Source organism: Protomyctophum parallelum (genome assembly GCF_964188405.1).
Source record: "Protomyctophum parallelum genome assembly, chromosome: 4".
Taxonomy (NCBI): domain Eukaryota; kingdom Metazoa; phylum Chordata; class Actinopteri; order Myctophiformes; family Myctophidae; genus Protomyctophum; species Protomyctophum parallelum.
Window position 1 is genome coordinate 24,589,501 of NC_139700.1, and position 72,089 is coordinate 24,661,589.

The 72,089-nt window shown below is 40.9% G+C and overlaps 2 protein-coding genes across 3 annotated transcripts in view; both read right to left on the reverse strand.

Moving 5' to 3' along the window:
- Positions 1-3,856: 3,856 nt before the first annotated feature.
- Positions 3,857-55,138, reverse strand: pdhx (pyruvate dehydrogenase complex component X). Its single transcript, XM_083763409.1, has 11 exons — positions 54,994-55,138; positions 52,462-52,545; positions 48,608-48,708; positions 37,900-38,105; positions 36,575-36,673; positions 25,870-26,041; positions 23,158-23,305; positions 13,740-13,798; positions 12,457-12,615; positions 6,245-6,309; positions 3,857-5,319 (listed from the first exon to the last, which is right to left on the reverse strand). The coding sequence occupies exons 1-11, from the start codon at positions 55,124-55,126 to the stop codon at positions 5,064-5,066; spliced, it is 1,482 nt and encodes a 493-aa protein (XP_083619535.1). The 5' UTR covers positions 55,127-55,138; the 3' UTR covers positions 3,857-5,063.
- A 7,156-nt stretch (positions 55,139-62,294) lies between these two features.
- ehf (ets homologous factor) overlaps positions 62,295-72,089 on the reverse strand; it is a 10,663-nt gene continuing 868 nt past the window's right edge. Inside the window, exons 2-9 of one of the 2 annotated variants that reach the window (XM_083763412.1) lie at positions 69,664-69,774; positions 67,811-68,068; positions 65,813-65,860; positions 64,962-65,003; positions 64,789-64,851; positions 64,459-64,503; positions 64,171-64,366; positions 62,295-62,705 (exon numbers count right to left, since the gene is read on the reverse strand). In XM_083763412.1, the coding sequence (XP_083619538.1) occupies positions 62,606-62,705; positions 64,171-64,366; positions 64,459-64,503; positions 64,789-64,851; positions 64,962-65,003; positions 65,813-65,860; positions 67,811-68,068; positions 69,664-69,736 (825 nt within the window). In that variant the 5' untranslated portion in view covers positions 69,737-69,774 and the 3' untranslated portion in view covers positions 62,295-62,605. Of the gene's footprint in view, positions 62,706-64,170; positions 64,367-64,458; positions 64,504-64,788; positions 64,852-64,961; positions 65,007-65,812; positions 65,861-67,810; positions 68,069-69,663; positions 69,775-72,089 lie in introns of both variants that reach the window. The other variant, XM_083763411.1, reaches the window with a different exon arrangement.

Here is a 72,089-nt window from a genome sequence, read left to right on the forward strand (position 1 = left end):
GATTTGCTTTAAATGCAGACATGGTGCATGGATACAGTCAGTTTTGCTGACAGCTTCACCCTGCTGACTGTGTCACCATCATTAGCGGACCAAATGTTCCCACTCTAAACTCTAAAAAGAGTGCTCCGTCTCCTCTATATTATACTGTCCAACTAGTATGTGCTGTGGTGTCTGGTGGTGGGCATACACAGAGTCATCAGGGACACAACTAACCCCATAACAGAACATTGTGCATGTGCGGAAGGAGTACCTCAGTGTCTGACAGACTGTTCCTTGGGGAAAAGGAAGGAATTGAAACAACTGATCTTCTCTCACTCTAAAGTGATGATATTAGGCACTCCTGGTATCATCATGGATACATTGTTGGGCTGCAGCTCTGTTCTGAATCTCATGCAAGATGACGTCCGGTCGGTGCATTACAAATGTTCCTAAACTTAAACAATAAACAGTACACTGACTAAATATACATCATCATCGTCAGCACATTATTAAAACAAAGTGTTGCTTATCAGCCCTTTGGATCTGCAGTGAAGACTTTTGAATTTAGCATGCCAGTTCCCTTGTTTCTTCGATAACAAGACTTATCAGGAGAGCAAAACAAAACCATCTAGAAAGCCTTTGTATCGATTGGGAGCAGGGCAGAGACCAACTATGGACTGTATTGTTGTAGTTTTAAAAAGAAGGTGTGCTGCCAATCGATTGAGTGTGGTTATTAGTTGAGGTCAAATTAAAATACCCAGTGTCTAAATGAAATGCATACCGGCGGTAACCTACATTTGAAGGATGCTCATCACATGGGCCACATCCCTTGGTAACCACTGGTTTCCAAGGCACTTCCTTCCTTACCAAGTCAGGAAAGTTACGTATGAGGTACCAGTTTTGTCCAACAAATTACATGAATTGACCCACCTAGAAAGGTGCGAAATGTGACTATTTGAAGCAGCTGTGCCTGCAGTTTCCAAGGCAATCAAGTTTCAATCAAATCGAGCCTGCCTGTGTACCAGCTGTGTACCAATCATGCCTCTTGCGCAATTCAATTAACTGCCTGACCACACCGAATGACGCCGACAGACATACACATTTAAAAACTTGTGCAATTGGAAATATCAACCTAATAGCTGATTCACATTGAAAATTATTATTCTTAATTCATGAATTAATTATGAATTGTGTTGAGAAAATTGAGTTTTGTGCTTCCAGGCCACAGTATTGTCAATGAGTCATACTGTAAGGCAGGGGTAATCAACTAGATTAGGTCGGGGGCCACAACTGTAGAATTATTGTGTGTGGAGGGCTGCACAGCATGCACACGAAGCGTGAATTTTTTGGGATTCTACAAATGCATTTTGTGATCAAACAAAGATTTATGTAGGCTAATACATTTGTGCACAGTATGAGCACAGGGTGATGTCTTAAGTATAATTATGCTATACCTTAGAATAGACATATTTGACAGAACGAGCGTCAACGAGCACTAGCTGAAAACACACACACACACACACACACACACACACACACACACACACACACACACACACACACACACACACACACACTCTGCAGGAGTCTGTCTAATTTCTCTCCAAAAGCCCTTGAATATGATAGAATATAATTTAGGATTACTGTCATTATGATAATCTAGCGCTTTATATATCGCACACATCATACCTGTAACTTTCTCTCTCTATTTTATTTTATTTTTATTAACTGCCAGTTGAATAGCCTTTTAAACTAGCTCCCACTACCTCTGCACTTTAATAGTTTCTCTCTGCCTGTTGCTAAGGTTTCACTCTTCAGCCACAGGTCTGGCACCTCAATAAGGGGCACACATAGCCCTTTCTCTGAGAAGATCGCCCCCCCCCCCCCCCCCCCCCCTTCCCCTATTGCAGTCAAGTCTTTCACATTCACTTCTCTTTCTCATGTGGTTGTGTCGAGCATTTAGCTAGTTCTAATGTATAGCCTAACCGTTCTTGGGTTTGTTGTAATTCCTCCCAACAGCTGGTAGCTTGCTTGCATACAGAGACGTCTAGCGGGTAGCCTATATCACCTTATTCACTGACTGGGATGTGGATGTGGGTCACAAAGCATTTTCCAAAGACTGGATTCCAATTAAAATAAATAGCAGAATAATAGCGACAAGTCAACGACACATCGATGTGTAAAAGTTCCCACCCCCCAAACAGATTAAATTACAAAAATATATATTTTACATAAGATATTAAATGTGTCTGGTTATTTTACATAATCAGGGAGGGCACATCACTACATTGTAATTCCATTCAAAGTTTTAATTGTACAGTGCCTTGATTAAGTAATCCCACCCGTGTGAAGTGAGGGGTGATCTAATCATCGTACATCAGAATGGTGGTCCCTTATTGGCCAATTCAGTTCATTGTCAATGGCATTATTGAGGGGCGCAATTATACAGGTTTAATGTTTGTTTTTAGTTCAATGTTTGTTTTAAAAACGCCATTGACAATGAAGGGAAAATGTACGTCATATTGTCCCTAATTATGTCATATTGTCTCTATTGTTAATGACATTTAATGTTTGTGTTGGCACCATTTGTTTTACATCACCATTACATCACCTAATCAACATGAGTTGGACTTTAATATATTAGCGTCCATCACTTCACACGGGTGTGTTTGTTCAGACAACAAACATTAAAGCTGTATAGGAGGGGCTAGCGACCCTCAAAAATACAATAATTTCCTTGGTAACTCGGGAGACAGTGGAAGAGGTGCGTGTATGTGTGAGGGTGTGGGTAAACGACTAGCAGAACAGTAGGCATACTGTAGAAAGCGGCTTTGCTGTGCCAATTGCCTGTACGCCCCTTGGGCCCCCCTGCCCATCCCACCTCCCTCTCCAACACTGAATGCACACATCTCTATCTGCTACCAAAGCAACCGTCGCAGTCTTCTAAAGACAAGTACACAATGTTCTTTCACCTCATCAATGGAAATGTGTTCGTATTGTGTGTATGAGTGAGTGTAAAGCCACAAACTGCAGTTGTTGGAAAGCTGCTCGTCAGGCAGTAATTCAGCGTTACTGAGAAACAAGGCGGGAAACCAAGGCTCTGGTCATGGTCACCATGTTAACGTACTTCCGGTTCCTTCCTTTCCATTGTCATCACTCACCATAATCAATTCAAATATTCACAAAAGGTCTCAAAAACAGTTTACCACTTTCAACCTGACGTCCATATTTTGGGCGTTTCATTACAGGCAAAAATGTTGTGTAAAGTTACCAATTAATGAAAAATCACATGTGTGAAGTGAGGGGCCCTCTTATATCATAAATCATCATACATCACAGCCAATCAAATCATTTCCGTTGTACACAGACACACAAAGCTGGGCATAGGAGGGGCTAAATGCAGAGGGATGAGACAGCATTGAAGAGGATACCAGGCCATACCCTGGTAGTAAAAAATCATTGCAACAGAGGTGCAGAATATAAAAATAAATTAAATGAATAGTGACAAATTCCAAGACTGATTCTTCTGGATCCCTTCCAAGTGCACGTGTGAGAAACGGCACCATGGTGTGGTAGTGTTTATGTAGGGTATGATTTCCCCACCAGTGCTTTGTACACAAGCAAACAGCTGCTCCACGCACGCTTAAAGCACACACATCTGTCAGGAGGGACCCCACCGTATTCTCTGCCCAGCAAATTAACCTAATTGGCATCCACAGTATAATCGTTATATAATCTCTCGCTTTCCATGCCAATTAAATACATATGGACACAGACACATCTGTATTTGTATTAGTGGCTGTTCCATATCGTGAGGTGGCATGTAGCGTGGTTAAAGGACTGTGTGGATGTCTCCGAATTAAACAGAAAAGATGGATACTGGCGTCAAAAGGAACCAACGCCTGGTTTATTGGTTTGTTTCACACACATTAACATACATTATATCTTCAGCGGAGGGTGTCATCTTTCCATTTTAAATAAGTTAGGACATATTAACATGAACAATGAACACAATTTGAAAGAATGCATACAAATTGTTTCCGTTTTAAATCCAGCAGAATGCACATCCTAGAAGCAGAACAAGTGTGGGAATATCCCCACGTGTCCATCCCCCGCCAGTAATTTATGCCGTAAACCAGCGATTCTCAACCTGTGGGCCAGGGCCCACTGGTGGGCCGCGAGGATATTGCAGCTGGACGGCTGCAGTGTTAAGTGGTCAGATGGGTGGGCCGCAAACATGGACCCTGATCTAGAACATGGTTGAGAACTGCTGCCTTTTTGACAAATATACACAGCAAAGTGTTTACAGTGGTGTCTGGGATGTGAACTCAGTGACATAAAGCAGGATTTAAAATTAGGACTCCTGAACAGTAATAAGTACTTTATATGTATATATATATTTACAAACATTGGTGTGTTAGAATAGCTGTCATTACAAATGGACACGTGTCCCACTACGTGGGCAACACCCTGCTATGCTAGAGGGAAGTGGTATATGACAGGGCGTGGGAAACACCCTGATACACCACTTCCCTCTTGGTAACATTTGGCCAGCGCATAACTCCAACACAGAAAAATCTGGAGCGTTACTTTAACTCTGACTCATTCACAGTTGAGATAACACTCTAGACCTCCAGCACTCTAGTAGCAGTTTGATTCAACACCTCCATCACAAAGCATGCAGATTATATTTCAAAAGCAAACGGTGTACAGTGTGTACAGTACTTACAGTATGCACAAGGTAGCCAGCTAACCTTTAATTAAGGTTAAGCTATATTTCCTCTGCATTGACCCATCGTAACTACGTACAGTAGCAGCAGTGAGCAGAGAGCACAGTGCAGCCCCCGGGGGACCAACTCCAGTTGTAATGCCAGTAACTCGCTCAGAGCTCTGGCAGGAGTACTACAACTACAGTACGTATCCAAACAAAGTTAATAGTTGACATGAATGAATATCAACCGTGTGAAGACCTCTGCTAGTGCAAGCATGAAATGGGCTTCATGATGGAGGTGTTTCACATATTCTTTCTCGCAGCACTGTTCTCTAGTGATCCCTCTCTATCCCACTCTTTCCCCATTTCCCTTTCAAGCCAGGGCCATGTGCTCTGGGCGCTCCAGGTTGGCGCGGAACTTGTCGAGGAAGCGTGACGCCAGCGCGTCGTCCACCAGCCGCCCGTCGCTGGACAGGGTGACGGTCATCAGCTGCTGCGAGCGCACGCTCTGGCTGTCCTCGGACAGCCGCAACGTGGCCCGGGACGCACCGACGGCGAGGATGCACGCCTGGGGGGGGTTGATCACCGCGCTGAAGCCGCTGATGCCAAACATCCCCAAGTTAGATATACTGCCGCACCGTGGGGGGGAGGGGAGGGGGGGGGGGGGGGAAGAGAGCACGGAAGGAAGAAGAGATAACAGGGATGACATCATTAGTCAAGCCCAGCAGTAGAGGACATGCATAAAACTAAGCAAGGAGACATACAGTACTAGTGATGCTGCATCCATCTGTAATAATGAGACACTAATTTATAGAGCGGGGGGGGGGGGGGGGGGGACATTACTGAAGGATAGAGAGATGTGGAGTAGAAGCAACATAACTAAAAGGCTGCTATGTCTACAAAGAAAAAGCCTAGTGAATACAGTGTGTAAATTAACACACATTACGTCTTCACATTAACACAGCTTCAGTAAATCAGACTCCCAATCTCTGTGTTTTGTGAGTGATAATGTCCTGGGGGCAGTGCCTTAATGAGAATGTTAGCCCAAGAGGATCATGAAGAGGGGAAAGAGAAATGATAGGAAAAAGGATGAACACGTACATCCCCAAGAAGACAAAGGAATTCGCCGTCCTCCTCCCGACACAAAAACCTGATTTATGTCTAAATGACACCATTAATTCTAATGAGTTGAGAAAGGCCTCCCTTTCACTCAAGGGCAATGGATGGCATGGTAATTGATGGTCCTCGTCACAGCCGAGAACATATGCATGCGTCCATGAAATGTTGAATATGCATTATAAATAGACTTATCTGCGACGTTGGATTTATAACTCCTAATGGCGTCGTTTATGACTGCCCTCTTATCAGGAGCGCACTTAGCTTCACAGGAAATGATATAGTAAGCTTGTGAAACCGGATTAAAGATGCTAAAGAGAGAATATTCCCTATTCTATTTTTTTGTCATTGGAGAATGAAAAGCAAAAATGCATTTGGAATGGGCATGATGCTGCATTCCCAGAGGCCTGATGTCACTAACGGTGAAGTGAAGCTTACCTGAATGAGCCTCCCTGGTATTCCTCAGGTAATAGCTTCCCATCTCTGGCCTTCTGGGCCAATGCCTGTAAAGCAGAGATGAGAAGTCACTATGAGTCACTCTGAGGTCCATGCTAGAGAATTGGAGCTTGAACAACAGTGGTTGTACAGTTACTGCAGGTCAGTGAAAGATGACGCAGACACTGTATACTGTATGCTGGTAACTTGTTCGTTTACTTGACTAGAAATGCCAACAATGCTGTTCAGTTGGCACGTTGATTTCATAGAAACAAAGATGAGATGAGATGAGATATACTTTATTAATCCCCGAGGGGAAATTGAAGCGTTACAACAGCATAATGTGACACATAAAAAGCTAAAACAACTGGACAGACAGAAGAACACAAAACAGACACAAATGGACAAGATTAATGTTTACCTGGTATTCTGTAATGGTTACTTGGAAGCAAAAATGTTTGATGATATGAAATGTTTTTCTTCGCTCTCGACTTAATTTACCATTTATCCTGTCATTTGTTGACCAGGGTTCATGCTGTTTACGTCACACTTGCAAAGGCTTGTGAAGATGAACGGAATATCGAAAATCAGTTTAAATGTGATATATACAGTACCATGAGAAACGTATATGTTGTATGTTGTAATAAAATACAAGCCTAAAGACAACAGAGTGAACAACATGAGAGATTCCAATGAATACTGTTGCGGTACTATTCATTTTCAAGCATATCAATGATAATGATCAATGATCAATAATTCTCCTTTTTTATCCCACGATTTTGCAACCTATTTTTGTCAAATTTCTAATGTAATCCTGGGTGCTACAGCTACACTTCCTCTGCCAACCTGGGGGGGGGGGGGGGGGGCAGCGGACAGGCCTCATGTCCCCTTCTATGCATGAGGAGTCCAAGATGCTTCTTTTCCCCTGACAGAGGAGAGTTTCCCCGGCCGGACATAGCGCGTGGAAGGAAGTTTAAAGAGCAGGATTACTGCATGTTTTTGTGAGGGTACCTACCCTAGGTTAAAGTGGTCAGGAGGTGCACGCACATCCCGGGTTAATTCAACAGGTGCTCGAACAAAAAAGAACAGACTGAAAAAGGAAGAATAAGTCTGCACACCGTTTTGAATGCTCCACAAAAACTTTATTTACCAAGGCGGTAAAACGGTGTGCAGACTTATTCTTCCTTTTTCTACCTACCCTAGGGGACACGGGGAGAACATGCAAACTCCACACAGAAAGGCCCTTTCGCCTCGGGTATTTTCTTTTCCAAGTAAAGGATTACATGCCGGCCTGACACTAAGCCCAGACAGAGATTGGATCTATCAGACAGTGCTATTCATCAAATAAAATTGGAGTTGACACGACTCCAGTTGATTTTCTGACACATCGGCTCTTTATGAGAAAACCAAAACCACTTCTATAAATCACTTGCAGTATCTGAATCAATATGCCACTGGCGCATAGAATAATGAACTTCACACATCTTTCCTAATTTCCAAGAGTGCAAAATGTAGTTATTGCCTCATGCATGTATAGTGTGCATTCAAGTGGAATTTTAAGTTCAAGGTTAATGTGTTATGAAGTGCTGCTATAAAACCTTGCCGCTGTCGGGGGAGGGGGGTGCCTTATAAGTCCAATATGGTTACTTTTCAGGACATGGAGTAGTTAAATATTTATAAAACCCACAGACCCACTTTCAAAATCTTCCAGAAATATGCACAGCAATGCATTACATCGGTACAAGGTGATATCCTAATTTCACTACTTTTTACACTCTGGTACGACGAATTAGGGCATATGGAGATACAAGTTTTCTGCCCAACAGCAACGATATGAGAAAGTCATGGAGACAGTATGCATAGTAGGCGGGCATATTTAAGATAAGCACGCCAAGTAGAAAAACCAATCCATCTACCCGTGGTTGGCAAAGTTAACAGTGAGCATTCAAAGCATCAGTAACACGGCATGTTGTTTTCAATTACAGAGTGATAAGTAAAACTTGCGTTAACTGTAAGCTTGCAGCATAATTCCCCTCGAGGCTCTGCATGGCAAGTCACTTTGAAGGCTTAAGCGTGCAGGGATCTCGGCACAGGCTTCTATCACATGTGTTGAATGCGTACCTGTGTGTATGTGACCTTCAAGACGTCCTAATATTGTCAGGAAGCAGTAAGAGGCTTAGTTAAAAGTGGACCACAACTAATTTACTGCATGGTAACGGGATACCAAAAGGTGACATGAAAACACTGTAGACGGGGACTGCCCATAAATCATACATCCCGTTAGTCAGACCTGCGTGGCCGGTTAAGACTCACCCGTGCTGCGGGTTAAAAATCACCCGTGGCTCACTGTGAGGTTAGGTTAGGGTTTGGGATAGTGTTGGTAATGGTCTGACTAACAGCAGGTCGGACCAATGACTAAGTGACCGGTCAGAGACATCACAGCATCATTGCATCATTACGTACTGTAATGATGCAGGGAAGGTCCATTATATTTTGGTATTTTTTAAAATAGACTAATGTATGACCACTGTACAGTAGATGCTCTGACGGATGAGAAGAAAAAAGAAAACCAAAAGGAACTATTTTGAGTATTCGCCACAATGCTCGTCTGTGTGTTGAGTGTTCTGAGTGACTACTGGTAGCTTAGACTTTATTGTCCCAAGGGGAAATTTGTCATAGACACGTACAGTAACAGAACTGCTCACCTCAATGCAATTAAAATACAATGACAACATCATGCAGTACAACACAGACTGCCAACAAACTGCAGCTCTCCTCCAAACAGAAGCCCCCATGGAAAAACGAGTCAGTAAACGAGCAAAAACGGCATTGTCGGAAAGCCGAACGTACATGGAGAAAAACTAAACTACAAGTTCATTTTGACATACTTAAGGAACAACAGAAAACATACAATACAATCCTCAGAGAGGCTAGGCAAGCACATTTTTCAGAACTCATCCTAAAAAATCAAAGCAACCCTAGAATACTTTTTTCCACCATTGATAGTTTAACAAACCCCCCCTTCCAATATCCCAGTGATTTCCTTACAACTAAAAAATGCAACGAATTTTCAGCCTACTTCAGAGACAAGGTCATTACAATCAGGTCAAACATAAATCAGAGACCAGCAAACACTGCTGACCTTAACCTTACACACATAACAGTGATCAAACCTTAGTCCACTTTACCCCAGTGGATCTCGAAATGATCACCAAAGTGGTGACAGGATTAAAATCCTCCACCTGCTCCATTGACCCTATCCCCACCGCATTTTTCAAAACGGTTTTCAACTCACTATCCGAGGAGCTACTAGTCCTGGTCAACCAATCCCTGCTCATAGGCACATTCCCCAAATCACTCAAAACTGCCATTGTAAAACCAATCCTCAAAAAGAATAACCTGGATAGCCTACTCCTCAGTAATTATTGGCCCATATCAAATCTTCCATTCTTAAGTAAGATTTTAGAAAAACTGGTCTTTAATCAACTACATGAGTTTTTAAACAATAATAATATTCTTGAACTATTCCAGTCTGGATTCAGACCAAATCATAGCACAGAGACGGCCCTAGTCAAGGTCATAAATGACCTTAGAGTGAACGCTGACACTAAGCACCTGTCCGTCCTTGTCCTCCTGGACCTCAGTGCAGCGTTTGATACAATCGACCACAACACTCTCCTGAACAGACTTGAGCACCACGTTGGTCTCTCTGGCACTGTCCTCAAGTGGTTTAGATCCTATCTGACAGGTCGAGAGTCCTTTGTAGCCCTGGGTGACCATACCTCTGAAAAGACGGAGATGACATGTGGGGTTCCCCAAGGCTCTATTCTAGGTCCTATGCTTTTTAATTTGTACATGTTGCCACTTGGCAATGTCATCAGGAGACACAAAATTGATTTCCATAGCTATGCGGACGACACACAGCTTTATATATCTGTATCCCCTAAGGACCTCAGCCCCATTGACACCCTAACAAACTGCATCTCGGACATCAATGTCTGGATGTCAGAAAACTTTCTCCAGCTAAATAAAGATAAAACGGAAATCTTAGTTATTGGAGATGGCCCCCACAGGGAACAAATATCTCACAAACTAAATTCTGCTCATTAAGCACCAAGGATCAGGTAAAAAACCTTGGTGTCATACTTGACTCAAATCTGAATTTCAAGGCCCACATCAGCAACATCACCAAAATATCCTTTTATCACCTGAGGAATATTGTCAGAGTCCGTGGGTTTCTCTCACAAGCTGACACAGAAAGACTGATGCACGCATTCATCACTAGCAGGCTAGACTACTGCAATGCTCTCCTATCTGGTGTCCCCAAAAAAGAAGTTGCCCGGCTACAACTAGTCCAGAATGCAGCAGCACGCGTACTGACCAAGACCAGACGGAGAGCACACATCACACCCATTTTAAAATCCCTTCACTGGTTGCCTGTTTTATCTAGAATTGATTTTAAGGTCCTTCTGCTGGTTTTTAAATCTATCCATGGTAATGCACCCACATATTTGTCCGAAATGCTCCCTGGGTACGTGCCTGGAAGAGCTCTTAGATCCTCGGGAACTGCTCTCTTAGAGGTTCCTAAGACTAGACCTAAGACTAAAAGGCATGGAGAAGCAGCCTTTAGCCATTATGGTCCTGTAATGTGGAACAGCCTGCCAGTTAACCTGCGGCTCTCTGAATCCACGGACATTTTTAAAAGAAACCTTAAGACATACCTTTTTAACATTGCGTTTAATTAGCTCATATCATTATCCTTGTTTATGTTTATCTTTAATGTTTTTAAAATGTTTTCTTTATTTTTTCTAATGTTTTATATTTATAAACTGTGAAGCACATTGAGTTGCACTTGCTGTATGAACTGTGCTATACAAATAAAGTTTTGATTGATTGATTGAACCCATTGAAAAACACAGTGGCTTATAACCATATTTCACTAAAAGGATTATCTGCAGTTGCACACCAACCTCTCTGGAAATGTCATATCATTGATGACTGATACAGTACCAAGTGAGACAGACAGTGTGACCGGGCTTAACCAAGATTCAATCCTGTATCTGTTATAAATGCTGGTGAAGGGAAAAATAAATAAGTAAGTAAACTTAATATCGTATATTTTCCATTCCATATCTAAATAAAATCCAATTTAAATGGAAAGGTTTTTTGGATGGGCAATACCCACAAATTGCAGGCTGTACAGAGTACAGCTGAAGTAGACAGAAAGGGGACAAAATGTCTGTGTTGTACAAGAAGGAAATGAGTGCGGATAAAAAACCGACACTGCACATGAATGACAGCACTAGCCACACATGACTCCAACCTTCTTGCTTCGTGCTTTTCCATCAAACTTTCGAAAATAGGAAGCAAGTAAGTAAGTAATTCGAAAAAAGAAAAGCGTATCCATTGATAAAATGCGCTTCTTGGGAGATATTAAATAAGCAGTAGGTGGCGCTATTTTGCCAGTCAACTGGCAGATTATCTGACATTTATTTTACCGTTTGATGTTCTACTACCCGATCTGAAATCTGATAGCATCTGCATCACACAATACAGGATAATCTTACAAGATTATTTTATAATAATCTGGATTACTGGCTGGTACGGAAACTGTACAGCCAGAGAAAAGACAAATCTACAATGGTGGTGATGCAGTCAAGATGTGTTAATTGTCCCCCCCCCCCGCGCACAATCAGTAGCACTAAAGGTTTTTAAAGAGATATACCTGCCAGACAGTAGGATAAAGGCTGCATTTGCATTCGAATGGGTGATTGAGGGTCGTGCTCTATATGCGCAACGGCCAATCCGCTGTCCACTAATAGTTCTCAGGTCTTGTTTTTGTCCTAGTGTATGGATTTTGGCCAGGCAGAAAATGGATTTGGACAGAGTCCACAGTTCTGGACACACACACGAGTGCACGCGCGCGCGCACACACACACACACACACACACACACACACACACACACACACACACACACACACACACACACACACACACACACACACACACACACACACACACACACACACACACACACACACACACACACACACACACACACACACACACACACACACACACACACACACACACACACACACACACACACACACACTCTAGCCTAGCCTCCCACTGAGCCATGACATGAAAACGTATCCACAGTTTTCTTTGCTTCAGCCTTGTAATTATACAAGACTACAGTTTATTTCTGACCTTGGCATTGTTCGAGATCTCCTGAACCCCTTTGTCTGCAGCATCCTTGATGATGGGAGTGATGAGGCCCTTCTCTGTTGCGACGGCGATGCTGATATGGATGGAATCAAGTGCTTGAGGGCCCTCCCCGGACCAGGTCACATTCACTTCCGGCATTTCCTAGGGTGAGAGATCAAAGGTCAACCCAACCGTTAATGCCAGACATGAAGATTTAAAAGAAAAAAGGCAGAGAAAAAATAACTGAAAAGCTAAAAGCAGAACCAAAGCTCTAATGCAGTTACATAATGCTGCAAAGTACAACCTAACCATGTCATTTCCTATGACCACTATCAGAAAATGCATCGGAGCCATGTCAGACACTCGTTTCGGGCACATGCTATAGATTATGGCTGATATGTCTTTGTCAGAGACCCAGTATTGCACGACAAGAAGGGGGCAGAAATAAGTGGTGGGCACTATATTGTCCCTGACATATTCTGCTGTGGCATCACTAGACTAGATGTAATAATTAAATAACCGGAGGGCTTTGTCCATCATTCATCTGTTTCGGCCGAAAACCAAAATACTCTTTTTGACAATGTGAGAAAGTTAGGACGTGAAATAGGCATGCACTTCATATTTCCGCTTCTCCCCCGTTGTCTTTCTGTAAGAGGTAAATCTGTGAAAATCTGTCTGCTAGAGGAAGCAAGGCATTCGTTTCCTAAGAAATGCATCAAGTGTCAGAAAAAAAGGACAGAATCAACTGCAGATCTAAGTGGATTGTTAGGGCTGTCTCACAGTGCCATGGCTTCTGCCACCAGTTAAATACAAATGCATTTGAGAAGCGGGTGACAGCAGATTGGCTACAGGTGGCGTGAAATTTTGTGATGGAATACTGTTGCTTGAAAAAAACACGTCTAAATCCTATTAGTTTCACTACAGGACCCTACATGGACAGAAGGACATAAATGACCAGGACAGAATACCATAGGGAGATTATCAGATATAAATGTAAAGAAAGTTAGGGATGAGCAAATACTAATACTAACTAATTATAAAGTATTTTGCAAACATAACCCCTTTTGGACTGAATACATTTCTAATGATTAAAAATCTTTGTGTTTATATTATGTATGTATATGTATATGTGCTATATTAAGTTGAGATACTCAATTTGAATTTAGCACAAACAACATTTGGCCCTTGTACCATTTCCAAACCTGAGATTGCTGAAGTCAAAGACAGAGAGCAAAGTGGCCGTCCCACCCACCCACACACGTTTACATAACACACATTTTACTTACTTTAAGAGTAACAGCAGCTGCCTTGATGATGAAATCATTGACGGACACTTTGATCTGTTCTGGAAAGAAAAGGCAGACAAAGGTTGTGAATCTAATTAAAGATCTAATGTAGTTCCTGGTCCAGGGCTGATCCATTTGGTATGCTGTGATGGAAAGGAAAAGACATGACTGTATGTGAGTTTATATGTGACGAAATAGGATTATTTCCCTTTCCGGAAAACAGTCTGATGTGGGAAAAATGTAATTTCTAAATTAATAAATATCACCAGCACCCGCCTGACCATGACAGACTATTGCAAATGAGCTGCCAACAGTGTTACAGTCTTATTAAAGTTAGCTTCTTTCAGGATTACTTGGGCATTAAAGCCGGGTTTTCACGGTGGTGTCGTGCACTGAATATAGCAGAACTAAAAGGCTCACAACATGTTACAGCACGACATATTGTGAGGTTGTAGTACATCTGCTATTGTTGGTGCATAACACTAATACTACGGTAGGCCTAAGTAAAAAGACAGGCTGGTTCCACACAAAGATGTTCGCCACAGTGCACTGGTTTTGTTAAAAGTAAATGAATCCACAAAACTAGCATAATTTGTATTGTTGACCTATTTCTAAAATATTAGAAGTTAAACTTTTGTTCAACTTTGACCACATGGAACTAAAATGGAACTTAAATAGTTCCATGTGATAGAGTTCCATACCATATAAACCCAGATTTGTACAAATCTGTAGTACAATGTATAGGAAAAACACACAATGATTGCTAAAGTATCACATGATTGCCAAAGGCTATACTGCAGCTGTTTAGCTCTGCCAGCCAGCCCTCAATACTGCCCACCCACACCACACCACCGCAACCGCAAGTAGTCTTGTTACTGAATTAGTGTGGGGAAAATTAGAACATTATAAAATGTGTAATTCTAGTCTCACTTACAGTAAGCCATTTTTATGATGAATTGTTTTCAACTAGCTACTTTTGTAAAGGCGAGTGAAATCGCTCTACTGACAAACAAAGTGACAGCGAAAACAACCGGACAGACAATCCCTCATCACAGTGAAATTCTCAGTGTAATTTAACTCAGAGAGTCTACTAAATGTACATTTTGTACACTTTCAGAGTTAGAAATGGATAAATGATCATTGAACACGGAGGTTTGTGCTGTGCACACACATAGGTCAAAAGGCCTATAATGGTCGTCCGTCAACGAAGCAATCGAGTGGCTTCTCCACTTTTTATATACAGTATGGAGTAGTGCTACCCCTGTACAACGGGATGATACAATATCAACTCACTCACCTCATATTCACCCTGTTTGTCTATGAAACTATTTAGTTGCCAACGTCTGCACTTAAATATTAATATTGTTGTCGTCTTGGACCCTAGGAAAATAGCGGTCGTTTGAGCTATACTTTTTTGTCTTCTTAATTAAGCTATCCTTCTTAATTAACAAAAACAAACTACCCTACAGAAAAGTCTTTCCCTTAGGTTCAAGTTGATGTTGTTTCAGAGTGCAGGCGAGTGCACTGGCGTGCTTGTGCAGCGCTGACACTTTTCATAATGTTTGGTTACACAAACTTTGCACAACAAGGCCAGAATCACCAAATTGATAAATATAAAGTGTATGGAAACCTAATAAAAGATGCAGGATCAACAACAGGTAATTTCCTCTCTGCCACCTCAAAAATGCACCCAGAGAGGCAGTCACGGAGATTAATCAAAAGAAGTAACATTATGCATTTGATAACATAGTGCACCAGTCTACAGCCTGGGAGTGTCTGTTGAGCAACATTCAATGTCATTTCCGGTTGGGACGTCATCCAAAGTGTTCCCCCCCTGCGTTTTAATGGATGGGATAAAAAATCTTAAAACGTGAATAACTCTTAATCTAAATTAAAGGTATATTCAGTGATTTCACTCAAAAAACCTTAGGTTTCGTTTTTGGCTGGGACCTAAGCCTTTCATCCAATCAGGATGCAGAGCCAAAAACGAAACCTAAGGTTTTTTGACCTCCAGGGGTTAACTGGGGACAGGGAGGAACTCCTTATATGGTCAGCACACTCTATAGTAAAGAGGATTATCACAACAAAACAAAAAAATAAGTGATATTTGAATTAAGTGAAATCACTGAATATACCTTTAATGATTCCAATTCTAACCAAAGAAGAAGTTTTTGACGGCCCATCGCGGTCCTGTCGCTAGTCGAGTTAGAATAATCATACCTCTGTTGGTTGCCGGTCCTCCAAAGGGTCTTTTGGTTACATGCTATTATATCTAGCACTATCCAAGATGGCGCCGTGGCACCTTGAAATGGGCTCTGAAGCTGCAAATCGCTGGGCGCACATTGATTTCTTCAACTTAAATTGTATTAATTTTTCATGAACAGAAATAGACATACAAGGACATACAGAAAGCAAAAAGACAAACAATTGAACATTACATTACATTATGTGTTGCCAACTCAACTAAAAACAGTAGATCTAGAAATATCTAGAATATCACGGAAGGAATCTGGTTCTTTCTTCATTTCGGGCGGATTGCCCGGATCTCGGCCAGCACCGAAGCCAGCAAGTTAGCTTCAGTGTTGTTATTGTTAGCTGCATTGCTAGTAGTGCTAGCATTAGCTGGGTCGTCTTTTTCCATGTCTGTATTCTCGTTTTTTTGCCGACGTGAAGGCTTTCCAACTTCATTCCTCCCTAATCTCTCCCCTTCGGTTATTTTTGGATGTTTCATGAGTCTTGTTTAAATGATGCTGGGGGTAAATTAACAACTAAGTGGAGGAGCACTATTTCAGCCTGCCATTCTCTGCTGCGGTCGTCAGGGCGCACATTGATTTAATGGTTCCAAATGACGCTGGGCATTAATAGTGTTAAGCAAGATAAACATTACGTTAATTTAATTAATGTCAGCTACAAGCACTGCATGTTACATGTATTGTTGACCATGTACTGTAATGTTACAGGCTTAGGTTTTCATAAGCAATAGCAAACTTATTAGATGAGATTGATTAATTAATATTGTTTAAAAGAGTAATACATGAGCCCTCTAATTTAACCACTTTCAACTATTTTGTCCTAATACAGTAGGCAACATTTTGTAAACATTTAGAAAATAAGAATTGCCAAAATTGCCAGAATCACCAGATCTACAAGAGCAATACATGCTGTGATGCAACATATTTGAGTATAAAAATTCAAGAGGTTAAATGACTGAAACTCTTAACCTCTTTGTGGTGACATGGCCAAAACCGTTCCCGTTTCCCAAAAATACCCATCCAACGGCCACTACATCCTTTTGGCTCTTACACAAGCAGCTGTGGATTTCTGAGCGGTTAGTCTAGTATTTACTGTAACTGGAAGGAACTGTGAAGTGAGAATGGGGAAGTACCAGAGCATAAAGCCAAGGAAATGAGGAAGACACTAACTGGCACACATGTCAATTACTAGACTTCACACCACACCTAGATATACTTTATATCTAGGTGTGGAAGGCATGGGGAGAGAGTATGTTTTGCACTCCGTCCATGTGTCTGTCTGTCCGTCCGTCCGTGTGTCCGTCCGTGTACAGCTAATCTCCGGCACCGTTAACCAGGTCAATACCAAACTTTGCACACACTCCCTAGATGCCAACGATGAACGGAATTTCCAGAACGGCCTGTTATAGCGCCACCAGGAGGCCGACTTTTATAAAACACATTATTTGATATTGTCCAAAAATCCCGCAAATCGTTTTTGGGTTCACTATTGGGTTCTTAGCTTACATATGATATGATGTAATTGATGAATTACCATGGTTTTGTTCTTGCTTACTGTAAATTGCTCTGGATTAAGAGGGTTTGCAAAAATGCCAAAATTGTTAAATTGAAAATTGTTGTCACAATTATCTACCTTTTTTAAGTATAAAATTCATAAAAATGCCAGTAATTTGTCATATTTAATTTCCAATGCCAAAATCTGAATTAAATCGTTGATTGCAATTATTAGTGTGACAATTAGTCGTCAACTTAAACGTGTAATCACGACAGCCATAGACAATACACAGTGTGCCAAGGTTGGCCTCCGGCTGAATGCCAAGAAAACTGAAGTTATCACCTATAACATCCCATCAGAGCATCCACCTCTGACAACAACAGGCACTGCTTTGAAGGAAGTCAAGGACTTCAAGTACCTGGGCTCATGGGTCAACTCAACCGAACAAGACCTGAAAGTGAGGAAGGCACTTGCATGGAGGGCCCTAAACGGCATGGCCAGTGTAAGGAACTCCAACCTCCCCTGTCAAACCAAACTCAGCTTCTTCCACGCAACGGTAGAGTCTGTTCTCCTATACAGCAGTGAATGGTGGACCTTGAAGCCAACCCTGCAGAAGTCTCTCGATGGGTGCTACACCAGAATGCTGCGTGCAGCACTCAACATCAATAAGAGCACACATGTTACCAACACAAATCTGTATGATGGAATGCCAAGGGTGAGCCAGAAAATAGCAGCCATGAGAATGAGACTAGCAGGACACTGCCAAAGACTGCCAGCCAGCAAACTAGTGCTGTGGGAACCAACACACGGGCACCGGTCACGATGACGTCCCACGCTAACATACGTGGATGTACTCAAGAACGACGCAGGAGCGCAAAGTACCAACAAACTGGCCAGATGTATGGAGAACCGGGATGACTGGAAACGACGATGGAGGGCTCGTCTGAGGACGACCTAGAGAGATAGACAGTACTGATGACTAGATGACTGATGTCATAGACTAGCAAAATTAAGTCTGAGATCCACGTGGAAGACATGCCGTAATTAGTATCGTTTTATTACGTCATGGCACCTAGGGGAGCGAGCTGACAGATTATTTTTTGTTATAATGTTTTTATGTTGTGAGCTTGTGTTTGCTGTGAGCCCCAGAGCAAAGCTGACTTGAACTCCATGGCCATCCTCTCTGATTAGTGTAGCTTGATTTGTGAATAGGGCTTAAGTGAAAAGAATGAATTGTAATTTCTCTATTTTTCACAAAATATCAGTCAAAACATCGGTAATCCACAGACTCGGAATCTCCCAAAATCCGGATGGGCATTTGACCCAAAAGTGGGACCTCATCGGCCTCTACTTCATAACCCTGAAACGGTCACTGTCGTTTAGCGGGCAACATTCCCCACTGTGCTGACTTAATCAATAGTGCAGAAAGGAGCATCCATTGGACACACTCTGAACCACAGCTAAATGATTACCTTGGCTGAGAAGACATGTACAATACAGTACCTAGAGTGAAACTATTTTCTCCTTAGTTTGTGGAATGAGTCATGTGAGAACCATAACATCTGCACCTTCCTGGAAAATAAATTCCCACCAAATATAGAGCGCTGTATGGCACGTGACTTGACCAACATTGCTTTTGTAGACGCAGCCATTCTGGCAGGTTAAGTTAAAACTCATTAACTGCCAGAGATTCTCTAGAACAGTCTGAACACACTGCCAGCATTTTACTTATCTTTTAAGACCCACAGAATATCTTGTTCTATATGTAAACATCAAATATCTCAAAAGAAAGAGGAGTGTGTCTGCATTCATCGTGGGAAGAAAGTGTGTTTCTGTGATTTTCTGTTTTCGGTTGAATATAGCTTGTTTTCACCAAAAATGCTGTCTGGGAACAGAAAGCAGAGAAAATGCTAAACCGGCGTTCGTTTTTTCCCCCCGGAAGCCATAGATTAACTCACAGGTTGCGGAAAAGCACCTTCTATCGTAAACACCGAAAACACCAAATGAACATACTGTACATCAATGGCGGTCTGTGCATTGGATTTGAAATTATGTCAATATTTACACAGGGCGTAGATTGGTCATAAACACACACTTTGTGTATTGTAAAAAAAACTTTAGTCATATTCATAAACACACACTTTCTGTATTGTAACCAACCTTGGTAGCACTTTACAATAATGACCCGTTAAAAAGCATTTATAAACGTTTATAAGCAGTTTGTAGACTATTAACAAATCATTATTAACCTGTGTGTTGACATTTGTAAATGATTATTAAAACAGTTATAACTATGGTTACAAATCATTTATAAGGTATTAGTAAGTAGTAAACTATTCATTAATAAGCCATTTATATACATCTGTAAATGATTATTAAATCATTTGTAATGACCCCATGATAAAGCATTTATAAACGTTTATAAGCAGTTTGTAGACTATTAACAAATCATTAACAACCTGCTTGTTTACATTTGTAAATGATTACTAAAACCTTTATAACAAATTTACAAATAATTTATAAAGTATTAGTAAGTAGTAAAACTATTCATGAATAAGCCATGTATAATACATCTGTAAATGATTATTAAATCATTTGTAACTGATGTTATATAATATATACAAGCTATTTGTATATTTGGGAAATGTGTTTGTTCATGTTTAACATATACTTTGTAAAACATTCCTAAAATATCTATAAATCCTTAGTACATGTTATTAAGTGGAGGAGGACAGTCATACTCGGATACGAGTGACCGCCGATGATGATGAAAGTGACGACAGTTCATCATTTACAACTGTCTGTTAATGTTTGTTCATGTTTAACATATGCTTTGTAAAACATTCCTAAAACATATATAAATCCTTAGTACATGTTATTAAGGTCCCTATAGTAAAGTGACGACAGTTCATAATTTACAACTGTCTGTTAATGTTTGTTCATGTTTAACATATGCTTTGTAAAACATTCCTAAAACATATATAAATCCTTAGTACATGTTATTAAGGTCCCTATAGTAAAGTGACGACAGTTCATAATTTACAACTGTCTGTTAATGTTTGTTCATGTTTAACATATGCTTTGTAAAACATTCCTAAAACATATATAAATCCTTAGTACATGTTATTAAGGTCCCTATAGTAAAGTGACGACAGTTCATAATTTACAACTGTCTGTTAATGTTTGTTCATGTTTAACATATGCTTTGTAAAACATTCCTAAAACATATATAAATCCTTAGTACATGTTATTAAGGTCCCTATAGTAAAGTGACGACAGTTCATAATTTACAACTGTCTGTTAACCCTTGGCCTACAATTCACGGAAAAAACGGAATTAATCGAAAAATCTAAACCTCCCGTTAACGGAAAAAACGGAATGACAATCAATATCAGTTATCGCGGGGTCAAAAGATCAAAAATTAATATTTTTTCGCTAATATCACTAATGTTGGATGTAATTTACCAAAAAACGGCCGAAATCCGCGTGATCGTGCGCTATCGTGCACGCGCGCCGTCTCTATGTGCGTCGCTGTAAAAAATTTGATATTTTGCGATCTTTTGGGGTTGATTTGAGGTTAATTTGACTTAGTTATGAAAAATATAGCATTAGCTTAGCAATCCGGACCAGCCAAGCTATTGACTAGGGTCAAACTACTACAGGATGTTGTTGATCGTTGAGCCGGAAGTGACTTAGGAAGATCCGTCTATTTTAGCCAAAATCAGCATAATGATGCTTTCCCGCCATCTGGTGGCTAATCGAGAGAATAGATTTGCAATGAATGCAATGAAAAAAAACATCTCTTCAATCCACCAGATCTTTCTTGTATGTTAAAACGATGAATTAAAAATATGCCAATTTGTTACCCAAACAAAAAAATTGGGAATGGCAGTCTAAGGGTTTTAATGTTTGTTCATGTTTAACATATGCTTTGTAAAACATTCCTAAAACGTATATAAATCCTTAGTACATGTTATTAAGGTCCCTATAGTAAAGTGACGACAGTTCATAATTTACAACTGTCTGTTAATGTTTGTTCATGTTTAACCCTACATAATTTTATGTTGAAGATGTTGTGTTGCATTGTGGGTAATCCTCAGTACAGAGGAACTCCATACTGAGGGTAAGATGGTCTCCTGTTTGCTCAGGCACAAACAAATTAATTACAAACATCTATGCTTCATATAAGTGGCCAGATATGCACTCATGTTTACATAGTGTTATTCAGTAACATTCGTTTTTGAGAATTCACTTACATGGAGTGTCAGTGAATTCTCATGTAACACAGGCTACACAGCACAGCTAACAGCTAGCTAACATGCTAACCGTTTTCCAAACAATTAAATAAACAATGTCATATGATACCATGTCATACAAAAACGAATGTTACTGAATAACACTATGTAAACATGAGTGCATATCTGGCCACTTATATGAAGCTTAGATGTTTGTAATTAATTTGTTTGTGCCTGAGCAAACAGGAGACCATCTTACCCTCAGTATGGAGTTCCTCTGTACTGAGGATTACCCACAATGCAACACAACATCTTCAACATAAAATGATGTAGGGTTAAACATGAACAAACACATTAACAGACAGTTGTAAATTATGAACTGTCGTCACTTTACTATAGGCACCTTAATAACATGTACTAAGGATTTATAGATATTTTAGGAATGTTTTACAAAGCATATGTTAAACATGAACAAACATTAACAGACAGTTGTAAATGATGAACTGTCGTCACTTTCATCATCATCGGCGGTCACTCGTATCCGAGTATGACTGTCCTCCTACACTTAATAACATGTACTAAGGATTTATAGATATTTTAGGAATGTTTTACAAAGTATATGTTAAACATGAACAAACACATTTCCCAAATATACAAATAGCTTGTATATATTATATAACATCAGTTACAAATGATTTAATAATCATTTACAGATGTATTATACATGGCTTATTCATGAATAGTTTTACTACTTACTAATACTTTATAAATTATTTGTAAATTTGTTATAAAGGTTTTAGTAATCATTTACAAATGTAAACAAGCAGGTTGTTAATGATTTGTTAATAGTCTACAAACTGCTTATAAACGTTTATAAATGCTTTATCATGGGGTCATTACAAATGATTTAATAATCATTTACAGATGTATATAAATGGCTTATTAATGAATAGTTTACTACTTACTAATACCTTATAAATGATTTGTAAACATAGTTATAACGGTTTTAATAATCATTTACGAATGTCAACAAACAGGTTAATAATGATTTGTTAATAGTCTACAAACTGCTTATAAACGTTTATAAATGCTTTATAACGGGTCATTATTGTAAAGTGCTACCAAAACCTTTAGTCATATTCATAATTTAAAATGATGTCTATATGTCCAAAGGGCGTAGATTGGTCATAAACACACACGGTGTGTATTGTAAAAGAAAAACCTTTAGGCATATTCATCATTTCAATTTAGCCTCTCCCCCGTTTTCTGTTTTCATGGCACCTTCAATGACAGTTAATACTGACATTAATACTGACACTAAGTGAATGTAAATGTGTACAGTATGCGTATGTTTATCCCTTATGCATGAAATTGTGGTGCATCCATCCGTACAAAATCAGTACATACAAACTCCCACCAAGCAAAGATTCTTTTACCTTTTGCCAGATCCTTGCGGAGCTGCATGACAGCCCCCACGTCACAGTCAACAGTGGCGTAGGCGTGGGGGATGGTGGTCTTGGATTGGGTCAGCCTTTGGGCAATCACGCGGCGGATGTTAGAGGCTGGAATCTCTGTGAAAGTACCCTAAGAAGGGAAGAAGGGAGAGTAAATGGTGAGGATGGGGAGAAGGAGATAGTGAAGGTGGTTAACGTTAATGATTATCGGCAGCGCCGTTGATGGGTTTGGAAGTTTGACACACAGCAGCAGGAACCGGCAAATTGGGTGCTAATGGGCTATACAGGTCAGACCTCGTACTTTGATAGCATTTATTATCAGTATGTGCGCTATATCCATTCTACACGGTTCTCCACATAAAGGGGAATAGGGAGATAATTGGGTGATTCTTCTGACATTTTGTTAGAGCATGTCTGCAACTCTGCATGTAACTCAGAGAAAACACTACACTGCGTGTGCCAATTTACTGGCATTAAACAGAGGGCATCAGAGATACCTAAAAATGTAGCTACTGCAGGTGGTAAAGGGATAGTAGTCAGCTTATCCTCAAACTCATGTTATGGCTCAGTTGTTATCAATAACATAATTTATGGAATATATGTTTCACTCACACTTAGTAAGCGGATGGGGGGGGATCCTAACTGACACACTCATTACAAAGTAATGATTGGTTAGAATTAGGGCTGTCAAAGTTAACGCACTATTAACTAGTTAACTCACAATCCTTTTAACGGCACTATTTTTTTAACGCACGATTAACGCACTGTGAAGTTTGACAGAATGGTTGAGAGATGCATGGCAATTTTACACTGAAGAGTTGAATAATTGTTAAACAGCTGCATTACTTAAGTTAATTTAAGTCTACACAATTAGAAAACTTAGAAAACATGTTATTTTGATCAACATGGCCTCGTAATGGTACCATTGGCCAACATCAATACAGTTCTTTAGTTTGGGTCTGGAAGGCTAAATGTCATCAAATGGTGGTCCGTGGCTTAAATGCAGAATAAATAATGGACCTTGATATGAAAAATCTTGAAAACCACTGATTTAAGGTATATTTAGAACGGATAAAAAATATGCGATTAATTTGCTTTGAATCACAGTTAACTATGGACAATCATGCGATTAATCAGATTAAATATTTTAATCGATTGACAGCCCTAGTTAGAATTGATTTATGGTTGGTTATTTATGGCATCTACAGTTTGGAATCGATAGTCCATATCTCAACCTGAACAGCTATTAGTGTATGAGGGGTTAAAAGTACACCGTCTTAAAAATAATCAATCTAGAAATCAATATGTGAAGCTACACAATGACTTGCAAGGCTTAAGAAATCATGTTTGAACACACTAGAATGCTACAATTGGTACTGTATGGAACAGTCATCATACACAATACAGTAGCAAAGTTCACGGGACTATGGCAGCAGTGAAATAGTGAAACAGGATGTCAGGATGTTGAAGGAATAAGCTCAGCTTACTGCACTACTCAAGGTAGTCAAGAGGGCATTGAAAAATATTTCTGTCTGGCAACTCGTACCAGTATCTGCTTGACTGAGCTTTAAAAACGTAACATCAGCAGGAGTGTGTATCAAACAATGATTCAGTATCTCGGAGGAAACTTGAGCAGCTCAAGTAGAGCAGATCTTTACAGTATTTCTCCTATTTTTTCTTTTGCTCAAAACAGGCATGTGCACTGGAAAGTGACACTGTCCCTGGAGTGGTGGAGAGCATGATAAGAATCTTTGCCACAAGTCAACACTGCCATGAGGACCTGACCTCTCTTAAGCAAGTCGACGTAAGAGTCCGAGAGCTGAATACATTTACAATGAATTAGCTTCATCATCATATAAATTAATATGGTTATCAGATTAGTGGGGAGACAAAGGATGTGGAGAGAGAGAGATCGGCAATGAACAAAGAATGTATTAGTTTTGCTATGCACCTCAGGCAAAGAAATATTGTATCCGTATGTCAGAAGTGGGGGATGGGAGCTGCGAAGAATAGTATGGAAACAGTATGATTCCTTGAGGGAGGCCCTTGTCTCCATCGTTCTCCTCAGATAAACCCACTCATACTATCCCCTGATCCACATAATTTCTTTAGATTATAAATTAATTAAATTTGTTAAGAGCAGTGTAACAACTCATACTGTAATAACGGCAAATAATGTAATAAAAACTCATAATGTAATAATCAGCTCATAATGTAATACATAATTAGCGCATAACGTTTTTTCTAACCACATAGTCGCTCATGTAAATGTAATAAAAGTTCATAATGTAATAAATCAGTATCATGGTAAGCATGTCAGTATCATAACAGTATCATGGTCAGCGGCGCCATCAGGACGTAAAAAGTGCGGGACAATATTATAATTATTTGGGGGGGGGGGGGGTGTGTCACTGATGGCATGACGGTCACGGTTTGTCTTCGTGTAGACTGTAGAAGCATGCAGTGGCAGCGAAAACGCAACAACGATTGCGCAACAAAATGGGAATGGTGATAAGAGACATCACCAGCGCCGGGAAAAATAAATAAATAAATCGACCAGTCATTCCCCAATAGTAGGGAGCTACAAGCTCACAATGTGTCACACATCACAGCACCGCATTGCGAGCATCGCATTTCCAGCGTGCAACACCATCCCATGTAGTATAACGGGGCTTCAATGCTTTCATCGCTCACCGGTGCTCCTGGCTTCCCAGGTATTGAGAGTGGGGGTATATTGGGTCTGCTTCCTGGGCGTGGTGGGGCAGCTGTCGGGGTGGGAACAGGACTCGGGGCAGCAGGGACTGGGGTGGCCACGGCTGGGGCTGCTGTGGGCGCTGGAGACATCTTCAACAGATTCAAGGCATCTCTGCGAGAGTGGGGGATACAAGAGTTCAATGTGAAATGACATTGGAGATGACATTCAGCTAAGTACAAGGAGAATTAGGAATTAATCCACACATGCGATTTATAACTGTCTGCTTATTTTTGTATGCGCCTCTTGTCCTGTAACTACAGTGATAGTATAGCATTTATATGTCGTTACATTATTGTCTTACGTCCTATAAGGGTGTTTCGTAAGTATGAAATTATTTAATGTATGCCCTAAAATCCTAAATAAACATATATTTGTGCTGCGACTCAAACAGGGTGTAGCTCTTTCATGTGAAATAGCCAGAAAAGTCCCGACACCACTGTCTCCCACAGTCACAGCTGGACAACCATGTCCACACACACACACACACACACACACACACACACACACACACACACACACACACACACACAATATGAATACTAATAAACCACTGACTCAGTGCTACATACACCTGTGTAGAAGATTACAGTACGCACAGAACATACTGTTAGCCTGACCTTAAGCCTATGTTATTCTATGTCTAAGGAAAGCATACATGGTGCACTTTCTGTCCCAGAGTAAACAGGACTTGTGACTGGGCCCATTGATTGATATCCGACATGTTGGGAGAAAAACAGAAATCTCTAAATGCACTTGGACCACTATAGCAGGAGAGGCTACCCAACATGCTATGAAAGTAAACACATGCATACAGGCCCCCACAAGTCTAGAAATATAAATATTACTAATGGGCATTTTATTTATATATTCCACCGCAAACATTTACAGAGGAAAACAAGAATGCACTCCGTGGAAAAACATCTCTGAGAAGGTTTGGCCTGATGGTGGCGCTAGCAAAGCAAATTGCATGGCAATCTGGCTGTTACCATGACACATATGTTAATCTCAAACAAAACAAACAAACAAAGCAACTAATTGGCAGAGTATGTTTATACCTGAATACTTTCAACCTCAAATGTGAGTCATTTTGTGTATTGGGTATGTTCACACCGGACACAAATGGAATTTAAGGATGTTGATGGTGGCCTGGGCCATGGCTCAGCGGTCCAGGCACCTTGGCCGGTAGCCCGAGTCTGGCAGTGTGCCACGGGTTCGACTCCCGATCCAGACGGCCTTTACTGCATGTCACTCCCCCCATCTCTCTCCCCCAGCCTGTCAGCCTACTGTCTGTCTCTCTATAAAAAATATAAAATAAAGGCGAAAGCCGAAAAGAAAAAAAACCATGGCTGGGGTCATATAAGCCAGCACATGCATCAGCCTTGGAGTACACATCAAGGAGGAGCTCAAATGGGAGACACACACACCACGCACGTGTAGAAAAAGGCTCAGCAGCGACTGTACTGGCTTCGCCGCCTGAAGAAGTTTGGAGTATAGGACTCCGCATACTCAGGGTACTACAACAACTTAGTCTATCAGGCTGTGTTACGGCCTGGTATGGAAACTGTACTGCCTGAGAAAAGACAACCCTACAGTGAATAGTGTCATTGGCACAGCGCATCATGGGAGGCGAGCTCCCCGTGCTCCAAAACTGTACAAAAAGCAGTGTGTAGTCAAAGCCCAGCGCATCATCAAGGACAAGCACCACCCAAGCCTCAAACTGTTGAAAAACCGCAGACAGGCAAGGGGCAATATGCAGTATGCATGCAGTATCAAGAGCAGCACCACCAGGTTTATGAACAGCTTTCACCCGGCTGCTTCTAGCACCTTAACTAACGTCCATAAGTATATGATGCACAGTATACATCTGCGTATATATCATATCTTATCTCAGGTACTGTGTAAATGTGTAGATTTATTTTTGTTTGTTTGTTTGTTTTCTTGTCTGATCTCCTTCCCACGCGGGAGCGACATGTGGATGTCATGCAGATCACAGACAAAATGCTTCACCACAATGAGGGGCAGGATCAAACGAGCAAACAGGGGTAAAGCAGGGTTAAAGCTCATGAAATTGGAAATAATGTAACCAAACATAAACCTAAAAAATCATTAACTTCATCAATGAAAGAAACAAAAACCACTGGCAGGGAAAAGATTAAACAAAACCTGATCCACAATCAACTGCAGGTTCACCAAATACCACAATTTGGAGTCGTTTCACCAGCCACATTTTGACAGTTCAAAGGCACACAGTCTGACACAGATGTCTTTGATGGGAGAAAACAGACCGTACCAGACGGGCAGAAATAACAATCTCAATTTTAATGATACTATTTAGCCACTGATTGACTGGGTTAATGTCTCTGCATTGTCTCTTTTGGCTGGAGTAGCTTAAAAAGGTGATATATATATTTTTAAGGCAGAGCAGGCTACACAACTATAGGTGAAAGATTTATACAATAAAGATTGCTTTTTAGACTGGCTGCTTGACAAATTATCTACGTAGTGGTGCAGTGTTTACTAGAATGCCAAGCCGTTTGAAGAGAAATGGAGGAAGTTGTGATACCTTTGGGCAGACTATACTGCAGGTTGCAGAGAATTGTCAGAGAGGGATAACAGTAACAAGATGGAGCAGTAGACTGATATGCAGTATCAGGTGTGGTGGCTCAGAACTCTGTGGTTCCAGCTCAGCACACCGGGGGCCCTCCTTATATCCACCATACATCAAGCCTTTTGTCTAAACCAACTGCCCCCGACCTCACCAGGCAGCCGGGCAAAGTCTGGGCCCCACAGCACTTTTCTCATCTTCCCTTCCTCCCTTTCTTTCATTGTTGGGTAATTATTTGTATGGGGACAATTTGGAATCCCCCCCATCTCCCATCTATTCTTAAAGAAACGCATCTGCTGAGTGCCAGACTGCCCTCAGAAGGCACGCTGGGACACTGGGACAGTATCTCCATGTCTGGCATATGGCGAGCAGGTACATGCCCGTGAAAAGGCTTGAATCACTTTGCACGGGAGGCCGAGCAACAAGAAAAGAGGTAAAAATGATTACACACACTGTGGAGCCTCAGCCCTCGAGTTTTTTTTAACAGAGGTTGGGAATTTACATATCAGCTGCTGCGACAGCACCAGGACAAAGACAGAAACCAATTCAAACTGATCGAGGATACAACACGAAGAGAATTGTTGACAAAATCTTTGTTTATTTATTAGGTTACAAACCTAATGAAATGATGAAATCGTATTGTTCTTTTGTGAGGACGACATGTGAAAATGACACAACACTTCCCTATGTGTTTGAATACTGCAGCTGGCCTGAGAGTTAGAATACTGAATACTGCTAGTACTACTGGCCTATGTAAAAACTGGGGAACAAGTAAACTTACAGAATGGAGTAGGAGGTTTTTTCAGCTCTTGACACACAGATCTCACTGGGAAGTTTGTCTACAATAGAACAATACTGTAGGTCACTGTGAAGCTTGTCTACAATAGAACAATACTGTAGGTTTGTATAACATAGTTTAAAATTTGAATATGTACAGGATACGGTTAGAGCCAGAATCCATTAGTAATTATGACATGGACCACTAGTGGTCAGTGGACCATATTGGTTGAGAAAACACTAGTGATAAAGCATTAGGAGTATTTAAGAGTCCTTGTAACTATAATTATTTATAGTTACTTATAAGCGGATTATAATGCAGTATGTTTGAATGAATTATAGACATGAAATGCATAGCAAGGGTTACCAAAAAACTAAAGTTAGCCCAACACAACCGGTCCCCAGGTTGAGTTTTAGTCAGGGTTCATAATATTTGAAAAACCATGAATAACATAGTTATATACATGAACACTGTCTTAACCCATTTAGACTGGGAATCCCTTTTGGGGTTGTTGCTACTGTATGTACAGTATTATAGCAGCGCATTTTTTTGTTTATTTTGTAATTTTTGAATCAATTTGCAGTTTGTCAGGATTTAGAAGGCATTTTTAGAATCTGCTACAGGTCTAACTGGGTTAACTTGCTCAATAAAAAAATATTAAATGTTTCCCTCCCAGAGATGCCTGAAGGTCCTTGCTATTAAAGCTTTTCTTTAATGAACAAGTGAAGACAGTAAGCGTGTGTGTGTGTGTGTGTGTGTTTTGATGCCTCCTTCCAAGCTCAAAATGGCATATTTGTCAGTGAAAATACATAGTACATACCATGCTACCTAAACTACAGCGGGTACAAATACAAAGTACTTTAAATCAACCAGGTCTATGAAAACAAGCCCACGAGAAGCGACTAGGCTATATTATTACTTTCAACCTACAGTACATGCATTGGCTATTTGAAAATACCCAATCTACCAGTGAGTTGAGAGCTTTTAGATCTGCCATTTTCAAAACAAATCTTGAAAAAACACAAATGTTGTGGGGTCACTGGCACAAAATATTTTCAGAAGGGGACAAATATTAATTTGTGCGTCCTTGATATGAAAATGTCTGAGAGCCACTGGTTTAAACAACATTTGGAAGCAAGCCCAAATAAGCAACTACACTTTAAAATCAAGCAACTTCACAGAAAAACAAGCCTGAAGTCCGTTTATAATAAGCGGACATGGCAACACTGTGGCTGTTCTGTCCCATGGACCGTTCTGTCCTCACAGGAGACGTGTGCTTTTCACAGTCCCACCATTTGCAGGCCCACTGACAGAAAAGGCTCTGAAAGCCTGCATGGGAGGAGGTGACTGGAATATTAAAGAGTGGAGTGAGGTGCTTGTGCGCACGCGTGCGCGCACACTCACACACGGTAAAGCAAGTCTCAGACACATGTGGAGTTACTGCCAACTGGGATAGATTAGATAGAATTAGTGCCGTCCCCTCATTGATTAATCTGTACGTTTGGTGTCAGTCGACCAAGACCAAGACGCAGTTTTTGTACGCTTCCCCCCCCCCCCCCATGCAAAGTTTTGTAAGCTCCCCCCCCCCCCCCCATGCAAATCTCTTGTAAACTATAGATATAAGTAAGTAAGTAAGTAAGCCTATAATTCAACCAGTCTTTCTGCAAATAGCCAGTAGCAATAGTTGAATCAACATTAGACTGTTCAGTTCTCAACCTCACCAACCTGAAAAGGCTGGTCTCTGCTCGTCTAAACACAATTTAACAGATTTGCAGACTAAATAAACTATACATTTCTGTAGTTGAGGAGAGACAGACATAATAGCACAGAAGGAGTGGTCATGACTCATGACTGAGGTTAGCACTGAGCTAGCAGCACTGAGCTTTCTTTCACCCACATAGGAATACAGGTGAGAATATTTCAACATCAAAAAGTGTAGAGTTATAACTCAGGCAAAGTGTCTACTTTTTTATTTTTTTAAGATGCAGGTAAACATAGAGTATTATTCTTCATCTACCCAAGATGCCTTTAGAAGACAAAGCCTGAAGTTTGCAGGAGGGTTTGGCGATATCATTTAAGTACATTTTACCGCATGATGAATTTATCCGAGTGCCTTTTACCAATGACTTCCAACCTGAACAGCATGTCAGTGTTGTATAGTCTACTTAGTCTATTTAACTATACCTTCTGAATGCCTTTTAGCCAAGTTAATTCGCTATATTGGGCAATAACACAGGCAGCATGAGGCTGAAAAATACAAATTAAGACAATCTACACAACATACAGCACATTGGACTCCTTAATCTAACAGTTTCATTTCTACAACCAACTGTTCCTCTATAAACACTGCGTTCCCCTGGCACATAGTATACAGCCTGTCTGTAAACTGCCTTCAGCAACGGGATGTGCCTTTAAATGGCTTTTGATGTTAACAGCTGATGACATAATAGACTCTAATTACGCTGTCGTGGGGAGACAATGAATGAATGTAGTCAGATTTAGACACATGTCCCTCCAAGGCAGACGTACAGTAGCATACATTATTTTTTCATCCTTTATTCAGCCAAACCCTACTGTATATGTAAGCTTACACATGTAGTGTACACAACTGATTGTGTATGCTCAAGTAATTCGGAGGGTAGTGGGTACACCATATGGCAGATTATTTTATGTCGGTATTAGAAATACTACATCAAATATGCATTGTTCATTTACAACCTGATCTACCACAAGATCCTTCAACATAGGGGGTCCTCAGAGTTACACTCGTCCACCAAATGTGTGTGCAATAATTGTTTTTAAATATAAATGTCTACAAATACACATACACATGAATTCAACATATTAACCCATTCAGGGCGGGAACCCCTTTTGGTGTTTAAAGCATTATTTTATACTTTAGCTATTGAAAATCAGCAGATCTACAAGCTCATAGCGAGTGCCACGCTACAAGCTTGTAGATTTGCTATTTTTTTTAAATCGTGAAATGTGGCGCAAATCTTTTAATATATTTACATTTTCAGATGGGGGTCGGCAGCCAAATACAGATAATTCCCACTGATCTGATATGAAGTTGCTTGCTATGCACGGTCCATACTTGGAGTGACTGACTCAATAGGTCACGCAATCACGTAATCCATTCTATTAGGCTTTTGGCGACACCCCAATTAGATCTGTTGTTTGTGGTTCCCAAACTTCAGTTCAAAGCAAAATCACAGACGTACCACTCCAAAACAAATGCTGCAGGGTCCCAACACTGAGAAACAATAAATACATTCAATCAAAAAAATGTGTTTACAGATGGATTTAGTGGAATGGTTATTGTGAAGAATAAACCAGTAAAGGATTATATCAAAAATAGCGTTGGTGGCCCAGGCCGTAGCGTAACGGTCTGGGCTGGTGATCCAGTCGCGGTGTGCCGCGGGTTCGACTCCCGGACCCGACACGGCCTTTACCGCATGTCATCCCCCCATCTCTCTCCCGTTTCCTGTCAGCCTACTTTCTATCCCTTAAAAAATCAATAAAGGCGTAAGCCGCAAAAAAATATCTTAAAAAAAAAAAAAATAGCGTTGGTTTGAGTACTTTCACAGTACTAGTCCTAAAACAAATACTAGTAAGTATAGTGTGGGTTTTCAGAACCTTGCCTGTCTCATTGAAGGGTAAAAGGAGCGCTAACAGAGACTGAGCCACATAGCTGAGCGTTGTTAGTAGACACCTGTGTTTGTCAAGGTCAAACATGCCATGGAAAATAACGTCCGGCCTAATCTCACAGGCTGATACCTTTCACCATCCCCCATCCCTCTCTTTCTCCTCTTGTTGTGCATTTCATAAAACACAGCATGCATGCACTTTTGCCAAGTTGTTGCCCACTATAAAAACCAACAGAAGTAAAAAATCTGATATTTTCTTCCACAGCTATGTCTTGGGATGTCTGGGTAGAGGTAAAACACTCGCCCGCGACTGTGGGAGGCCAGGTTTAATTCCACAAAGCGCTGCCTCTGGCTTGGGCGGGCATGACAAGGGACACAATTAACAGTTGTCGCTGCACTATAGTGACCGCTGCTGGTTGGTTTGAAAGACCAGTCTTCAGGTGGGAGCAGGTCTGGGCAAGAGAAAGTTGCTCAGATGCCAATAAACACAAATTTTTAAATATAAAAATATAAATACATTCCGAGGCAAAGAAAAGCTAGGCAGAGTTTGACTGACTAACTGCTGAAACGCATTCAATATTGCCTTGAAACTGAAATAATGATGGGTAGCTACTAGACTAATGCATGTTCAATATAATGAAACAATTTTTCTGTGTGCAACAAAAAATAACTACAAAGAGCAACAAATGATATGACAAAGAAAATAAAAAAACTAATAAACAAACAGGCAGTAAATCTCTTTACGTTTAGACATCATGTACTATGCATTTTGTGTTATACTTATTTAGGAGTGCCATACATGTCCATCATCACAACACAACGGTTGGGATACGTACATATAGACAAGACATTAGTCAAGTAAAAGTCATCGACCACACACTGGCTGGCCTGACTATCATGTGACACAGATAGAAGAACACAGGGGGGGGATTTCCCAGCCCTTTTTAACCCTTCCTGTGGATTATATAACCTCCTATGATCTCATCCCTGGGATACGCGGCCCCTCTGTTATTCATGCCCTCTATTGAGGGCCTAACAAGAGGAGGGGCATGGCAGGGAGGGCATAACACTTCCCTGGTCTCAATCTTATCTTGATGTGCCACCATTGGGACAAAAGCTACGAAAACAGGTCCATTCTGGACTGCCGTCAAGGATCTACAGTATAAGCATGTTAGCTCGCTCTGTTAGGCTGCTTTTGTTTTCCATATTAAGCAACATACGAGCTAAGGTCACTTTGCTTTGCTCAGAAATTCAGAATGCAGTCAAATCCGATTTGTTTCTCAAATCTTATTTTTAGTATTGACTGTCCACATTGTTATTTGCAAGTGATAAGATTCGATTTGTGTATACAGACATTGTTGACCCATCTGCATTGGTCACTGTGATAACGATCTAATACCTGTATAAAAAAAATAATAGGTGTGACTGATGCTTATTTATAGTCTATCATAATGTGATGCATTGTGATCTTGTACTTGTAGGTCTGCTATTTTCAGTGAGTGACACTGACATATAAAGCACTAGACCGGTGCTCAGCTGTAGAGCACAGAGTCGGTAATGATGGAAGTTGGAGATCCATTGGAGCCTATGCAATACCCGTTGTACCCGTGTCAGAGTACCCATTCCACCCATCGATCTGTGTCCCTTTTATGCCCAATTGCCAATATATGGAGATTTCAGTACAACGGATTCATTACCGGATTCATCAAACCCCGATGACCTTGGGATACATCACTGAGGATACGTCCCAGTTGCATCCATGTGATGTATTTTCGTTCTGAGGTATTCTATATGTGACAACCAGGTATAGTCTGGTGACAACCGGAGAGACGGGTGACAGCGGGAATGTAGTCTGGTGCTGGGAGTCTGGTGCAACTCACAGGTCCTCACTGTACTCCTGGTGAGAGCAAGAGTGGATCTGGTGAGACATAGGAGGGGCCCGGACAGGAGTCAACCCACAGAGCCTAGTCCCTCCACATACCAGAATTGTACCTCTCAGTCATAGTAGTTCCGGAGTGGTTCCAACGGATTGTGTGGCCCTGGTCTTTCCCTAGTGGGTCTGATCGAGGGTAGCTACTGGGACGTAAGTCGCGACTTGATCACCCGAGTGAGGGGTATGATGTTCGCGAGACCCGAAACCCTGATGACCTTGGGATACATCACTGAGGATACGTCCCAGTTGCATCCATGCAATGTATTTTCGTTCCAGGTTGGGACGCAACACATAACTTGTAGATCAGCTTTTATTTGCAAGCGAGTCCCTCACTCATCACGATGGATCCACTGAACGTTAATAATAGGCTATAGCCTTCTCTCACGTATGAGAAAGAAGTTAATTTATAAACAACCTCACCACCAAAGGCAAATAAAACTTAATTATATCTTTTTTTTATCAGAGCTTTATTGATTAGTGAGGTGATTTTGTCCATCATAAATATCCTCCACTGTCCCACTACATCGGAATTGGAAATGGAGTAATGGTTATGGCAAGATTTCATCCATACCGGACCAGAGATTTATTGATTACTGAGGTGAAATTTGTCTTTTGGATTAATCGCTTACCTAAGTCTTCCAATTCTAAAGACATACGCAAGCTTTGATCCCAGGCAAGTCAGCATCGGAGTAGCGCTGAGAACTAGCTAAATTAACTGACGGAAAATCATTAATGAATCAGACACCTAACATAGGAGAGAACCACTGTTTATATATCAGGTTTGTTGTCTTGATATAATTGCCTTTCTCTTTCCCTCACTCACAACATATGGCCTGTGTTTCTATGGCCACCATTAGGTCCCGGAGTCTGGGTTGCCATAGCGACAGCGGTAGCTTAATGAGATTCCCCAGCAGGGTGTGAGATGGGTAACGAGAGCGTTCAATCAGGTCCCCGGCAGCAGGTAGCCATTACAGCTGTGTGTGTGTGTACTCATGTTACTATACTTGTGAGGGCCAGACATCCTCACAAGTATAGTAGAATTTGAGAAAGATATTATGAGGACCATTTTCCTGGTCCTCGCAAGAGAAGTTTTTTAATATGCAGCTATAGTGTAGATTTTCGTCGTACACAAACATTAAATTCCCATCGACTCGACAGTGAATGGATGATGTACGATGATAAGAGCGCCCCTCACTTCACACGGGTGTGATTTTTATGGTTTAAATTAAAAAGATGTTTAGGCTTTCAATAAGGAACAGATTGAGGTTAGGGTTAGGATTAGACATTACGTTCCTGTTGTGATATTTTCAGCTTTAGGCTTAAAAAAGGCAAGAATTGTCTTCACAAAATCCCCATCCCAATACGTAGTCACAAGTATAGTAATACAAACGTGTGTGTGTGTGTGTGTGTGTGTGTGTGTGTGTGTGTGTGTGTGTGTGTGTGTGGAATCATCACAGATATCTTCGGTGTGACTGCCCCCATATAGCGGTGCTAATGCACCTGACATCTTTACCACTTCACGCATGCTGCTCCTTCCCATGTGGCTCTTATGCAGGGAGGGAGTGCCTTCATCTTACAGAGGTGCAGGAAGTGCAGAGGCACACTTTCGCCCCCAGAGGCACCATTACGACCTTTCAAACCTCTATGAAGCTATCCCCCTTCTACCCATCATACTTACTCCTTGGTGACGAGTCCCCTCGGCCCAGTGGGCGTGGCCAACTTGTGGTCCAGGCCGTGTGTGTCCAGGATGTGCCTAGCAGCTGGGCTCAGGCGTAACCTGGACAGACAGCAAGGAACACAATGGAGGATTAGTACCATACCATCCTGGCATGACAGTTATAATGATCTGTGCCATGTCTGCCATTAGACTAGTATTTCGGGCTCTGAAGTGTGTTTTCCTCCAATTTAGACTGAATTAAGAGACTATGAGGCTAGTAATGTTCGCTATGCTCAATCTATATTATTACCATTAATACTGATATGTTCTTACTCTATCCCTTTTTTGAGTGGGGCGCTATTCCCGCCAACTCCAAGAGTTGAGAAACAGAACTGCACCTGACGCCATATGGCAGCTAAGTCTATGGACTTTTTAATGTTGGTTTAGAGCACTTTAAACGGAGTACAGCCAAGTCTATGGACGTTTTGATGTTTGTTTAGAGTACGAATGTACAATGTTTGTATAAATGTGAAGTGTTTTGCAAGTGATGTATAAACTAAAGTCAGTTTTCACAGCACCAAAGTGCTTCTCTGTCCACGACTCGTGAAATGTCTCAGAAAACTATATAAGCATGAGCGTGCACAGGTGTACACCTGTGTAGTAGCTCCTTGAGTGTAACTGTCATTTATTATCATGAACAACATCAGCTGATTGGGATTTAATTACAGTAAACAATGTGTATGACAGAGAGAGGTCAGAAGATCACATGCCACGATACTCTTACATTGCTCAAGGTAGTAATGTCACTGTATATGCGCTTCCTGGTGGAAATGTGTGCTCTACCCAGTGCAGCTTTGTAGTTACCGTTTATTAGGTATAGCCAATGATTGGCTCTGCCTGTGCAATACCTTCATTTATACTGCATCTAAGGTGGCTAAAATCTGGGGACAGACTCAGCGTAAAATGTGTTTGTATATTAAACAGGCCAAGCTTTAAAGTTTGTTGGTTGCTTCACTACTTTCTACGGGAGTTTTATTGTATCAATACTGGGCAGGATTCTTTCTCGCTTTGGCATAATGGACAATGGATGATCATCATCTTACTCAGTATGTTGAGTGTAATGGTGACAAAGCATTCTGTGAAAATTGAAAAAGTGGAATGAAGTTGCACAATTATGAAAAATGTACTAAGAACGCTCCGTCTCTTTACAATGAAGGGATTCTCTAATTCACTCAAAGACTGATGTTGATGTTCATACGACAGAGATTACAGCAAGGGCTGCTGTTCATCGCAGATCAACCTGGACACTCGTAATGATGGACAAAGGAGGGGAGCCAGCAACTTACGGTCCTGAGGTGGCTGGTTTTGGTGGAAGAGGAGGGGGCGCGATGGGTGCTACAGCTGGGGCAGCGGCTGCTGGGGCAGCAGGTGGGGCTGGGGTGGGAGCCGCTGCCTCTGGGGGAGGGACCTCCACTAGCTTCCAGTCCTGCCCTTCCTCCACCATGAGGGCAATGAGGGTGCCCAGTTTCACGCTGCGACTGCCCTCCTCCATCTGTGTGTGTGTGTGTTTGTGTGTGTGTGTGTGTGAGAAAGAGTGAGAGAGCCAGAGAGAGAGAGAGAGAGAGAGAGAGAAAGAGAGAGATGGAAATGGGGTAAAGTAAGGGTATAAAGGTTAGTAGTAGTAGTAGTAAATAATTATGCTCACGAGTACACATGAAACATTAAACGAATTCAAGAGGAAGAGGAAGGGTTTAGGGCTTAGAGGAGACTGTAGAATGTGAGCAGAGCAGGGAAAGGGAGAAAGTCTGGTTGGAGAGCAATCAGTGGGCGTTGAAATGAACACCGTCTGACAGACCATTCATTAACGCTGCCACCACAGGGACCTCTTAAACAGCTTCAGCGGAGCTCTCTTCTCCACTCACTTCATTTCCTCCTTCTGCTAGTGTCACGTACCGCACAAATATGATCACCCATCTTTGAAAAGGAACAGCGGATGGCTTTCTGCTATCGATTCCTTCTCACATTCTCATGTGTGAAGGGTTTCTTCTGTACACGCTTCTTCAGCAAGTTAAGACATTTATAACTCTGTCAATATTCATTAGTTTTAAATGAAAGGCCCGGCACAATAGGCGGGGCAGGATGGTGGCACTTCATCTCTTTTCTAAAAGGTTTCAAATTACTGAGCTGTCACTTCTGCCAAAGGTGACACTTTGTCTCAGGCAAAACAGAACATAGCCCGCAAAATATGCAGAGTGCCAGCCGAGCTGCAGAGTTCAACATCACCCTGTATTGTACCGTAATTTTCCAAATAGTAGCCTGGGCTATTAATATGCAAAATCGATTTGGACCCCGGGCATATAAAAGTAACTAGGCTGCTATTTGCAGTAGGTCTTTATTTATTCTTGTTGATTACAGTTCCTGTCGAGCTGACTCAAGCATGTTTTTAGTGCAAAAGGTATGATAAACATACATAGCAGGCAAAGTCTTTTGTCTTTTTGATTTAATATTGAGAATAGGGGAGCTTATAGGCAGCTCCGCTCTACTGGCATGATGTAATTAATGTAGTTATTTAGTAGCACAGCTGTGTAAAATTCCAATAGTGTAAACATTTTAAAAGGCTGTCATATACTCTTAATATATTCTTTCAAATGAGGTTTGGCCTTATAGATAAAAAATACATGTGCTCAGTTTTTTTATGAATTAATTTGTACACCTTAAGGCTGCATGGAAAATCCCTAATTGAGAGAGTGATGTAGGCCTAATGACAATCGCACCACCGCTCAGTGCACATAAACTCTAGGCTGCATGCCGTGCATGGCCCACAGGGCTTGGGCATTATAACCTCTTATAATCTCTCTTAAAATCGTTTGATAAAGGCATATAAAAGTATAGACCACTTGGAATTATAACAATCTGTTGAGAATTGCCTGAGTATGGCACAAGTTAAATTACAACTTTTTGGGGGGATGCGGAGGAATTTGTTGTATACTTGTGAGGACCTCTGCTTGGATTCACGGTGAGTGGCATGCTGCAAGCTCACAACGCGCTGCGACTTGGAGCTTGTAGATCTTCTATTTTCCAATCATTCCAATTTCAGGGATAATGTCGAAACGATTCAAATAAATAAGTTGAGTTTAGGCGTTAAGTTGGTGATACAGTAGTTTCGTTTAAGCATGGGTTTCGTCACAGGAAAGGGTCTGAGATGGCAGTTGGCCAATGATATTGCGAAAGTGGGTGTTACCACAATTCCATTCCAATTCCAGTTCAGTTATCACAATCTAGTAATAATAACACTTAGCCAAACCCATAAATGACATATGTTAGTCAGAATGTGGTGGTACTGTATAGCAAAAGACAGGGGATAGACTGATCAGCAGGACATTGGATTAGCCACCATTACCCCCTACTCCAGTGGGTTTGCTACCGTATAGCTAAACCATCGGAGCGCTCCGATAAACCCATCATCTCCATCTAACCAGAAAGAACAGCAGGCTATGCGCACACCTGCGCTCACAGGCATAAAGAATAGCAACTTAACACTTCGTTTTTCAATTCAACTCAGCCGCACTAGAGCAAACCGATCCGATGTAGGGAGCGGGGAACTGTTTATTTAATCACAGGAAAGACAGGAATTCGACTTTACATTTCCACCTAGCTGTTGGGCAGAAACCTTGAATCAATATATATACACACATATATATATATATATATATATATATATATATATATATTACCACACACACACACACACACACACACACACACACACACACACACATATATATATATACACACACACACACACACACACACAGCTATACACATGTAGCTTTGTCGTATGACAAACGCAACAGAAATAGAAAAAGTAACAGAGATAGCAGATCTATAAGATTACAACGTGCACATCATGTTTGTCTAGTCTTGTTTTAATCCAATAAAAAGTATTAACAAGCGCTTGTGAATAAATAATTAATAACTACACTGGATCCATTGGAATGCAGGCTCTTAAGCCTCACAAAAAACCCCACCATACATGTGTTTTGTGTGACAACCTGACCTTTCCTCCAAAGACATGTGTATAACACAAATCTCACTTCCTGGTCTCCATATTTAATGTCTCAAGTGGATGGCACCTCTTCTGCTCTGTGGGATGTGATGGATGACAACACAGCCTATGAGCTGCTGTGGGAATTCAAGAGCTCTGGAAATTTCCATAGACTCACTATATACAATCCCAGAGGAGTCTTCCCCCCCACATAGCAAAGGAACCCAGTCTCTGCTATACACGCTGCAGATGGAATAATGTGCAGTGTGCACACATGGAGTAAGATACATCATCATCAGTAATACATCCATACATTTTAAAACATCCACGCAGAGATACCAATGTTTCAGCTTGCTCTGCCTCTGATGTGGTGCGGTAGCACGGCAATTAGTACCGATTTCTATATTTTATAAAAAGATCATACTGTATGCGATCATGATAAATATCAGCCTTTGAATACTAGACTCTGCCTTACAAGAGGAAGCCCAAGCCTCCTCTGCCACACAAATGCATTACTTTTGAGTGAAAAAGGTACAACTTGCAGCATGCAGATGATGCAAATTAGTTGTAAAACGTCTTTGGAGTGCTAAAAGGAAAATAACTGAATTTTCTTCGGCCTCACCATCCAGCTTACGTCGGAGAGAGAAGCGACATTATATAATATCGCCCCAAATCACCATAAATACCAATTAGTTGCTGACGCATGTGGCAGCTCATTGGAATAAAGCACCAGCCTCTCCTGTTCAGTCTTTCATAGCCTTGAGTTGACATAAACTTAAGTTGTTGTCTTTCAACTGTCAAGGTTTCTTCTCTGCTCGAGATTATGGATGAGGTGCTCTCGTGTGTTGTTGATATTGTGGCAGAGAATGTGTATGAATGTGTGTTCAACCTCCTTCATACATAGACAGAAAACAAACGAGCACACAAACACATCACCAGCACCAGTCATAGAGCAGGGATCAACACTGCCATCAGCTGGTGATAGAATATCATCGAGGGGTGAAAACCATCCTAAACAGCTCAGCAATCAAAGCTGTTCACAGAGTTCTTCTAGGCCTAGGGCAAAGACTCACCCAGGACAAACATATGATTATTATGGTCAGAATGGTCACATTTGAGAGCATCGCTTAACCACTTCCTTCCTTTAAAAATAGCCAGAATTGCAGATCTACAAGCTCATGTGTGTATAGTGGTTAAGGGAACTCCCACCTTTGTCAGCCTTCTGATTGGTCCCTGACTGACTAACCAGCAGGCTCTTTCTGACTTGCTCCGCCTTGTTTATGTTGAATTTTCTATCATTTTTGGAAAACAAATTAAACAAACATGATATGCCCAGTCACCATGCTGTGCCTGTGATGTTCCTTTTTACTGACACAAAGATTAAAATAAGAATTGAACGCAACTGAACGTTATTTCAATCATAGTGGATGGAGAGAAAGGATTTCGGCCTCAGGCTCCATGAAAATAAAATATATATATTGAATTTGTTTACAATGAAAATAATAATAGTTCTGTCTGTGTATTTATCTATTATGAAGATGGTGCTGACTGGTGTTTCACGTTTACTCTGTGTAGAGTTATCAAATTCTGCACAAACCCGACCAGGCTCGGCCCGACGTTTTAGGGCCGGGTCGGGCCTAAAATCTATGCTAATTAGTCTTATTTTTCGGGCCCGATGAGAACTCCAATTGTGGTTAACAGGTCATTATATCATTTTCTTCAAGTTTTTAAAAGTACAGTAAGAGGTTGGCTTCTGTATGGACAAAAACTAAAATACATATTGATCCACAGCACAGGGAGAAACTGAAGCGATATTGGGATATTGATTGAGTCAGGACTCAACTAATATCTATTTCAATAGGATTTTAAATATTTAGATTGCTCAACGTGAACTCAAACTGCAAATCTTCAGAGACGTTTTAACAGTCTCAGGGAATTCTTTAACGACTGATGATCTCATCCGCATTGCATCCTGATAGACAGAGAAGTTATTAGCTACAGTACCGCTAATGAAGCCAATCTCAGTGTGGCAAACGAAGTCTGGGAGATCTGATTATGGGACTCCTAGGGGATATATCCGGAACCCATCAGCCAGGCTAATGATATCGCAAAGCTGCCCTAAACCATTTATGAGGTTAACCCATTTATCATTTCATGGACCTCACTGTAAGCTACAGTACCAAACAGTCCTACAGTACATGCCCTGTGAGACACGAAACAGCACTGTAAGCTTTGTCTAGTCTAGAAGTTCCCAAACCAAAGGACCAACAATTAGCTATCCTCAGGCTGTGGTGTTGTGAGAAGTGTTGTACTCAACTGTGATCAACTAATTAGCCATTAGCTATTTTTGCAAATGTTATTAAAAACCTGTGTCAAGTGAGGGGTGCACTTATCATTTACATCATCATGCCAGCATGCCAAATTGTCGCAACCCTCCAACAACCAGTCCGTGGCCATGTCCTAGGCTAGCCTGGGTAAACCCACTCCCCCTGCTGGACATTTCATTCTGCCTCAGGCAGAATGCAAATCTGGCGAGGGGGGAGGGGTTTACCCAGGCTAGTCCTAGGCTGGATCACCATTGCACTGTTGCTTGGTGTTGAAGCGCCCTGAGCGCTGGGTGTTACTAATTGTCATTGAACGGAGAACTCCGTCCTGACCGCTCAGGATGATCATGCCCAAGACACACACACGCACGTGCACACACTCTTACTTTCTTTTATGATTTCCTATTATTTTTCTTTCAAAATTACAACTCTTTTGAGTTACAAGCTTCAATGCAGTGTAGAAAATACGTGGGAGGCAGAACATTGTCGTTTCGAGCCATGAAAGGCTGAGATGTGAGGGAATTCCAGGCACGTTCAGACTATTACAGCAGGGCATCAACTCCCAGCCTAACTGTACCCACAACAATATTACAGCAGGGCATCAACTCCCAGCCTAACTGTACCCACAACAATATTACAGCAGGGCATCAACTCCCAGCCTAACTGTACCCACAACAATATTACAGCAGGGCATCAACTCCCAGCCTAACTGTACCCACAACAAGACATAAAAATAGAACAGAGCACACATCCACTGGAATGGAGTCCCAGCTGGTACAATAAAGCATATGGGTTCATTGTGATCACCCCCCCCCCCCCACACACACACACACACACACACACACACACAAACTTAATGTTGATTGATTGCAGAGTGATGGCAGGTATAATAAAGATTATAAATAAAAAAACACTCGTTGCAAGAAAGAAAGCACTGAACCAACAATCATCCATATGCCTAATTTAAACTACTGTACATGCCGGTGTCTTGCACTGACAATAGCCGATCTGCAAGTGCACAAGGCGTTGCAGAGCAATGCAAGCTTGTAGATCAGCTTTTTCTGTCGTGTGAGTGAGTGAGTGAGTGAGTGAGTGAGTAGTGTGTGTGTAGTAGGGGGGGGGGGGATGAGAACGACGATGCCCACCTTGCGACACAGACTAAGCACTAAGCGGAATGCAGCCACATCCCAGCAGTAGTATAATCAGCCAACCCGGTGTTAATGACCGACGGCCTGGCTGACTGCTGCAAACACACCACTGGGGCAATTAGTTTCCAGCAGCTTGTACAGAGAATCACAGTAACATAAACAACACACTGTAACTGTACGTGCCATCATGTGAGATGTTCAGTGTCGTTCACACTATCTGATAATACCTGGGTTGTAGAATAGACTAGAATAGAATATAGATAGTTATTTAAAACCTCAAGCCAATGTGTGTTTTTCCGTACGCCTGCATATTTTATTACTGAAACCATATCTAATTGTGCTCAATGGACAGTTAACAGCTCAGACACAATGCACCACATCTTCTTACACTGCAAAGAATCTTTTTCAAATGCTTTAATTGGTGGTTTAAATAAAGAGCTAAGAGCATAGCTGAGAAGAGCAAGTCATTATGAAGTTGACACGTCAAGATATCACAGATGTGTGTTGCGTTTACTGCTAGATGGTCCTACGCAGCATGCTTTTAACTTCTTCACAGCAGAAGATAGTCTGCTTCTCCTCCAATCCATCATCTAAATACCAGTGCACTCATGGGAATTGGAATAGACAATCTGATCGGTGTAATGAATGTAACACCCAACAAAACAGACCGATCACTAATTCAGAGCCTTAATACCACCCATTAGCGCTGGTGTTTGTGTGCAGATTATGTGCTGTGTAACTAGTAAAATTAGTTTGCGCTGTGCGTTCTGCACTGTGCACCATTGATCGACTAAATCAGTGGTTCCCAAACATTTGGTGTCTCCCTGGGACCCAGGTCAACCGTGTTTATTAATGTATTTCATTTTAACCACTTAAGCCCTATTCAATTGTGAAAATCTGTATGCGTATGTTAATGCAATACAACTATAGGACATTGTAGTGGCTGGAGGTGGTCTCCCTACTAGACTGAAAAATACCCTGAAGTTCATAACCGCAATATCCCCCAGGTCAATGTAGGGATTGTTTCTTCGACGAGTGGTAGAAATGTGGTCTCTCTCTCATGCAGGACATTCTGGTTTGAATCCTAGGCAAGACATAATAGTTCTGGATTGCAAATGAACAGTCAGGATTTTTTTTTTACATTGTAGACTGCAGCTTGCCACCAACATAATGGATCCCCAGCATGATTCTGTGTGGATGACAAAGTGTTCGACAATGAAGAGCGACAGGGATGGATAAATGGCAAGCTGGTTGTTAGGCAAGGCACTATGGGCGAGCATTCAATATCTTCATCAATCCATCCATCCTTCTATAGTCCTCCTGAATCGCTCAACAAGCTCTACATCAAACATATCCACGTTCCCCCGTCTTACAGCCTGACCTATCTGTCCCGTTCTTCACTATGATGACTCCATCGCTGCTCAGCAGCACCATTCATCTTCACATCCATCAGAATGCTGACCCGTGTGTGTGCACGCATGCACGTACACACATGTAAGTGCGGTTTCCTACTGTCTGTGATTGATTACATCCCGGGCAGATGTTCAGATTGAAACCCTCGGGGTCATGGTACAGCCGAGTGGTATATAGATGTGATGAGACAGGGTAATCTGTGTGTTGATGGTGCTTTTGGCGATCGCCTACCACCAAACCTGCCTCCATCGCACCCTTTATGGACCCACCCCGCAATATTGAACCCCATTCCCCACCAGTGCCCCCGAGGCTGTTGGGAAGCAGGAGAAGAGGTTGACCCCATAAATAACCACTGTGGAGCAGTGGAAGCCCCCCTTCTGCCACAGGCAGGCGATTATGCTAGCCTCCAATTTAGAAACTCCCTGGGTACTTGGTGAGAGCTACAGCTGCAAATATCAACTAGAAATGCACTCTGTCGAGATGCAAACTTGCGCCTTGCACACAGGTAGGCCAGGTATGGCCTACTTGTGTGCAAGCAGAGCGTGCAAGTACTGCTACTAACTAATGTCTATTAGTTAGTAGCAGTACTTGCATGCTCTGCCATACACCGATGGCAGCGGAAACCATGCAAGGCACCAACCAGCACATCAGGAGCAATTAGGGGTATAGGGTTATATCTTGCACCACCCCTTAACCCTTATCCCTAAACGTATTTGCCATTTTTTACTATTTAAAAAAACCTTTTAAAATAGTTAAAATAGCTGATCTACAAGCTCACAACGTGTAGATGTAGATCGGCTAGTTGAACTATTTTAAAATGATTTTCAAAATAGTAAAAAACGGCAAATAGGTTTAGGGATAAGGGTGGCGTAAGATGGAGCCCTGTCAGTGTCTTGCTCAACGACACTTCGACACTAACTCTGGGGGAGCCCGGGTTCGAACTGGCAACCTTGCGGTTACCATCCAGCCACTCTACCCCTGAGCCAACGCCGCCCCTACATACATACATGTATACATACTGTACATACATTACCGTTTAACCACCCAACATTAAAACATATCTTAATTACTTCACCATCAACAGCCAATTATAATCATGCATACCATACATACATACCACTTTCAGTCCAGCCGACCACAGTACTATCTAGTAACTATCTTCTTAGCAATTAATCTATTGATTACTATTTCTAATAATCAAATAATCAAGAATCTCGACAAATCAACATGCTCATTTTTCTAGATTTAAAAAAAATAATCTACTAAATCAATTAGTCATTAAGCCGTACAATCACTGTTGTACAATGGTGTCATGCAAGAAAAACAAACATAGCTCACAACATTGTGAGCTTGTAGACCTGCCATTTTCACCATTTTTGAAAGTGAATGACTAATAAAAGTGTATTCTTTTCTACTGTTGCACCCCTACAACACTGTGTGGGTTAATGGGCATTGACCTAAAGAGAGGGAGCACCATACTGTCCCTGCCACATATGGGGACCAAACACATGGCTTACTGTAGATGTTGCTCCTGGCTGTTGTTCTTATTGAGGGTAGTGGCATGCAGACAGTCACGCACACATTTCATCTCTCGCTTGCACACACACGCCGTTGTTGGAAATGTCTTCTGGTGGTGGTGATGGTGGTGGGGTAATCTAAATGAGCCTATCTTTCTTTGCCAGCTCCAAAGCCCCAACCCCCAATTCTCGGGTGGTTGCTATGGAAACTACTTCATCCACATAGGAGCTAAGGGAAAGGGTGGAGCGAGGATAGGAAGGAAGGAGACGAGTGATGAAGAAAGGAGAGGAGAGAGCAAAGGAGAATGTTGAAGATATTCGATGGTAATCATCGGGTACAGGCTTTAGTTTAGACATACTATTGGTCCGACTGTTATTAGACCGACAACCTACCTCAAACCCTAACCTGACCCTAACCGCAAGCATGGGAGCAGCGCATGTTTGACTGCATGTCCGACCGTTGTTTCCGCATGTCGGTCCGTTGGTGTGTCTAATGTGTGGGTGCGTCCTGTAATCATCACCGAATCGAATCTTTCTAAGATATCTGTGTATATATTTGTGCAGGAGTGGCTGTTATTTAAGGGGACAGGTGCTATTTATAGACATACAGTATATACTGTGTAAAATAATGATGTGGTTGAGTAAACTGGCCTTGTGACTGTCTTTTATTTAGGTTACACTGATAGATGCACCACCTGAACCCAGTGCTCCACTGAGCCGTTACTGGAACACAACATCATCTGTGCTTCAAGACCTGGGGAAGGCTAGATTTCTAATTACTGGGCAGAGCACTTTCTGTGATGTGTGTCAGTTTACGCACTCACTCACACACGTGCGCGCGTGAACACAGACAAACACGCAAATATGCTTATCCGTCAGCTTTTTAATTCAAAAAGCGCACAAAGCAGTCACTGAATTTACTGTCAAGGTGTTTTTCCTTGTCATAAGGGAGTGAGTTGAGGAGGAGGAGGGTGGGGGGAAGGGGGTGGAGGGTGGCTGCTGTTCTCTCTAGAAAATAATGACCATCGTTTCCTCTCCCCGATATGCTAAACTTCCTGGCACGTCGATCGTCCGGGGCCGTTGGATGATATGCTTTTATGAGCACGTTCTGGAGGACGGAACATGTGTTTGGAGCACTTATGAAAGACAACCCATTCTGATTCTGTTGACAACGTCATTAAATATTCAAATGTCAAAACGGCACAATGGGGGGAGACACTTTGTCAATGCTTTGCTGTCACTGTACGTGGAATGTGTAGAAAGCACAGGCAATGGTGCAACAGTGAGTACACAATTGTGTGCGCGTGGGCGCACACACACACAAACACACAATAGAAACACACAATAGGTCTATACATGAACACATACTGTAGTACATAAAAATTTACAGAAGGTCTTGTTAGTCTATTTATTTATGCTTGCAAAAAGGTTTTTCCCAGCCCACCTTGAAGAAAAATTGCATTTGCCGAAAGCTTGACACTTACAATACAACTAAACCAATGCAACATCCGACTTTAAATCCAGATCTAACCCACTGCCTCTACGGAGAACATCTTAAGCTTCCCTGTTTACAGAAGATAATAACATCTCAGTGTGTGCTTACTCACCAAGATCTTGGCCATGATGCCGTCATCACTGGATTCCAAGGTAACCACAGCCTTGTCCGTCTCGATTTCACAGATGGCATCACCCGCCGCTACTGCCTCACCTGCCGAAACAACGTACACGGGCACAGTATGTAAAAGATATTGACACACACACACACACACACACACACACACACACACACACACACACACAAAATGATGTACATATATTACTGTTTTACATGTAGTATACACCCAAACAAAGAATTGCATTAATATGTACCAAAAGACATACTGTAGATTGTGAGGAATCTGTGAGGAATTGTGAGGAGCCTGTGGGTCAGGCCTAGATTTCAAAAGAGCCACCTAATCAATCTTTCATGGGAAAGAATTTGAGTTATGGGATACTGGCGAGCCATTTGATTCCATTTGTACGCTCTCAGTGTTAAATGAACACTCAGGATTTTACTATGTACCAAGCTAGATCTTCTTCCTATATTTATTATTTATTTATATTCCCAGTGTTCCACCACAGTTGGAATACATTAGCATCTGTTTAGCAATGGAAAAGGATGGCAATTAAGCAACCTTGGGTTATTTGCGGCACATGTACGCAGATGTAGCGCAAACAAGTTGCATGTACAGTTACATACATGCACAGTAAAATCCTTGGTGTTCATTTACCTCCGACAAGGTACAAACTTGTACAATAGTCGTTACAAGTGGATGAGGATCTTAGTTACTGATCTTAGTGTACTCTTCCAAAAGAGAGACATACATACAGTAAAGATGCCTTTCTTTTAGACTAGGGCCTAGGCATAGTAAGTAAACCCACCATGAATTAAGAAATGTGTTTATCCACGGGCAATCTAAGAGACTGGAAGGCTATTCATCTCAGAGTGTCACTGAGAACATCATTTATAATCATTCCTAGGAAGTAGGAACCTGGAGACTGAGTTAGAATATACCGAAAATATCTGTCAAGATCATCAAATAAACACAGAGGACTGGAAGGAGATTGGTACTAGCACTGTATGATTGAGACCGCTTTATTACAAATATGACCATATGTGTTATGGAAAGAGGAGCTATGGTAGATGAGATATGGGTCAAGGGTCAGCACAGAGAGCTGGCGATGGGAAGGGTCACCTCGGAGCATGTCAAGGACAGTGATAGACAAAAGCAACCACCATGTGCAACCTCATCTTCAGCTTCAAAACAAAAGAGGCAGGAGCTCATGCACTGTGTGTGAGACAAACAGAGTGGGTTTGGGAGAGGGCCATGATAAACTGTGTGGACATGGATGGGTGAGGGGGAGGATGAATGCAACCCAAAGGAGTATCGACATCAGAAGCCCCAGAGAGCCTGGAGCAGCGAAGTCGAGATTGGATTTGTGTATGAGGTTTTAACACCACATGACCCTAGGGGTTAGGTGTGATGTGCAATATTAAAGTTTAAACAGGCGACCCCAAGCCCTTTCACCTCCAGTCCACAGGAATGTCAATGGGCTGATATTATAAAATGAACATTTGGAGGCCTGGTTAGTGGATAAAATAAATGGCTGAAGACATACTACCTGTCCTGCTCTACGCAAACACAATGAAATAAATCAAGAAGCTCAAATCCTGACTCTAGAATGAATCCGTACTGTAACTGTACATACCGTAATTTCCGGACTATAAGGCGCACCTGAATATAAGCCGCACCAGCCAAATTTAGGGAAAATCCCAAATATGTATGTATACAAGCCGCACCGGACTATAAGCCGCAGGTGGCCCCTAGTGGCCGTTTCGTTAGCTCAGAGCCTTAGATGGCTCTGCGTTAGCTGTAAAAATCCATAGATAAGCCGCACCGTTGTATAAGCCGCAGGGTTCAAATCATGGGTAAAAAGGTGCGGCTTATAGTCCAGAAATTACGGTACTGTACTTACGACATTATTAAACAGAGGGAAATCTAAACCAGCACACAGTACACTTCTTTACATTCCTGAGAGATGTATGGCTTTGTTGTCTGGACTGTGACAGTGGGTTTTAAGTCTGTTGGCCTAACAGAAAATTAGCCTAATGCGGAACAATGTTCAGCCAGTCTAGTAGATGTATCCTATATTTTTAATAACCAACATTTTCTTGTGTATGCAGTTCAAATTAACTCGTGCAGGCCTAGTACACAATCTCCAGCTCTGCTGTGCTCAGCAGCAGTCAATCAAGCAGAGAGAACACGGGTGCTACATGGTCGAGTACATATTGTATCTCTGACCCTTGGTTCCAGTTAGCCTGGATAATCAATTAAAATGAGAACCCACCCGGTATATCGGTTTGGCTGCTATACTGGCCAATATTTGACTTTTTTTTACAATAATATCGCATCGACAGTTATGCTGATATTTAAGTATAATAAACATTGATTATTTCGGTGCCTGAGCTGCTGAATTTCAGTTTAAAAGTTTATGAAAATAAAAAAGGAAGAAAAACCTGATCACCACCAACTAATTTACGTCATTGCTAGGCCGGCCACATGATGTACAGTATGCAGACTTTTGTGATGAATTCAGAGGACATCTGATAGCAACACAATCCATAGCAGAAAAGAAAATGACAGGCACCAGAATGTGATGTGATAACTACGCGACTGAACACTTTCACACATGCACGAACATGCGCCCTTTAGTCACCAAAACACATGGCAACACGGGAGATATGAGCAGCCAATAGAAGAGCAGTATAATGTATGCTGCCTCCTGATGAATGGGAGAGTGGCGGTGGTGGATGGCTGAACAGCGGTGCTAACCGGTGATTAATTGTAACTGCCATATGTACCTGGGCCAATTAGCTGCCAGCAATCCTCCGCTGCTCTGACCTGGGCAGGCTGAGCTCTACTTTAGAGAAGAATTTGATTTAATTGAGTCAATAATTAGCACTTCAGCCTGTCCATCACTACATGGGGAAGAAATGAACATTTCTTCAAATGAATGATTTTACTGTGGAGAGACTGGTGGTGGCGATGGGTGGAGGAGACAGTGACAGTCACATAGATGACATGCCAACCCGATAAAACACTATGAGGGTTTTATTGGGTGATAGTGTGAATTATATTTCACATTTCATCAGAAATTAGGTTGGGTCATCAAATTAAGGAGATAAACGCTCGGTCGAGGCATCAAAGGAAATTAAAGGTGTAGGGAAACGGAAATGGAGGACATTTTATTTTGAAGTTTTAGCTTCAAACACTGGCTCTGAAGTTTCTGAATCAATCAGAGCGTTGCATCCCTCCAGGCTATGGGATCTCAAAGTCTGTGATTTCCTGCACGTGAATTTCGTTTGTAAACAAAGTGACAGGGAGACATGAGTACATGTCAGCGAATTATTTCTAACCTATACACAACCTATATACATATTTTAGCGTGATGATTACGTTTAAAACAAGTAATACACTGTCTGGATGTCATCTTGAATGAGATTAAAAATGGAATAGTTATTTAATTAAAACCAGCTGTGTGGAGGACAAGAAGCATGGGGATCAAACTGGTGAGCTTCATTTTTATTGGCTTTTATTGATGTGTATCTCTACACGTCATCACGCAGCACGTTTTCAGGAAGTAATTAAAACATATTTTTGTGGACTTTTGATATAAAAACACACAAAAATGAGAATTTGGCCATTTTTTTGGCATCCATTGTTAGGTATGCCCATTATGATGACCACGGATATGGTCTAAAAGTGTGAAAAACGTATTTTTCATTTCACTACGCCTTTAAAGTAATGCATTTGCCATTTTTAAATAATACAATACATACAATGACAGAATTGTGTGATTATTTGGAATAAAGGCAGCAAGTGTTGACAAATGGAAGTCATGGACTGTTTTCTACTCTTACCTTCCTTTATCAGCCATTTGACAATATTGCCCTCCTCCATGGTAGGGGAAAGGGCTGGCATCTGCACTTTGACTGGGGCGACCCCTAGAGGAAATAAATAGCATGTAATTTCCAAACATGAACAAACGATCTCCATTTCTAACACACAGACAACACATTTCAAGATGTCAAGGTTTTTATCTGTCACACACACGTCCATGGGACAAAATGGGTCTATTTGGTTCATTTAACTGAAGATTTGTACTGAGTACAGAACAGCTTTGCAACAACATTGCAGCCAATGACATTCTCAAATTAGAGTGCCTGTTCAACAGTGGACAAAGACAATACAATAAGAACATAGAATACAATTACTAAAAATATAATAAATGGCACCTGCAAAACAGTAGATTTGTGAGGCTATAAACCCAATTTATATGGAAAGTATACTAAATAATAAATAGCTCAAGTCACATAAGTGGCCACAGCAAGCAGTGGACACTGCAGTGTAGTGAAATTTAGACTAGACTTAGACTAAGAGTATCACAAGAATCACCTCCTAGAAATGTTTCAAAGTATCTGGCTGCAATGAGGCAGGCGGGGACAGTGAATCAAAAAGCAGCAGGGCACAGGAAGGGACAGGGGCAGTATGAAGAAGAGTGATGCTGGCACTGCAACAACATGCTGCGATGCTGGCTGACATTAATGCACCAGTGGCTGGGAAACACAACTCCAACTGCCCAATGAGCCACCATCACAGCCCCCAACCATGAACAGCTGCAGTCACAGAGAGGGGCACAGTTCAGCCGGCTGAGGGTCCCCCAACAATGGACAGACCAATATCTCCAGGCTGATACCCAACCCAACAGGAGAGTGCAAACCTGTAGTAGACTAAAGGCCTATTCATAGTCTGGATTTTCGGTGGTGAGGTGACCACCGCTCTGGTGGTGAGCTGACCACCGGAGCTGAAATAACGTTGAGCGGTAAAGTAAAAACAGAGAGAAGGGCTGGAGCGGTGGCGATGGTTTTCACCGAAAATCCAGACTATGTATGAGCCTTAAAGGCTCATACATAGTCTAGATTTTCGGTGGTTAGGTGACCACCGAACTACAACATGACGTCACGAGCCGCGGGGAAGAGCAAACCACCGCCACCACTCCAGCCCTTCTCTCTGTTTTTACTCACCACCGCTCAACGTTATTTTGTGGTGGTCAGCGGTGGTCAGCTCACCACCGAAAATCCAGACTATGAATAGGCCTTAACTGCTCCTCATTATGACCATTGACCTCACAGCGGCAATGTAGCAGCTTCCATAAGGCTAGCAGTGCTATGAAACAAGAGTTTCATAGCAATTATTAATAGGCAGACAGTAGGGATTTATTTTTATTACTGGGGTATAAATACAAATGTGATCAGAGATAAGGGTTGAATTTCCTGATGTGTGATCGAAATGTGCACCAAATGTTAAATCAAACAATAAAGAGCAGAGCTTCCTCTGAAGCTTCTGATAAGGTCCAAATAATGGTGTATTGATTGACGTTGTAATTTATGCCACTTGTATTATGTAATACTGCCATCTGGTGGATATGTTGTCAAATTGCAAATGCACTAGTGCAATAATGTCCTTTTACTGACAACATAATGATAAGGATTTGCTTATTCTTTTGGGCTTTTAATAGTATTAAAATAGTAACAGTCACAGTACAACTGAATGGTGTGTTCCAGTTTAATTGTAGGTAGTTGAAAACAGCAGTATATGCTTACACTTGTACTTACTTGAAGCCAAGGTAATGTAAATGTATTGGTAATGACTGTAAATCACTGTATTTCAATGACTCAGACTCAGACAATGCTTCAGACAAAGTGTTATACGATGCTTAAATAATACATAACATAATACATAACACTTATACGTATCTAAAAATATACGAATGAATAACTTAAATGATCGAGCAAGATCTTTGTAGGTCAAATTAATGCTGATAATAATTTAGTAAGAGGCACCAATTAAAAGGTTTAGCATTACTAATACTGACTATATCTGCAAAGTGCAAAATTGTACAACATACTACACAACTTCACAAGTATCGGGTTATATTTGTACATTCTCAGAGTTATTGTGGATGTATTGACTTTGTACAGTATGTATGGCATATCGATACAGCACACCCCGTAGCTGCCATTTTATAGCTTTAAGCTTGCCTTTCAATACCGAATGTGCATTTCATCACCTTGGTTTACACCACCAGACACATCACAGCTTGTAATGTAATTACGGTATGCAATGTTAGATATCCAAATGAATACTTAATAGTGCAACCTGACATTAACAGTGGTGTTTTTGTCGGTCATTACAGATCATTATAGTTACGTTAAAGCGACTACAGCAAATAGACATTTTAAACAAACGAAATAATTAACAAAAAACGATTTGTATTTCTTGTTTTGAAAGGTATGGTGTCAATATATGACAGCTTAGCAGCCGCTGTCAGAGGCGCAGTGTCTGCGTCTGACAACAACCTATAAACCCAGTTTTATAATGACAACACTCACCAGAGAGTCTTCGCGAGTCGAAGTGTCGGACATGATCCTGTAGAGAATTGATCGTCCATGAACATTTCTTTAAGTTTGACCATCTGAGGCCAAATAACATTCCTTGACGTCCCAGACGCAAGGAGGCCGCCATGTTTTCGTCCTCAGTCGGTGAGTAGTGCCCACGGTTATGCCTGATAGTAACTCATGGCCTGATGAAAAAAGGAATGGCGTCAAAAGCTTTACAGTCTATGGTCAAAAGACATAATATTTCAATGCCAACTGTGACCAAAGGCAAACCTTTAAGATATATATGAATGAAAGATGAATTTCTTTAAGGATTTTATACGATATTAATTTGTATTTGAATATAAGGACGTCATTCTTTGGGGTCCTCAAAGCAGAGCCTAAAATAGAGTTACGACAACACCGTTCACTTCATGGGGCCAGTCCATCGCCCCCCCTAGTGGCGAAAATAAAACTTCTGGGAACTAATGTCCTGGACCGGAAGTTGGCACTTGGCAGAATGCACTGGACTCAGGCAACAGCTGATCTTAAATGATAAATCCGTTTTTTTAGATCGTTTTTAGTAATAGTACAACATAAACATTATAGAGACTTTAAAGTTGTCACTGTACAATACTTTAAAACAGTTGTCATGTTGCACACATGCCTAAAATTGGTGATATTTGCGCCGCCCTCGTTGAAAGCTCTCCAGGCTGCATGAACAGCGCTCGAGCGCTCAGTTTTCTGCCCCCTCAATGTCGTAACTCTGCCTTACTCTATGGCTCTGGGGTCCGCAAAGGACCTTCGAAACAGTCTTCTTCTCCACATCCAATGCTCTGCATAGAAAACTGTAGCGCTCACTACTGCCACCTGCTAAGAATTATGTCAAATGTTGCAAAGCAATTTGTAGGGGTTCATATATCTTATTGCTTTATGAAAATTGCACATATAGCCATATAGGACATAGCAATTATCGATAATATCAATATAACAATATAATTCTCACAAATAAATGTTTATGGCACTGTATATATGGCACTTGCATTCTAGGTATTACTTTATGTTGTAGGCTATTAATTAGACTAAATCTAACGCTAGGAGTGTAGAGTCCTCTTTGTGCGTAGTGCCTACTACAATATTATAGTAGGCAGTAGTTCTTCAATTTGAGAACAATACTGTTGTTGAACTCTTTATTGTTTTCATATACTAGAGTGGTGCCCGTGTTGTGATGTCAGAACAGGACAGGTCACATCCATATGGACCATGGGCAAGCTGGGCACTGTCCAGAGCCCGGGCAGAGAGGCCTTTTTGGGGCGGTTCTGGACAACCGCCCCAAGACCCTTCCGAGTTACGTGGTCGTGGATTACACGTAGGCCTACAGACAGACAGACAGACAGACAGACAGAGACATGGTGCATGTACCTAGAAGATAGATAGATTCATTTTAATTTGACATTGTTTTCTCAAAGTCAACCATACTTCCTGAAATACCCAACAGACAGGCCTTCAGTTTGCCCATGCTTGTGAAGTGCATCATCATGTCTTTGATTCACACCCATTACAGTAACAATGTGAACGAGGAAATGATTGGGTTCCAAGATGCACGGCATTTCCCAAATATAACCAAAGCAGGAAATGATCTATTGTAGCCTACTCCTTTAAGGCATTTTGTATTTAAAGGACTTCCTTGTTTGACTTTGCCATGGAAAGATTCTACAAGTGCACTTGTAATATTAAGCAAATAGCCTACTCATAAGTAGGCCTACTGCAAATTTCACAGCATTTTTCACATCAATTTCTTGATATTTTATACTTCTACTCTAATACATTTTTTATTTTATTTCACTTTTTACTTGCATTTCTTTGTCAGCTTTAGTCACTACTTACTTTGAAGGTTTAAATTATTAATCATATTTAATTTTATATTCCCAACCCGAACTTGGGCAGGTGCTTGCACACTCAGAGATCCAATAAGCCAGATGCAGCACAAAAAAGCTGTGACGTTTTGAGCTCAAAGCATTTCCTGTCTGTCTCTGCTTAAATTATTACTCAAAAAATGAAGATCTACAATTAAGCTCACAACGCGCCATTGTTGTACACTGTTGTTGCCGCTGAACAGCACATCTCAATAATAATAGTCCAAATACATGGTATATTATTCTTCAAGGACTATTTCACATTAAAACACTTATTCTGGGGTCATTATATCGACTATATATATATGATTGATTGATTGATTATTCATTTAAAAAAAAAAAAAAGTAATTGAAAAATCCCCCTTACAAGCCCCTTACACATTAGACGGACAATATCAGTCACCAGAGCAAGGGATGATTCCTGAGGAGCTCAGGCTGTGCACAAGCTCATAAGTGGCTATTAACTCAAGCATTTTAGTAGGAGCCAAGTGATCATAAGTGCCTTATTTCAATAGTCAGTTCATTTTGTACTATATAGAAGCAGGTGTATTGGTTTTGGTGTCTTAAAAAGAAAATATCTGATCTGAACCCTAACCTAATCCATATTCCTGAGATGATTAAAAAAACCACATTTACTTATATCTGAGACAGGCATACTATGAATCAGGTCCAACAAATCTGTTTGACTCACATCGTGGGCTCCAGGCCCTAAACTAATGTTGAGTGCACAAAGGGCCGCTGATAAGCTGTGATTGTGTATCTGTTGTGGGGTGTCTGTCATGCACGATCACGCTCAGGCTATCTCTCATCACTTCCCTGTTCTCCTCCCCACATCTACTATATCTGATTGCATTAATGTTCTCTCTTTTAAATAATGAAATACTGGTAGTCCTCACATGGCTCATTCAAATGTTGAAAATAACTTTGTGGCAATAAGAGGCACACAGATGGTTTCAAACAGATATATTGTTTTAGCCAAACAAAAAGACATGCATTGTTCTGTTTTGTGCTCCCCATTTGAGCTCACAATGCATGCCTTATTCCGTTTCATACTGTCCATTTGAGCTCACAATGCATGCCTTATTCCGTTTCATACTGTCCATTTGAGCTCACAATGCATGCCTTATTCCGTTTCATACTGTCCATTTGAGCTCACAATGCACAAGGGCAACAGCACATTTACCTGTACACATTTAATCCTCAGCTTCCCAGACAATCGTTTGCTCTATTTGCAATTATAATGACCTTTTTGTAAAAGTGTGACACCAAGATTAAGTATCACTACACAGAAAAAGAAGTAACGTGTGTGTGCTTATTGGTGGATCTATTACAACCGGTTTAGTTGCATGTTTGCCTATCTGCCGGGGGTGCCCATAGTGGTGTATACTGGTTTTGCTGGTTTACCAGTAGTTTACCAGAATGTTTTGGAGAGACACAGTGACCTTATTCCCAGAGTGTATAATGAATGCACACGCACGCACACACGCAATATTGCACATTAATAATTCTAATCAGACCTCAATGAACACCCTGAATGTTTCCATAGCATACATCGGATAGTCTGGCTCCCAGCGTTTGCATTCACTACCCAGCGGTTGTTTAGGGAAATCAGGCTCCTACCTGGCTCTGTACAGTGGAGGTTATGCCAGGCTGGACTATTTGCTTAACCGTTATCTCCCTGCAGTCACCATCTTGAAACATTTCCATATCAGAACGCATTGCAACATCCACATCATTTCAAAGTAAAAATCTGTCCAGATTTCAGATGTTAATGGTGTCTACAAAAGACCACTTACACCCTATATTATGTACAACAACCAGTAACAATAGCTGATCTACAAGTTGACAACGAGTTACGATATGTGACTATTTCTACTTTTGAAAATATAAAAAAGACAATAGGGTGTCTTATTTCATTGGCATGTGGCTTGCTGCTAGCCACACTCCACTGGAATAAGACACTGATCCTCTGTGTCACCTCTGGGTCATCAATCATCATCATTTTCCGAGCGCGGTCGCGATCATGGATTTCACGAAGCCACGCCAGACTTTCCGGTCCTTCATTGCCATCCCCAGTTCCTGTTTACTGATGCATACTGTGTCCCTAGCGATGACATCACAGGGAACGACAGTTTTCTACCTCTGGTCTGCTTTGAGGCAGGATTCCAGAGAAGAACGGAAGATAATTATAACCTCATTTTCAGCTCTGTAGCAGTGGCCGGCAAACTGGGGTAGGCAACCTTTATTATCAAAAGAGCCATTTTTGCCCCGAAAATGTATTAAAAGTCTGTCTGGAGAGTGGAGACGCAAAATATGTTTGCTTTAATAAAAAAAACTTTAATTAATGTGCTTTTTCTGGTCTTTCAATATACTTTTTTATTGTTTGTGTGATGCGCAGGAGCGGGGATTGAACCCCAGTCTCCCACTCGCCAGACCGAGACAACCTAACATGTTAATAGTTTCACAAAGATGTTGCCCTATGCAACATGGGAGCCACACGGGAGAGGGCCTAAGAGCCACATAGATGCCTACCCTTAGGCTAAGGCCTAAGAGCCACATAGATGCCTACCCTTAGGCTAGAACATAGTGGCATTTTAATCTCCCCGGCTCACGAAGCCATGTACGGTTATGTGAATCCTTCCTGTCCATAAAGTTATGCTTCCAGCCACTCAAACTGCTATCTGAGTGTCATTTCATCAAAGATAGGCCTAGTTAATTAATAATTATATATGCTTTTAACCTTCATATGATGTGTGAGAACATGAAGCTGGTTGCATTAAAGAGAAATTACAATGGTTAAACTTAAATAAACCATAATATGCATGTCTCAGTTTATGATGCAGTGTGTTTGTGGAAGAAATTGTAATCAACCAATGGTATCCAAAAGCCACTATAACCACTTAAAACCTCTAGAATTAGTAAACAGGGCCTGAGTTGTCTCTGTACTGTCTTGGACTATTTTCTTTCCGTCTACACCTATCTCTTCGCCTTAATAACCAATCTACAATGTACACTACGTGTTGTGTGATGTTATAGATCTGCAATATTTGGCTAATGTTCCCCCCAGAACATGGATGTTGGGGTTCAAGTAGTTAAGTTCTATTCGGTAATTTTCCAAAATATCCAATCTACAAGCTTACAATACATCTCGGAGTGACTTGATGTAGATCTGCTAACCGATATACAGTAGACATGCCCGAAATAGGGACGGTATGCTGAAAGTAGATAGATGAGGATATTCCCTGGTGACACGCAGCATGCACGCACACACACACACACACACACACACACACACACACACACACACACACACACACACACACACACACACACACACACACACACACACAACTCTCTCTCTCTCTGACAATCTTGGGGCTTGTGTCAGTTTTGATTACTAATGTATGCTTTAGCATACAGCCCTTGATGGAAATTATGCTACCTGCCTTTCACATACATTTATCCTTGTTAGCATCGTTAAGGCACTGCCTTAATTGTTACTCTGATGTATGTAATTATACAGGATTGATACCGACACAACAATAATGAGCACACATTGAAGCCTCAAAACAAGATAATAACAGAATGTGGGCGTTAATCAGCAGTATGTAAAGGAGGATTCAAGCAGCATGATAAAGGACAAAGCACAGCAGAGATTATAGGATTTGCCTATAAACACAGGCCTGAGAAAATGGACATTTGTGGCACTGACATTATCTCAGTGGCTATCAGGGACCAGTCATCCATCTATAGCCTGGAGGTGTCAGCATGACAAGTGTGGCACACGCTAGCGAGCAATTAAATCCTCTGCATTTCTCACTATCGAGAGAGCTCAGTAATGACAAGCCCTATCTCCAAACCAATAGCATCTCAAAGTAAAGCTTGCCAATAGATACAATGAAAGTATCGTATACAAATAACTGTGAGCTGGGAGTCCAATTCAACAAACTCCTACTAAAAGTGTCTGGCTCCAAAGCTCTGCTTAGCCTACAAATGGATATTGATCAGATTGAGGTAAAAGTCAGAATATTTCAGCACAGCTGTCAAATTAAAGTCACTATAGGCCTGCTTTATTACTTGGTTCAATTATTTCAAAGAACAACATTGTCTTGTTACTTGTACCATGGCAATGATGTATTGAACCGAAAGGGCAAAGGGTTGTCGACCCACACAACACAAGAATATAGACGCACAACTTTCAGTACAACGTCAAAAGTAATGGCAACCTTTATTCATTAAAGTTACATTATAAACACATTTCTTACTGCTTAGTACAGTTAACTGGTGAATCCAAGGGATGAAATATAAAAGTAATAATAATAATAACAAAAACCACAACGTAATTATTTTCACACATAATTGCTACTTGTATAAGTTGCATTCCTCTGCAGTTGTACAGTGTCATTAGCTCTGGTCCATAGCTCTAATGGGTTGCATTTAGAGCTATGTTACTCTCGACTTCCGCCGCTCGCATGAATGCAGACCAGCCTCTCGTCTTTAGCGTAAATAAAAAGAACGTTTTTGCTACTCACCAAAACAAAGGTGGGTTGTGTCATTAGAAAACCTACTTTCCTTAGTGGGAGCACTCTGAGCCCCCCACCACACGTATAAACGGTACTTTTTGGCCAAAAGGGGATTTTGTTTCCACCGGGGAAAAAATACTTTTAGTTACTCCGCTGCGCCCTCTACCGATATTGCCCAGAGAATTGCCTCATAGAGAATATTTTTCCTCCGGTGAAGGAAAATCCCTTTCTGGCCAAAAAGTACCGTTTATACGTGTGGTGGGGGGCTCAGAGTGCTCCCACTAAGGAAAGTAGGCTTTCTAATGACACAACCCGCCTTTGTTTTGGTGAGTAGCAAAAACGTTCTTTTTATTTACGCTAAAGACGAGAGGCTGGTCTGCATTCATGCGAGCGGCGGAGGTCGAGAGTAACATATGGACCAGAGCTACAGTGTCATGCGAGTGGCATTCAAATTTGTTGTCGACAACAATCCTGCTTCACAGTATAAATACCAAAGATGCCTTTTAACATGGGCTCTTTCAATGGTAAATCCTCTCACATCGAAATCAGACACTGAATTCAAGTTATGTAATGTTGTGTTATGTTATATCGTCGCTGTTGGGCAGAAACCGCTCCTATCTCCATATTCAAACATTTTGTGTTTTTTCATTAACGCTCTACTTGGTTATACTATACAGTGTCACACAAAAGTAGCAAAAGTAGCAGATCTGCAAGCTCACAATGTGCACAAAGTGACGCATTATTTTGGTTGAAACCTGAAAAGTAACAGTTTTGGACATGAAGTTTCCACCTGACAGAGACGATATACTTTATTGTCCACTACAAATTTGTCCTCTACATTTGACCCATCAGTGAGTACTAGTCATAGTGCGTGTGTGTGTGTATGTGTGTGTGTGTGTGTGTGTGTGTGTGTGTGTGTGTGTGTGTGTGTGGGACATAGACTCATGTTGTTACGGTATATTCAGTTACTAACAATAAGGAATAAGGGACCTCAGAGTCACTCTAAAGGGACTTGTGAATGGAAAACATCAATGACTCAAAAATACAGTACAAATTTCAATATGTAAACGTCTCAGCACTTACAAAAACATTAAGTTAACAGTCAAAAGTATGTGCTATTTCAGTAAAACTAAAATATCACATTTACATACAAAATTGAAGAAAATATAAATTAAATATGATCTTGTTTCACTTCTCGGACTCCCTCCATCCGCGTGCATTCCTTCCAAACTTGTAAACCAGTCTGCGTCCATCCACTCGCTCTAGGATTTCCCTTTTGTAGTAATATCTGTAACAAGACACAAGCACTGACTCTACTGTAAGCATGCACAGTAAAGTCCTGGTTGTTAACTCTGAGAGTATACAAATTGTCCATTTGGTTACATTTATATACTCTCAGTGTAATAAATGGACAAATTATCACAGATGATGAAGTGTGTTGGTAACTTGGTACAAAATGTAATTGTTTACATACTGTATATAAATAGTGGCACAGTCCTCCTCTTCATTCAACTAACCAACTGTGTTGTCCTGGTGTTCATTTTGCAAACCGCTGGACCAATCAGCACCAAATCTCTTGTGCACACTGCCAGCCCAGAAGGCCACGGAAGTTATTTTACTAATTTATTTCACATAGGCTGAAACCATGCCCAGATGTGGAATCTTGGGGTCGTACGTCATAGACATGTCACAGATTACTGGCATCACAGGCGGACCACATAAGGCTTGGGAATCCACAGTGGAGCCACGCTGACTCATGTGGATCTCAGGATCCACTTGCTTTGATTTTTATTGCAGTTTCATTTGAAATGGCAGTAGTTTGCTAAAATCACACTGTTTTCAGTTGATTTCTAATCATATAATATGATTTTTGTTTTGACTTTGAACCCGAATCCTAAATGAACAAGAACTGTGGTGACAAATAGGGCCCCAACAAGAAATAAAGTCCTGTAATGCACTGCAGTGAAGAGAACATCAGAGCTGTGGGCATATTAGTGACACAACTTACAGGCACATTTTCTAGTTCAATCTATTCTTTGTGGTGCAGTGAAATAATGTTCATTCGATTATCTCATTTGGAGGTAAAGGCAGTGCCTGTGACAACATCAAGGATGGTTTTCTGTGAGGGAGGTTATTTCGGTTCATTTGGGTGCAAAAACCACAACATTCTGTGAGCACATTTTGTTTGACTGTTGCTCATGGACAATGCCAATGCCTGGACAGGCTCTTAATTAGATGAATGAAGATGAAGTCACTACTGGTTCGATGGTGTATAGTAGTGAGAACCAGTTGTTCTTTTTAGAAAAACAATCTCTACAGTTCAAGTTCAGAGGTAAGAATAACATCTACATGTCATTGTCACTGTTGTTGTTGGAGTTGGCCATATCCTTGTTTTAAATCTGCCACAGGTACACCCTACTGTAAACTCTACAATGTTAAAAAAAAATTCCATTACGCACAAGTCTTTGCTGTTTGACAGCTACTTGCAAAGGAAGTGCATTGTGATGCCCTGGCTAATGGACTGCATGGGCCGCCCTTGTCCAGTCCATTAACTCATGTATGAGCTCTTTATTTATTTATTAAGTTTTCTCTTTTCTTTTTCCCTTGCTAGTACGATGCTTTCTGAAGTGTGATTTGAGTTCTTACTAGTTATAAAACTATACTGAAAGTGCAAGAATGCAGCATAAGCGTCAATTTAGTTTTTTCACCTATGTGCTCCTACTGTATACAGTATGTGCTTTAATTGTCCCTACCTCATTGCCCGACTTAGTTTCTCATAAGTCATGCTGCTGTTGTTCTTCTTCTTTCCCCACAGCTGAGCCACAGCCTCTGACTTCAGGAAGCGGAAAACACCCTCCGCTCGGTCCTCCCACTTTATAAGTCCTGGGTTCCGCTCTGGGTTCAGCAGAATGTCCCTGATGAACTCCCACAAATGTGTCCCCCTTGGATCTGTGGGGAAATGTGAAGAGTCGCTCATCAAGCTTGGGTCTCTGCGACCTTCACACACACGTATCTCAGAAGGTTTGTTTATTGTTACTTACTATGCTTTTTGACCTGATGTGGGCGATTGTAAGATCGTTTTATGTCTGAGAATAGACAAACACAAAGCAAATGTACTTATGTCGAGCCTTTGTAGCACTTGTGCAAAGTTACACTTTACAATGAACAACCAGCACACTCCCATAGTGATTACTTAGTCTATTACAATGATGTACAATGCTATTTACAGATACTAGGCTGGCAATAGGCCACAGTTTGCACTCCTTTTTCATCTCCCATCGGTCCTCTCTTCCCAGAGGAGCACTGTGCATTTAGCACCTTTTGAGTTCAAATAGTTGTTCTTTATGTAGGCTATATCATGTATCACTTACCGGGGCTAGATGGGGTGGGAGAGGCAACAGGTGCGAGGGGTTGAAACGAGGGATCATATATTTCTAAATTCAGGGGGAAGAAAATAGAAGTCAATATTTTACCTCTCTGTTTTGTTCCACTTAAATCAGAAACACTAATACTGAGGCCAAATGTCCAAATCTGCTGTACTTACCTCCAGGTGGATAGCTGGCATCTGGAAATGTGCAAGAGAAATCTACTGGAAAAAATAATACATGTAAATAACTAAATATTTATGTATAATATTTCTTTATACCGTTTCAAAGTAATGATACTGTATACGTTGTACTGCAGGTGGCTCATGAACCGGCAGTATCATACGGTTCATACCCACAAGGCATTGCACAACAGCCACAGCAGAGCAGAACCGATTTAACTATAGAATGAGTTTGGTGTCAGCCAATGAGATCGTGTGAACCCATCAACCAAAATGTAATTCCTGCATTTGGATGTATTATGTACAGTACCAGCTAGGACAGGAGCCACAACCTTTTTTATAATCTGTTGCATTTATCTGAACAAACAGCGCTCTACTTGTTAATAATAATAATAATAATAGTAATAATATATATATATATATATATACAAACACACACACACACACACACACACACACACACACACATACACAGAGGGGAGGATATTTTCCTAACCACTTAAGCCCTATAGTATGGCAAATGCTGATCTACAAGCACACAGCTTGTAGATCCGCTATCAGAGTTGTTAACATAAATGTAAATTCACTTGTTAAATTGTGATATTATGAAATATTAAACATACCAGACAGTCTATATTTCCCAAAAGCAAAGGCATGTATTTAATTCAGTCCAAAAGCAGGGATAAATTATATCCCAACCAGCAATACAAAATCAATGGCCAGTGGGGGGGATATCAAAAGCAGAGGCATGGAAACCCCCCCCCCCCCCTTAAATGATATGCTTATTACTGTCAACAGCATCAGCATGATCATTCTGTCACATACTGTACAATACGTTTCAAACTTACATTCTGCTGGTTTGATTTCCAGTTGGCTTATCTCCACATGGTACTGTCCTGTGTGAGAAGAGAGGGAGAACGCATACATTTAGACATGTGTCAGAGTTACCTTATCAGAGTGTATATTAACCACTTGAGGGTAACATTAGTTGAAAATAGTTGATCTACAAGCTCACTTAAGTTGTGATCGGCTATTTTCGGCAAAGAGGTTTGGTGTAGGGTGGGGAAAAAAGCAGACAAATTGAAGGTTTAGGTTAACTGTGTGAAAATGCATATTAACGTCAATCCAACGCTACACCTTGACAGTGTTGTCAAACAAGTCTATGAAAAGGTTTACACAATATCATACATATAGTTCATGAGCCAGAGCACCAACATTGGACTATGATTATCAAATAAGTGGGCAAAGCTATATCTGTAAATTGTTTATAGGGTCAATATAAGTAAATTAATATATGATAACCTTTCCACAGAAGTAGCTTTTTCATATTTATCTTTTTTTCCACCTACAGTACATGCGTGAAGACAAAGATTGATTCTATTACAAATTTTCTGAAATTTTAAATATGCAAATCAGGCATTGTATACGAAATATGCCCGAATTTGCATAACTTTCCCGAATCAAAATAGGAAAATTGGATAGAGGCAGAGTCAATCTTCTTATTTCATTTTGTATTTACATGTTAGTGTCAAATGTTTTAAAATGGGTATTGAATATAAGGGAATATTCAATATATTTATCACTCCATCTCCACTCGGTCGGCCTTCTGGGTCCCCACTTTCCGTATACATTTCCACATAACTAATTCATCGTCCTTCAACTCTGTGTCATATTAAACAAGCTCATACGTTAATTTTCACTTGGTGTATAGTTAGTTAGTTGCTGCCCTCCACAATTTCCTATCCAACATCAAGTGAGGTGAGGTGTATAATAAGGTAATTAGAAGAAAAACAAAGCCCACCAAAACCTGTTTCTTTTATGCCTGCTCACAGTAGGCCTATTTTCTTAATTATGGAGTGATACATAGATATTTAATATTTCTTTGACTCTAACATGTAAACAAAATGAAATAAGGACCCTGGCTTTATCATCAATATATCAAATCATTGTCTCAGTAGGTAATCAACTAGGGAAGTTTCATGGTCACTAGTTCTTAAAAAATTTCATCCTATTCACCTATCATAGGTTAAAAAAGCAAAATATGTTATAAATATGAAAAAGCTACTCCTATCATCTATAAATTTACCCTATAAACAATTTAATATAGGTATACGGTTTTGCCCATGGAGTTCACTGCTTCATCTCTCTCTCTCTCTCTCTCTCTCTCTCTCTCTCTCTCTCTCTCTCTCTCTCTCTCTCTCTCTCTCTCTCTCTCTCACCTAAGGGGCCCAGGGGTCCGTGGACTGAAAAACATTGTAGGCCCCTGCATAAAGATATGAACTGGTGTTTCATCACTGACCTGCACTTGTTAAAGTGTAGATGTATAACAACAATCAAAACTGGAGTATTGTGCCATAGTTTGGTTTCGAATTCACACTTGCTTCTCTGTCCTCTGGTGGTTAAACTGGCTATTCCTGTTTAGTGTCATGATAACTGCCTCAAACTATAATTCCGAATGCAAATTATATCTGATGCACCAGATGCAGTCGTTGCCTCATTTTATAACAGTCCCTCTGTAAATGCTAATGAAATGATAGTTGGCATGTTTCACAGCCCCTCTCCCAAAATATGAAGAACTGGAGTTGCTTCAAATCCCCCGAAACCCCCATTCGTATAAAGCCAATTCGTACGGGCCAATTCAGTTTCCAGAAATGCTTGGTTGAATTCTTCTTGTCTCTAAGCGAGAACAACTCTTGAATCTGTCACCCCGTTGGCTTTGTAAGCCACCCTCTCTCCCCTGCTATAATTCCAAGCAGTGAAGATAGCCTCAGATAGCCTTGTTCAAGGACATTTTTCTATCGCCTGACTGAATCACACAGCGCCTTCTAGTTTATATTCCAACCCACCGCTCCACTTGAGTTCTGCGAGGCTGTGGAAGAGGATGGGTCCCACGCTACCAGCAGTGCGGACAAAGTCCTGGTAGCTCATGGCACAGAGTTGGCGGCCATCTATATCGAAGTTCTGAAAGGGAACAGTTGAGGCATCAATCTGATGCATGTCCATGATCTGCTGTAGCCACTCCCAGACCTGGTATTTGCTCCAGTACTGAGGCTGAGACTCATGAGCCCACAGACGACTTGAGTACCCAGGCACCACCAGGGAAACTACAGAGAGAGACAGAGTCAGATGTCAAATATCAAATGTATTCACCTGTGTTTGCATTGTATTCATCTGTATTGTGGAAAATGTATATGCTTGCAATGAGAAAACAGTAGCTACATTCTAAAATATATTTCTCGTTCTGAAGCATTGCATTGGGTTCTTAATAGTTAATTTGTCATTTAAAGTCCGGATTAACTGTTTTCTTAACTTAATCTGATGTTATTAATTGTTATATACAATAACGAGTGGTATATATGGAAAGATTACATGGTCCAATCACAGCTAAGTACAACATGGGTTAGAGTTAGACAAACCTCTCCAATAGTTTTCCTATATGACAAAACATTGTTTTAAAAAAGAAATGCCACGCACATATTTTTCCAGTGCATATATGGCAGGTTGTTGGATTTGGAAGAGATTTTGAAGGTCTGGTTTGAAAAATGAATCAGTATTTAATGTGTAAAATCCATGATATTTACATTGGAATGAATGAGCCCGGCTGGAAAGTGTCCAAGTGGGAGGGGCCGGGTCTTAGCTATTAGTCCTGTCACTATTGGGCATTTTTTATAGGGGTTTCTTGTGACCCTACCATTAACATCCTATGGCAGGCAAAAATGTCAAACTTTCCTTATGATTTAAGTAGCATGTGACATGTCAAACTAGGGGGTTTTCATGATTCTGAATCCATTCCAAGCATTTTTCACAAAAAACACTCATTGGGATAAAAAAACTGCCATAGACGTCAGGACAAATGTGATGAGGTCAGCACATTTTGGGCAGCAAGTGGATTCATGAATGTATAGTATATAGACAATATTTTAGGCCAATAAAAAAGGCTAGATACCAAATTTCCCACCCGTCCACCTCGACTGCCGGACTATATAGGTGAATTGTCAAGATGCATTTGAGAGACTTGTAAGTAAAGTAAAGAGGAAGTTGGCAATACTTTATACTACCACTCCGCTACAACTCAGAGTCCAATATACATTATATTTATTTATATTTATTATAAGTTATACTATAATTGTGATTATTATTAATACAAAACGTATATTAACCAATTAAGCCCTATTTTATATTTGGCTATTGTGAGTGAAAAAGTTTGACATGTTTTGCCATAAGAATGGACTGAAATATTTATTAAAGTATACTAGAGCGGTGCCCATTGGGCACTGGCTTACTTGCAACGATGCAAGTTGGAAATGCCAACTTGCATCGTTGCCCAAATATGGAGTCTATGCAGATGTCAGACAATCATTGTGATGTCAGAACAGGCCAGCTCCATATATGAAGATCTAGGTGTGATCAGGTGTGATCTGTCCGGATCCCGGGCAGAGGCTTTTGTGCTGGTTCTGGACAACCGGCTATCCGACGGACTCAACACCGGGCACTGCACTCCCTCTGGTGGTGTGGAACGTGTGTGTCAAATTTGAAGTTGGTGAGGCGAGCGGCTTGAGTTACGTGGATTACAGACGTACGTACGTACGTACATACACACATATAGAGATTTGGTACTTATTTGATAGATAAGATAATATAGATAGATTTTGATGTCAATAATGTTGTGCTTTTATTCTTCCACCACTGCACAGCTCACCGTCGGGGTATGAGTTGGGGCTCCAGGTTGTGGACAGTTGGTTGTCAATGGTGATAGTAGGTGTGACGCTCATGTTGCAGCTGCTACACTAGGACCGACCATGGCCCAGAGCTGTGAAGACACACATGGAGGCAATGTCAGCCAATTCAGATGGAGTGAAGATTTACTTCACAAGCCAAATTATCCTACTTCCTTGAAAGATGAATAGAACTTTAATAATAAATAAAAATCATAAATCATTAAGAGGGTCTGGGACCCCTAGGTCTCCTATAGTTACTTCTTCTGATAGGAACGTTTCATTTTATTTTGTTAGTATATTTATGAATAAATAAAAAGTTTGAAAATACTGTGCACATCGAAGATTAGGAAAAAGGTTTGCCCTAGTCCAAATCAACAGGTATTCCAGTCAGGTGCGTAAGTCAAACACAATTAAGAAGTGCAAAAGGAAGCTAAGACCAACACATAAAACAATGGAATGCACACAAGGTTTGTTCAGATGCAAAACATTAAAATTCTGACTAAGAGTAAACTGGACCCGAGTTAGCTCTGTACTTGAACTGCTCTTTTCTGTTTACACCAAATCTATCGGCCAAACAGATCTACAACTTGACGCTATTGTAGAGCTGCTATTTTAGACAAATGTTTAATGACATTTTAGTGTCATTAAACACTATCAATTGGCAGCATGCACCTTTTATTTGTATTCTTTCCACAACATCTGTGGACATTCCCTTTTTTGATGTGTTGATGTGCAAGCTTTCGTTTTGGCCTTCTTGAAAATACACATTAACATGTGTATGTAATGTGTAAACAATCAAACAAACAACACTGACAACACTGATACTGATACGTCTTACGTACAAGAAAACAACCTGTGAAATACTTCCAAGCTAGTCTCAAATCTCAACAGGCATTGAATACAGTTAAATATGTTGAGTTAGCTTTAAAAGCCTAAGTTTGATAAAAAAAACTAAAAAAAACACACTGAATGCTGAACATTGTATGCAACAAAGATGTATAGAATACAGCATATGTAGTGGGAGTCCCTGCTTTGTTTCTTTTTCAATAGGTGGCCTTGGCCTGAAAAATGTTGAAGACCCCTAGCTGATGTGATCGTCGAGGTACAGTAACCTACAAAGTAACCTGCAGTACCTGCAGTTACACAGAATTACAGTATATCCTTGGTCTTTATTGAAAAAGATACTGACAGCATCTGACATAACCCAACAACAGAAAATACTATATGCTACTGTTATCTTTATTATGCCAAGTGATTTCTTCCGAAATCAATTATGGCCAAAATAATTACATTTTATATCCACATTTTACATTAAAACACGGCTACCACTGCCCCATGCTTGTGTGAATTATCCTAATTAAGAAAACCAGTGCTGCATATAGCATATATGATGCATATGATGGACTTTAAATTACTGCCAAACATTTTTTTAAGAAACTGGGTTGTGGTTTATTTCATTTTTGATGAAGCAATTGGATTCCTTTCATTTCATTGTAGTATGAAAATGTATTTGCAGATACTTGGAACTTGCTTGAGTTATAGGTAATTTGACAGAATTTATTTAATGTTACCGTTTCTATTGTCAAAGTTATATTATTGTTAAATAGCTGAATGTAGTCCCTAGAGCAATAAAAAAATAAAAAACTGACGAATTGCGCAATGGTATTTAGCCAACATTGATTCCGTTATTCAGCTAGGTTTGTCAATGATTATGACTATGAAGAAAATGTAAACAAAAGTGACATCTAAAAATGCTTGAAATGTAAAATCAAGTATCACAAGGAGTGAATAATCTTTTTCTGTTGTCTGTGGAATTCGTACCTGCAGGCTCTAGCTTTGGTAAGCAAACGTGTATACTTTATTAGCATGGCCCTTTAACTACATTAACACTAACTAATTTGGGGATATTTTCTGAATGTTTTGGAAATCTTAGAAACACTTTTTATGGTAGGTTATAAAAAGATGAAAACCAGTAAGCCAATCCAATCGATTTTGCATGTCATGGTGTGCCAGTGTCAAAGGTTATGCACACATGCGGAAAGCTTTATTTAGTATTTTAACAAATCAGTTTCCTAAGAAGTCAAATTATGCTTTTGGTTAGACATACCATTGGTCCGATATCTCAAACCCTCACACTAACCTCCCACGGGGCAACACCTAAACCTAACCATAACCCTCTCCCAACCCTTAACGCACTCCTCACCAACCTTAATCTGGTCGTTTTAATCCACTCCTCACCAACCTTAATCCGGTCGTCTTAATGCACCCCTCACCAACCTTAATCCAGTTGGACCAATGCTATGTCTAACCAAATTATGCCTCCCGATTTTCCCAGGAGTTATGCAGGAATGTGTCGTGTAACTTGAAATGGCGCCAAGGTAGATCAACGCCACAGCTGACACACGTC

Coding starts and splice junctions, on each gene's coding strand:
- pdhx (XM_083763409.1), bottom strand. CDS start 55,126: ATGGCGGCCTCCTTGCGTCTGGGACGTCAAGGAATGTTATTTGGCCTC. Junction 38,106..48,607: donor GCATCATGGCCAAGATCTTG/GTGAGTAAGCAC, acceptor ACACACACACAG/ATGGAGGAGGGCAGTCGCAG. Junction 12,616..13,739: donor CAGCTGCTGTTACTCTTAAA/GTAAGTAAAATG, acceptor CTCTCACCCTAG/GAAATGCCGGAAGTGAATGT.